Source organism: Papaver somniferum, chromosome 8, assembly GCF_003573695.1.
Source record: "Papaver somniferum cultivar HN1 chromosome 8, ASM357369v1, whole genome shotgun sequence".
NCBI lineage: Eukaryota > Viridiplantae > Streptophyta > Magnoliopsida > Ranunculales > Papaveraceae > Papaver > Papaver somniferum.
Genome location: NC_039365.1, coordinates 79,868,848 through 79,940,936, shown reverse-complemented (window position 1 = coordinate 79,940,936; position 72,089 = coordinate 79,868,848). Strand labels below are relative to the sequence as shown.

The 72,089-nt window shown below is 37.5% G+C and overlaps 1 protein-coding gene across 1 annotated transcript; it reads right to left on the bottom strand.

Annotated features, from left to right (window-relative positions):
- Positions 1 to 38,332: 38,332 nt before the first annotated feature.
- Positions 38,333 to 39,034, bottom strand: LOC113305693. The gene has a single exon (XM_026554708.1). It carries the CDS (start codon positions 39,032 to 39,034, stop codon positions 38,333 to 38,335), a length of 702 nt encoding a protein of 233 aa, XP_026410493.1.
- Between the last annotated feature and the right edge of the window lie 33,055 nt (positions 39,035 to 72,089).

Sequence of the window (72,089 nt, the reverse complement as noted above, 5' to 3'; positions counted from 1 at the left end):
GGAATTTTAAAGGGGTTATCTTGTATCTTTAAACTCCTTGATGAATGCTATTAGCTTCGGCTATATGACTGCATCTAAATTAGATGGTCTGTATTTTCTTTTAGTCATGAAATGTCTCTTAAGGAAATTTCATTATGATCCCGTTCTTGTACCTTTGCCAATTTTATTGACAAAAAGGGGGAGAATTAATATGTAGTTCACACTACAAATACATATGGTTTTCGGATCATTGTGTAAGAGGGAGTGGTTTCAATGTGAGATGAAGTATTGACTAAGGGGGAATGATACATATCACCATAGTATTGTTGTTGAAGTTGTGATACAATTGGACTTTGACACTGTATAATAATACTATGACACCGTATAACAATGATCGAGACCGATGCTTTCTCATTGTTATAACTACGGATCTTCAACAACGGTGATGCTAAACTTACAACCTTTGGGATCATTGGAGTACTTGGAAGTGATGAAGATTTCGAGGAATATTGAAGATTAGACATGTGGAATAGGAGCTACTAAAGTTTCTTTATCTTTTTTGTATTCCATATGTATTGATAGTTTTGTCACTAAAATTGACAAACACGGAGATTGTTATAGCATTGCCCGGTCGAACTCGCATGCGTTGCTATCTCAAAAATGTTTGTCAATGTTAGTGATCAAAACTATAAGTCTTGATTTCTAGTCTACTATAGATAAGTCTCGGACTAGGATAAAAAGTGTAGTTGAGCTCAAGGACTTCATGGAGATTCATCATACAAGAAGAAGAACTACTCAAGGAACCGGTGGAACTTCTCGACAAAAAGTTATATGAAGACTTGAAGTTATTTTTCACTCAAAAGTCTATCTACTCTATCTCCTACTTCTTGAGAAAAAAGTCGTATGCTATATATAAACTTAGATTATATACATTTGGTATTTCGAGCCGAGTATACCTCGCCTATCTATATCTCGAAATATGTGTTGGTAAGCGCTTCGTTTCGACCATGTTTATCTTTACCTAGTGAAGAAAGTCATGATTTGTTTCAATCACTTTGAAAATTGCTTTGATGAGAAATGGTGTAGCAACTATATAACGTCCTCTAAGAATGTTTCAATGGTTGGAATGAGAGTTTAGATTACATAACCAATGATGGACATAAGTATTGTTGTGGAAACACATATGTGCATAAGTCTTATCCCTTGAACCAAAGTTTGCGAACTTGTTGATCAAGAGAAACCGGAAGAATGGCTTGTTGCCAAGTCCGCGAACTGCCGAACTTCTTATCCCGAGAAATTCTGCTGGAGTTGACAAACTTGTTGCGTGAGTACCAGTCCGTGAACCGGCGAAAAGTCTTTGCCGAGATTTTCTGCTGGAGTTTGTGAAATCTGCCCGGTTTCTTAAGTCCGCGAACCTAGTGTGCGAACTTAAGAAGGTTATATATCTGAAGATGGTTTCTGAACTTAAACTTATAAAGACTAAGGAATACAATTTGAAAACTGTGGCTATAAAGTTCATGAGTCGATTCGAGTGAATCAAATCATCTTTGCTTCAATTGTGTCTTGTGTAGTACATAAGATTTCCTTGCAATTGAACAACTCTCTAACTAGTTCAATTGAGTCATTTGAACTAGTTATGGTGAAGAAGAATATGGTTGGTATGAAATGATGTAGATGGGGAAAAACGGTTTGCTGGTTTTTTAGGAAAGTGAAGAGTCGAGCGTGCGGACGAGACTCCTCGACCGAGCAAACTGCTGAACCTCACCCATATGCACTGCAAAGGGAGTGCTTAGATTTGAGAGATCAAGTTGTAGGACTCCGGCCTAAACTGAGTCAACGGTCGTTCCAGAGTCAATTCGGTCGCAAAAAGGGAGATGGGTTGATCTGTAGGTTGGAGGCTGAGAATTGTGTGGGATCAATGATGATCAAAAATTGTGGATGTGTTGAAGGTTTCTGCAAATTGATGAACTGTTGAAGTTGAGTTCTGTGAATAAGTTTTAATCGATTTGTTGACAAAAGATGATAATAATGTTGTCCTCGATTTGGACTTATTTATACTGCAAGAATGATGAACATCCTGATCCCTGTGAGTGTGACGGTTTCTTGAGTGAAAGAGTGGGAAAGTGGAAGATCGTAGTGAAACCAGTTCCATGTCGTGCGGAGACTTGGTTAACCGTACACCCACCACTTTGCTAACTCCTTCAACCATTGCACGACTTACTCACATTATCATCATGGATGAATCCACGTGCCGTAGGCCGCCAGACCAAAACCCTAATTGATATCCCTATTTTTGACGTGATTGATGTCTCATGAATCATGGAGTTTGCATGACAGACGTGTATTTAATTATTCACGTTGACTGATTTAGACAATGAGTCGAGGTTTTGTTGAATTGAGCATGAATGAAGAATTGCTCAGTGGAACATTCGAGTAACTGAGCAAGTATCGCTCGACGAATTACGGGACATTGATGGTTGGATCAATATTCGAGCAATTGATCAAGTATTGCGAATTACTGAATATTGATAGTTGGGCAATTGAGAAAGTATTGCTCAATTCGATGAATTACTGAATATTGATAGTTGGGCAATTGAGTAAGTATTGCTCAATTCGACGAATTACTGAATATTAATAGTTGGATCAATATTCGAGCAACTGAGCAATTATTGCTCAATTCGACGAATTACTGATAAATTACTGAATATTGATAGTTGGATCAATATTTGAGCGACTGAGCAAGTATTGCTCAATTCGAAGAATTATTTATTGGTGCGTGACCCAATAAAATATTAATTAAAATATTGGTAGATGACCGAATATTATATAATTAATCCAGATGTTGATTGATAGATTAACATAAATTTATTAGTGTTTTGAACTTGCTCAGAATGATGATTGGTCGAGCGTTTTTTCGAAACCGTAATTTTTGATCAATTGTTCATTAATTGATGAATTGCTAAAAATAGGTCACTGAGTGAGAGGGGACCGACCACATGTAATTATGGACGTCCATGTGATGCCCAATTACTTGAGTGAGCGTGCATCAGGGTCCTGGGTTGACCAGTTGGTGAAAGAATGATGATTGAATGCCGGTTTTGTCATTTATTGAAATAGTGCTCGATTGAGCATTAGGTGATAAAACCTAATTTTGGAAAAGTGAGGGACTGAGACCGACCCTTGGTGTACTTGGGACAGCTGGTGGGAGTTCGAGCAAACTCTAAGTTGGTTGGGAAGAGTTTGGACCCAATATGAGCAATTGCGCAAATTAGGTCAAAATTGTGAAAACGTGTGGGACCGGCTCGTTGCAAGCCTTAGAGCCTCCCTTGGTCGATCAAGGGAGCATGATCGTGTCACCATAATGCCCACATCTCAGTCCTGAGAGTTTCGGCATTTTTTGATGTGCGTTTGAGCAATATCTTGGATTTTCAGAAGAGTTCGATCTTTGACTGGAATTCTCGATTTTTCTCGAATGGGCAAGTATGCCCGTTGGATCAATATTTGATGAATATTAAAATAATAATAATTTAATATATTTTTTGTGAGTAGCCTAGTCGGTCATGTGACCATGTTGACTTTTGGCTTTTTCATGGTTTGAGCAATATTTGAGAAAATATGGAGAAACCATGATTTTTGCTGAAACAGGGAAGTTTCACAAGATGAGAGAAACAACAATTTATGAAAGATTAGGGATTGTAAGGTGTGGGCCGGTCACGTCTAGGGTATGGCCGGCCGGCTAAGTTGCCCGGTCCCGCAACACCTTTTCCTATTTTTATATTATTATTTTTCATGAAACCACGAAAATATGGAGAAACCATGAAAATATGGAGAAATCATTTTGCTCAAACAAGTAAAGTTGTTAGAATGGAGGAGTCTTCATGAGTTCATGAAAATAACAAAATAAGGAAAAATAATGGAGGAAGCATGGGACCGGCCACGGCTAAGGCGCGGTGGGCCCGACCCATGAGCGCTTCTCTATTATTTTAATATTATTAATTTCTCTCTTCTATTTCGTGTAGGATTCCTCATTTGTCCATATTTTGGATGCTCGTTCACGCATTTGGGTGCTCGTTCGTGCATCATGGTTGAGTACACTTGCACCATTTTATGGGGCTGACTCAGTAATAGTCTAGATGCCCGATTATTGAGTATTTATTACTAATTTATGAAATTCAGTGGAGAATGATTCATGAAACTGAGTAATAAAAGTGAGTAGTTTTTTTTATTATCAATCCATAGGATCGGCCGTGGATTCGACCATGAATTCGGAATAATAAAACGAGTATTACCATTTAATGTGATTTTTAATTTTTTGTTGTAGTAATAAAGATTCGAACTCTAAGACTTGTGAAGACTAAATTTAAAGGTTTAAATAAAATAATAAATAAAAGAGAGATTTACTAGGACTAGGATTCCACCGAATTCATAACATGAGGTTCAATTATTTATTCTCAACAATTATCGCTCAATAAATAAAGTAACACAGACTCTTATTTTTTCCAAGGTAGATTCTCAAAATATTAGTCATAAATCGTAAGCATGGGACATCAAACATCTAAGAAAGCATGACCCATCAAATAAAATGATAACTAATTAATCAAAATCATAATTCTAATTTTAATTAGTGCAAAAGTCAAATAAAGAATAAAATAAATTCACCCATTTATGATATTCGGCTTCCTCCGTCGACCCTGTGTGGGGCCTAGCTTCTCATGATAAAAACACACTCAAAAATATAATTCATAGCTCAAATGGTGTTATTATTAAGGAAAACTAATAATATAATAAATCTGCAACGTTGTAAGATCGTTACAAAATCCACCGTTACAGGAGCTGTGCAAATTCAAATTATGCGTGCCAAACTGACTGTTATGAGTACTGTTTATAAACGACAGTTCTCTGCGACAGTCAGTGGACGTCAACTGTTCTTCTTCTTCTTCTTCTTCTTCTCTGCAGCAGCATAGAAGTTGCTCTGCAACTCTCTATTCTTCTCCCCAAACACTCGATATCTTTCCTCTGTACCTCAACACTTTATTTATACTCAACAAGGCTGAGAGATCACGCATAATAACTCTAGATGATCTTCTTTCCTTTCTGCTGCTGCATGGGAATAATTTCTTTTTATTTGATCTTCACGCGTCTTCTACAGCTCAGCACACTCCAAACAAGATTATGCACGTATGTTTATCTAGTATAAGTCGCCCCAGCACACAAAATCCTCCAAACATATCTCAACTGACTCATGAAAGACTCGAGATATCCTCGTGTCCTGTTTTTCTCCCAACTGTGAAAATATTCTTCTTTCCTTGAATCCAACAGACTTACCGTTCCTGTTTCAGCTTAACAGGATATCTCTAATTAAAATCCTAGAGAAAATCTCTCGGAATCAGCCACAAATCTTCCACAGAAAATCACGGAAATTTAAACCATTATATCTCGTACTCCTCTGTTTGTATTTATCCGACTATCCAGCCAATTTTAACCGTTTCTATCACTCTTACCAACCCTGTTTATCTGAATATAATGAACACAATGAATTCCAGTGATTGAGTTTGAATAAAAGTCTCCCAAATTCTTCCAAGAAAAGTACGCAGTTTACTGCAACCAATTTCCCGCCAGTTTTGGAATTTAAACGATGAAGATTGGTGGCCCTCTAACTAGAGTAGGGGTGCGAATAGCAGTTGGCACCCTGGGGTGCAAATAGTAAAGAAGATGTTCCTTAGTAATTGAGGTGCCCCTTATCCAAAACTGAGAGTCTGAATAACACGTGTCCTCCGGGTGCATATAACAGTTTTCGAGTCAATTCTCAACAAGAGCTTATTCTTCCAAAAACAACTAAAACAAGTTTATTAGTGATAAAATGAGTCCCAGCTAATGTAGTTATGGGTGAAAATGTGTCGCACTTACGTGCTTATCACCATTCCATGGGATCGTGGATTCGACCATAGAATCGAAGTAATAAAAGTAGTTATTACCATCCCATGAGATCAAACATGGATTCGATCATGAAATCGGAGTAATGAGATTATCTATTACCATTCCATGAGATCAGCCGTGGATTCGATCATGAAATCGGAGTAATGAGATAAAATAGATTATCTTCTAAGAATTCAGTGGTGAATGTCACGGTATAATTAATCTATTACAGAAGGGATATTAGCCAGTTAAAGCGTCATACGCGTTCTGAAAGTTGCATAGTCAGAAAACAACGAGTGTTGCTGAAGTCCTGAAGGCGTTATTGCTCTCAATCTTACGGAAAACTGCCTGGATCTATGCACGGTCTCTCTATCAGGGAACAATGAGTGTCACCGACGTCCTGAAGGCGTTATTCCTCTCAATCTTACGGATAACCGCCCAATCGTTCTTCTATGTAGAGGGGGGTCTCTCTCATGTAGTCAGGGAACAATGAGTATCACCGAAGTCCTGAAGGCGTTAATGCTCTCAATCTTACGGAGAACCGCCCAATTATGTTATTCTACATAGAGGGCACGATGAAATGTCAGGGATCGAACGCTCAGCTAATGGAGGCCTTTTGACATACATATTCATCATGACTTCGTAAAATATGAATTGTTGCATGCCTGAAAGCCGTGTCAAAAACATGCATCATGATTTTATGGTTTTGACCTTTGTTGAAAATACACCATCAACAAATGCTCATATGGCTAACCTTTTGGTTAACTATTATTGAACAAACAAATGTACACGTTTAGGTATGGTTAACAAACCTAGAAGCATGCATTTAATTTGTGTATAAAAAGCTAAGTTTTCGATCTAATGGTTGAGAAATATTAGCTTGAATCTAAATCAGGTTTTCATCTAACGATGGATATTGTTTGCTTTGTGACCAAGGCGAAACCCTGATTTGAAAAACTATATAAAGGAGAAATCTAGTATTGTGCAAAACTAATCCCCACACTTCACGTGTGATACTAGTTTGCGTGCTAGAGTCGTTTCTCCTTTAACCTTTGGTTTTCTTCTTCTAAAACCAGGTTAACGACTTAAAGACTCCATTGGGATTGTGAAGGCAGACCGATACTACTTTTATCGTAGTTGTGGTGATCTGATCTTGCATCTTCTATCGTACGAGTACAATCAGATTGATTGGCTTGAGATTAATATCTCCGATAGGCAAGATATAAAAATTAGTCACAAACATCTTCGTCTCATTGTTTGTGATTCTCCAACATCTTGTTTCGCTACCATACGATTAAGATTGTTGTGGGGTGATTGATTTATCTAGGTTGTTTTTCGGGAATATAAGACCGGATTATCAATTAGTTCCTGTTCACCTTGATTATTATCAAAAGACGGAACAAAAACTTTAGGGTTTTTCTGTGGGAGACAGATTGATCCTTTGATAGACTTGTCTGTGTGAGGAAAATTTGTTTATTGTCAAAGCCTGCGATTTTGGGGCGTAACAACTCTTAGTTGTGGGTGAGATCATCTAAGGGAATCAAGTGCACAGTATACTGCTGGGATCAGAAGAGTAGGGAGTACAACTGTACCTTGGATCAGTGGGAGACTGATTGGGGTTCAACTACAGTCCAGTCTGAAGTTAGCTTGGAGTAGGCTAGTGTCTGTAGCGGCTTAATATAGTGTGTGTTCAATCTGGACTAGATCCCGGGGTTTTTCTGCATTTACGGTTTCCTCGTTAAAAAAATTTCTGGTGTATGTGTTATTTCAGTTTCCGCATTATATTGTTTTATCTTTATAATTGAAATAATACAGGTTGTGTGTTAGATCATCAATTAGAGTAATCCGACCTTTGGTTGTTGATTGTCATTGATTGATCCTTGGATATTGGTATTTGGTACCATCCAAGTCATTCCTTGTATCTGATTAGTACTTGCAGTTTCTGTTTGAGGAAATCAAATCAAGAGAGAGAGATATAAACTCGTTGATGTACTTTTAATTGATTGAGTCTTGTTGATTCTCTTAAAAGTATATTCGAGTTTTTCCATACAGATTTCTAAGCGAAATATTGGGTGGTGTTGTTAGACCCCCGCTTTTTCAGATGGGACAATGATCACTTCCATTCTGACTTAAGTGAAGTAATTTTGAATCTTGAAACTGAGAATTCCAATCTGCATTAACTAGAGCCATATCAATTCTTGATCTTTTTTTACTTGTGCCTTTATTATTACTTGACCAAGTATGATCTCTGCCAATGAACCTCATGTCCTCTAGACCAACTTCTTGAATAATAAAATGAATTAAGCCATCACCAGAAGTAGAAGAAGAAGTACCATTATCTGTCAGATGAAAATTCAAGTCTCCTAGAAGAACCCAAGGCTATGAAATATTGACCCCAATATCCTTATTGAATTCTCATTGTTCTTTATTCTTAGTATAATTACAGAATCCATACATGAAAGAAACTAAACATTCTTGTTGACTTGGTTCACTCTGAATAACTGCATGAATCATATTATTTTCACATCTAACAATGTCACAAACAAAGCCATTTTTCCATAAAAGAACTAGACCACCAGAAAGACCAATTGGTTGCAAGTATCTGGCATTGGGGTATCTAAGAGGTGCTAGTAAGGACTTCATCTTGTCTTCAGTTACTTTAGTTTCACAAAGAAATAACAAGTCTGGGTTTTGTTTTCTAATAAGATCTCTAAGATGGTCTCTAGTTGTCTGGGTTTTAAGACCTTGAACATTCCATGCAATGATTCTCATGTTGTAGATATTGAATACAGTTTGTGAAAAAACTAAAGTCTTGAAAGTTTTTGCTTGAAACTGGTTCAGTGTGGTGCAAGAAGGATGATATAGTTTGTGATCATCATGCAAAAATTTAAGACGATTAATCTTTTTGGGTTGAAAATCAGTCACTATAATAAATGATACCCTAAACTTTATAAATGCGACAGTTAATTTGTGAAACTGGTAATGTGAAAATTTGAAATTTAAATAGTAAAGAGATACCTGATCCCCCTTAATTGTGTGAGATGAATAGTTATCTGTCACTGTGACCCGGTGAGTTGTCCGGATGGTTATGTTGGCATCAGAATTGGAATTAGGTGAAGAGGACTCAGCATTTTCAGGAGCAGCAACAATGACTTTCTCTATTCTATGTCTTTTTCCTAGTCTACTATCTTCTTCGGTGTCTTGGCTTTCCTTAATTAGTAAAGAATCCAAGTTAATTTTTTCTCCATCTTTAGATGGGACAAAGACAATTGTTTTGGCAGATTTATTTTGATTCTTCTTGACAGCAGGTGCAACATCCCTGTTAATGACTGAAATATTCTTACGAATATTGCTAATTTTGCTCCACAAAATAAGGTTTTTCATGTGCTTTTTTAAGGAAGATAGCTGCATCCTTACATGCACCTGTTGAGTGATTGATGATATAAAACTCTGTGCAAATACTTTTTGGTCAACGCTCATAAAAGGATTTTTGCCACTTAGTTGTTTCAGCATTAGTAGTGCACTTGACACCTCTTCTCATAGGCGTAGAAAGATCTACATTCACACATACTTTGACAGGGTCGCTTCCAACCGGTATAGCATCCATTGGCTCAATTGCTACTACTTCACCCATTATTTCCCCAATTTTTGTGACTGGTGAGACATTCATGTGTTCAGGAAGAAGAAATTTGAGTTGGATCCAAAAGTGTTGGAAAACCCAGTGTTTTTCCGTGTAGATCATGTCAGGAATATAATCATGAACCACCAGAAGGAAATTGTTAATATTCCAAGGCCTTTCCTCAAACACTTTGTTTAAGATATCCCAATTGCTAAACTTGAAAATCATTAAATTAGGTTCCACCTCAACTACTCGCAGATCTTCTGGCTGCAGAAAAGGCCAAGTAAAGCCCATGTACTTCATAACTGTATCACAATTCAGTCTCCCTTCTAAGATGACTTTCCCTATAGCGCTAGATTCCCATTTCGAATCTTCCTCTTCATTGGTTTTATTGCTTTTTTGAACCACTAAAACTTCATTAGTATCACCAAGCTCCAGGGTAGCTTTCTTGAACTTGTTAACCAGATCACCAACTTGACTCGAATTTCCTTCTTCCATTGTAACAATAGCATTTTTGGATTGCATAATCACAGCACTGAAGATAAAGGAATTAGGGTAAGAGTAGTTGGTTGAATAAAAATATTTTAACACATTATGTTGCTTAGTGTTTTTAGGGTAAAATTGGTAGAGAGAGGATAAAGGAGTTGAATGCGATAATACTGCATGACTTTTAACACGGAAACAAATATCTATGGAATTATTGTTGAAGTGGTAAGTAATGCGACTGGAAAGACCCAAAATTATAGCAATCAGCTGGAAAGACCCAGAATTATAGCAATCATGTACCAAAAATATCGTTTCAGTTTGATTTTCCGGAAATTCAAATTTTTTGAATTGACTTGAGAGCGGGATAAACTGTTACTAGGAATCGGTGAGTTGAAACTGTGTTGATAAACTTGCAACACCATGCCTATGAAACCATTGATACCAACATAAACCAAACCATTAAGCAAAAGCTTGAAGACGAACTCAGCAAACGCTATGATCACAGTATAAACAGAGGCAAAAACTATTAGAGATAACCAATATGAAAACGCAAAATAGGGGAAACAAAGTGATTAGTTAGAGATATGTTAAAAAACAAAAAAACCTTTGAAAGTAAGCAAAAAATTTTAAAAGTAAATTAAAGGAAAGATTATAACATAAATCAGTAAGTAACAAATTTGACAGGAATGAAATAGATGAACATGAAGATGTATAAAAAAGAAATCACAAAAACATTAACCAAAATGATTTAGAAATGAAGAAATTTGAATACTTAGTCGACTCAGTAATCGCCGATTTGCAGAGCTAATTTTCACGATGAGAATTTCGATTCATGAAAAGAGCAATCTGTAGCTACTCATAGCTATGGAGTTCATCATCATTATATTAAAATAAAGAAGATGAAACATAAACCAAGCCCTAGTATCCGGCTCTCTCCAAAAGCTCCAAGTAGAATCTCCTCCACCAGTACTGCAACATCATTTCCTTCTCGATCTGATTCACGTCTTCAACATCAAGCCCTAAATTTCTCTCATCACAGTAGCGACACTATCTATCTTCTGTGTTCAATCGCCTCAACCTCTCAAAATCCCTGTTAATCCATCTCATTCTTTCTCTGAATTTATGCACCTCTCTCAGACAACAACCACCATGAGTTCTCTCAAGAGAGAATAATTAAAACCTAATTCAAAAGACGAGGGTACCCAAATATACCTCAATCTAAAACTTTTCCACCTATAAGTCCTTTCTCCGAAAGTGATTGTCTATGGACTGAGCCGAGACAATACAACGAATCGGTTCACACTTAGTTTTGTCGTCTATGGATACGAGATCGAGAAAATACGACAACAAGATAACTTGCGTGATTGAGTATGGATACAAGATCGAGATAATACAACAACGAAGTATGATTACTTGATAATAGGTTCAGACTTAACCAAACATTATAGGATTGCTATCAAGTAATTAGGAATTAACGTTTGTGTATTATACTTATAATTATAATAAATCAATTATAATTGCGGAATAGAAAAGTAAAAGACACAGCAAGATTTTGTTAACGAGGAAACCGCAAATGCAGAAAAACCCTAGAATTGAATACTCTCAGAATTAAGCCGCTATACAAAATCTAAACCAACTTCGTATAGTTGAGACCAAGCAACTAAACCTATAGTTCACCTAGTTCCCTCGGTATCCCTGCGCCTCCAACTTGCAATAAGTCACACACTTGGAACAATTCCTTCAGTTCGTATTCCAAACAGTAAAGGAACAACAAATCTGTTCGGTAACAACTCTTTTCAAACAACGTGATATGAGTTTGACAAAAGGCTCTTCCATTTATCCCAATAAACTCCTTTGTCGGGTTCTTAGATCAATCTATTTAACAACTACCAAAGTAATTGTTTAGACTATGCAATCAGTAATAGGATCTGATCAAGATACTAAATACTGATGCCGATCTACACAACTAATCAATCCAATCTATCAAAAGATAAACTGATTATAGTTGTATCCCTATCCGATCAAGTTTTGTGCACACCAAAGACTATGAGCTCAAATAAGAAATCTTCTTTGTCTTCAAATCTTCTTAGATCTTCAATAAACACCTGCACACAAACAACTCGAATCTCTTGTAATGAATCACACACATAACGGAGTCTGTTAACAATGGATTATCATAAGACGTCTTTAGATTTACAAACAGTCTAAAGATCCCCATAGATACTTCGATCTAGTTTGAGTGAATTTTATATCAGAAGAGAAGATTCTCAAGCATAAACAAACTAGGTGCAATCAAAGTTCAACAACCGTTAGTCAATCAAATCAATTGAAAACTAATAATAAACTGCAATTATCTAGTTTCCCACCAAGAGTACTCGTAGAGCTTCTCAATCCCAAAGAAGTCCTAAGAGATTTCGCCTAATTAGGGTACTTTCCTCTCCGAATAGACGGCTCCACCAGTAACAACACAACTAGGTAGTTTTGCTGGCTCTGAGGATTAGGTTACTCAAAATGCAAACTTCAATATTTATAGACCAAGGAAGTTTGGACACCAAGGAATTTCCAAAACCGAATATTCTCAAAGATATGAAATAAAGCCAAAATCGGTTTTCATAATTCATGGAAATGCTCTATCCAAATATTGACCAAAATCTCAGTAGAAAATCTCCAATTAGTAAATGCACATTACCAATTTTTATTTTCTAAAGATATGCATTTAATTGCTGGAAATTAAAAGCATATAAAATTAAAAACCTTAATTAAAAGATTCTCAATTTATTTCGATCAGGGATTCTCCTTTGGAATATCTTTGAACAATAATAGATAAGAATTACTACACATGTTCAAAGTATGTCGACATCTTTACTTTGTAAATCCTTTTTCATATTTACAATCTTGGAACCGATTTGCCACACTTCCAAATGAGTTTAAAATTGGTTCATCTGATTTCCAAGAACTATGTGATTGATCAAAAACATTCAATCACCATTAATGGGTTTAGCGGTTCTACCAAACACAAAGTTCGGTTCTACCTCCAAGTGGATACTAGGATCGGTCACACTAGTTTCCATAAAATTGCTAATTAAGTACCAGGATCGGTTAGCACTATTTATGGTACTTACTTGTGATCGGTTGCACAAGTTATAGGATAGGTTACACCAATTACTAAAACCAGTTAACCTACTACAAGGATCAATTACACATCTTGTGATTAGTCCCACCAAGTTCTAGGATCGGTTACCCAATGACTAGGAATGGTCACACCAATTACAAATATCGATCATACCATCTCAGGTGATTACTTAAGATTGGTTTCACTAATAAAAGTCATACCGATACATAAGTCAGGCATTGTGAATAGTTTTACTAAGATACATAAACAAGTTATGAGCGGTTATACTAAACACACATATTGGTAATCCAAAGATTTTCAATGAATTACAATACCAATAAGCCTAGTGATTTCCCTTTCGATTCGTAAAATAAGTTTATGAATTGTAATTCCTTTAAACGAATGTAAAACATTGTTTCCTAGGACGAAATCTTCACCCATACCCATACATAATCACAATATCATTCATAAGATTATGTCGATGTCTTATATACGAAGTTCAAAAGATATGCGTTATACTTCGTATTATAATTCCTTAATACTACTAATGAAACAGTTCAAGTCAAATATGACTAACCTCAAGAGGAAGGATGATGTCATCGATGTAGCTCTTTACTTCTTCACATTCTTCAAGTCTTCGAGTAATACTTGTAAGTCTCATATCCTAATAACTTTCTAGCTAACCTATACGAAGTTGACTCTAGTAAATAATCAAGCAACTCTTTAAATGAGTTTTGGTTCACTAAAATATGAAAACCAAACTTGACATACCAACGCTTGGTGGGTTCAACCAACCAATGCTCTAACACCAATGATTGAGAAATGAATTCTCTTCTGAATTATAGGGTATGGTAATGATAAGAAGTACTACAAGCACCCAAAACTCGGATAAGGGCTATCCAATTACTATTTGTCCTGTCAGTCTCAGAAAACAGCAGTTCATACTTCCCTCCTTCTTACGCAACCTTACCCGGTTCCAACTGTAACTCGCATGTGAATTGATCTTTTCGCCCTTTTACGCTCCAAATGGACGTTTTCTCCCTCTTTTGCTCATAATGACTCCATTACACCTAATAAACTCAAAAGCAAACATAAGATACATAATCTACAAGAAAAGTAGCAAAGAAAGCATAAATAGTAGATAAATATCAAGGTGTTTACAACACCTATCAATGATCCCTACTCTTAGTTTTCCATAAACTCTCTGTCAAGTCAATCCTTTAGCTTCCTTCTAGCTGAGTTAAGGGTCTGGCATATATCAGTTCTGAAGTAGTTTTTGTGGAGCTACTCTAAATATTTATTGCAGTCTTCTATATGAGTTTTGATGTTGACATAGACTTCCTAGTTCCAAACTCCGATAAGAAGTTTTATATCTTTGAGTTTTCTGGCAATGAGATAAGCACTGAATCCAGAGATGTCCTTTCTCTAGCATTCAACAATGATTTTCTTGCAGTCTTCATGATCAAGCCAAGGCCCAAAGAATTTGAAGGGGATATTTCCACTTTTCTAATGGGGTTAGAATTCAGCAGGACATGATGGTGATTTAACCCTATGGCAAGCATGTTGGAGATGGTAGTGTTAGGAAACATCAATAGCCAGCTTTTAGAAGCAAGCCTTCTGTCAAGTCTTCTCTCAGTGAGCGAGCGGGACCAGATATTTTGTTGGTCCAAGTGAAAGGTGTTAGAGCATTTCTCGGTTGAACCCACCAAGCATTGGTATGTCAAGTTTGGTTGTCATATTTTAGTGAATCAAAACTCATGTTAAGAGTCGCTTGATTATGTACTAGAGTAAACTTCGTATAGGTTAGCTTGAAAGTATTAGGATATGAGACATTACAAGTATTGTGAAGTCTTGAAGATGTGAAGAAGCAAGGAGCTACAACGACAACAATCATCCTTCCGCTTGAGGTTAGTGATATTTGACTTGAACTATTTCATTCCCTAACGTATCTTTCAAGTCGTGCATATTGAAAACATAACTGCGAAGCATATTTGAACTCTAGATAGACATAGTATTAATGAATACAATACGAGGTTTATTGCTTAACCATTAAACTTTGTAAATAAGACATCACCATAATCATTTGAAAGCTATTGTGATTATGTATGGGTATGAGGTGAGGATTTCATCATAGGGAACAATGTTTACATGTCTTCTAAGGAAGTAAGTTCATAAACTTGTTTGTGGACGAAAAAAGAAATTGCCAGGTGTTATTGGTTTTGTTATTCATTGCATATCTTACGAACAACCAGTATGTGTGATAGAGTATAACCGCTCACAACTTGTTGTGTTCTTGGTAGAAATCTTCACAAAGGCATGACTTATGTATTGGTATAACTTTTATCAGTAAAACCGATCTTAAGTAATCACCTGTGGTATGATCGGATTTTGTATGTCTGACCAATTAAAAGGAAAGGGGAACCGATCCTTGTAAGGGGTTCAGTACATCAAAGGGAACCGATCCTTGTATGGGGTGCAGCAAGGTTTATAGCAGAAAGGGGAACCGATCCTATGGACATGTGCAACACGTTTTTAGGCAAAGGGGAACCGATCCTATGGACATGTGCAACACATATAAGTTAGACACTGTATATATGTGGGGAACCGATCCTAGTATCTAGTCAACCGAAGCTAGTGTGACTATGCACAATACTCACATGGAGGTAGAACCGAAACTTGTTTTGGTAGAACCGTTAAACCCATGATTGTGATTGAATGTTGGTTTAATCTATCACATAGTTCTTGAAAGTCAGATGAACTAATTCTAAACTTGTTTGGAAGTGTGGCAAATCGGTTTCAAGGTTGTAAGTGTGAAAGAGAACTTACAAAGTTAAGATATCGACAAACTTTGAACACGTGTTGTGAATGTTTATTTCTTTAATTGTTCAAAGATATTCCTTAACGGCTAAGGGAAGAGAATCCCAAGATCGAAACATAAGTAAGTTAAGAATATTTTAATTAAGGTTATTAATTTCATTTTGTAGGGAAATTACAGAATTAGTAATGTGCATTTACTAATTATATTTTCCGAGAGATTTCGATCGTTATTTTTGGACAGAGCATTTCCAGGAATTATGAAAACCGAATTTGTGCTTTTATGAATATCTTGAGAATATTTTCGGTTTTGGAAATTCCTTGGTGTCCAAACTTCCTTGTCTATAAATACTCGAAGTTTTCCTTTCTATCAAACTAATCCTTCGTAACAACGGATTTACTGTTTTGTTGTTGTTACTGGTGTAGCCGCCTATTCAGAGAGGAGAGTAACCTAATTAGGAGAAATCTCTTACGACCACTCAGTTTAAAGTATTCTTTGGAATTGAGAAGCTCTAGCGTGTACCTTTGGTGGGAAACTAGGTAATTGCGGTTTATCTTTTGTTTTCGATTTATTTGATTGACTAACGGTGGTTGAAATCTGATTGCACCTAGTTTTTTTATTCTTGAGAATCTTCTCTTCTGATATAGGATTCACTCAAACTAGTTCAGATTTAAGGGATCTTTAGACTGTTGTTAGTTCTAAAGACGATCTTGTGATAATCCATCGTTAACAGACTCCGTTCCGTACGTGATTGATCACAAGAGATTCAAGTGATTGTGTGCAGTTTTTTATTGAAGATTTAAGAAGATTTAAAGACAAAGAAGATATTGAAGATCTGACTTGGGTTTTATAATCTTTGGTGTGCACAATACATGTTTTGGTAAAAGAGGATCCAATTAATAATCGGTTTATCCTTGTGGTAGATTCGATTGATTAATTGGGTAGATTGGCATCAACACGATTCTTCGGATTAAAGGTGTTGTTGGATTAATCTTAAACGATTACCTTTGGGTGATTGAATATAAGATAGATATAAGGACCTGACGAAGGAGTTTATGTTGAGATAAACGGAAGAGCCCTTGTCCGACTCATATCACTTGGTTGAATAGAGTTGATACCAAACAGATTTGTTGTTCCTTTACTGTTTGGAATACGAACCAAAGGAATTTTTCCAAGTACGTAACTTATTTATAAGTTGGAGGCGTGGGAATACATAAGGAACTAGGTGAACTATAGGGTTAGTTACTTTGTCTCAACTATGCGAAGTTAGTGTAATTTTGTGTAGCGGCTTAATCCTGAGTGTATTCAATTCTGGACTAGGTCCCGGGGTTTTTCTGCATTTGTGGTTTCCTCGTTAACAAAATCTTGTTGTGTCATTTACTTTTAGATTCCGCATTATAATTGTTTTATTATAATTAAAGTAAATTACACAAACTTCCTATTTACTTGATAAGCAATTCTATTGTATTTGGTTAAGTACGAACCTTTGTATCAAGTAAACATACTTCATTGTTGTATTATCTCGATCTCGTATCCATAGACGATCAACACGAAGTGTGAACCGATTAGTTGTATTTTCTCGACTCAGTACATAGACAATCACTTTCAGAGAAAGAACTTATATGTAGGAAAAGTTTGAGCTTGAGGTATATTTGGGTACCCTCGCCTTTTCAGTTGGTATCAGAGCAGGCAAACATGAATAGATCTAACAATCTGTGTTTGGTGCGATCCAACCTATAAGAATGAATCCAAAGTCTGATTTAATTAACGTAGTTGCAGGATTTGATTACTTTATAAGATCGTGGTGTAAATCACATATGAAGTATGTAATACTCATATTCCTAAATCTGTTAGGAATCATGCTTATGTATGTCTTGAGTGACTTACATGTCCCTTTGGTTAACATAGGATTATATATCATTTTGTTGAGTAACAATGATATCAATGCCTATGTAACAGGTTGTATCTTGAAAATGCATAAGATTTCTCTTATGATTTGTGTGCACCATGGATATTGTGTTCTTATTAAATCTGGAACCTTAAATATACTTTGGTCGGCCTACCAAAGTATATACGTGTACATTTTCAGATATAATTCTGTCAATGTTTCGCCCTCTAGGATGCGATATTAGAAAGTATGCATTCCTTCAAGGAATAAGCTTTCAGTTAATAATTTTATTAACAATGGATTGCTTCATGCACCTCACAACTGTTTTAATGAAGCAAGTGATCTTTTGAAATATTATATGGTTTTTAATTATGATGATATTAACAAATATCATATTTTGTTCAATTTTTTCTCTGCATACTCTAGTAAATTCTTGAATAAATTTCAAGTGATATTATCATACTCTAGTAATAATAGAGTACACAGATGTTTGGACAAAAACATGGAATCAACCCAAATTAAAGATCTAGTCCATAGAAAAAAGGTTTTCCAAAAGAAAGACCTAGATGAAAAATCGAAATTGTTTCTCCACAAGCCACGATTACCGATTTTGAGTGTATTTCCTAAAAACAGTTATTTCCGGTTTTTGTTGTCAAGTCTTCCTATAAAAGATAATCTCTTACTATGTATTCTAACACATTGAGGAAGATTGCTCAAAACCGTAACTAGGGATTTTTGTATTTTCACAAGTATGAGAAGAAGGAAATCAAGAACTAATTCTGGTAATAAACGGATCAGAATTGAGATATGGATGAAATCAGATTTCCTAACAGTATTGATAACAAGCATGAACTTACAAGGTTCGTTGACAACTCTTGTTTTAGGAAGTATGAAACACTGAAGGGAATGGATTTCACGACTGAAAAGAAGTTTAATCCTGATGTCTGAAATAAGGACTATGTAAAGTTTGTTCAAGAGCGGAACTGGGGAAATATTTTCGATCTTGAAGAATATTCACCTGATATGGTAAGAGTTTTATATGCCAATATTCACAATATTGATCACAAAAAACTTAGCTTTGTGACCCTTGTTGGTAGTGAAATCTGTTACGTTGATCGAAAGACTATTTCTAATGCTATTAAGTACAGTAAGGAAAGTAATCACATGATTACCGGAGTTGAATTGATCACGATACCATTTCAACATATCTTATTGGAAATAAGGATGCATGGAAAAATGACAGACTACCAACAAAGAATATACCCCTTCATCTTAGGGTTTTCGGTAAACTTGCTTTAGCAACCATTTTTGCAAGTACAAGAGATAAATCAGTCTGGGATAAGACGTTTGCAGAATTTATCTACTTTCTATTAAAAGAGGATACTCAAATAGATCTTTGCAGCATCATTGTCAGTCAAATGATCAAGATATCAGATTCTATCTCATCTTCTGGTATCAAGAGGAATCTCGGTTTTCCGTGCATCATTACCAAAATATGCGAATAAGTCGGAGGAGAAGATTTTGAAGATATATTGAGCATTAATGCTGTGACTAATAAGATTATAAGTCAAATGGCTGGGATACAAACCCACTATGACTAATAAGATTATAAGTCAAATGTCTGGGATACAAACCCAAATTCTTACAAGAAGATGCTTCTTATTCACCTTGAAAGCATAGGTAAACAACTTGACTGTTTTCAGAAACAGGTGGGCTTTACTGCTCGAAAAGACATAGAAACTCTTAAAGGAATTCAGAATTTTGAATCAGAGTTTTGGGATCAGGAATCAAAAATCGAAGAAGAGCGACAAAAAGCACTTGGTCCCAAGGAATGCTCTTCTCAGGAAATAAAATAAGATTAAAATTCTTCTAGAAAAATAGACAGTAGTTTTTGATTTAGTCCAATAAAGTCTATTATGAATAAAACTATCCTATTATGAATAAAATTATTTGATTAATAATTTTTCTTGTGATAGTTTTCGGTTTACATAGCCCGTGCTTAACTGTTTTTATCTTATTGCTATGTATGTTTATGGGATGTTTGATTTTGGTTTTACTACCTTAATATTCGATCTCATATATTGTGAACCCTTATGGTTTGGGTGCTTTTTGATTTAGCGGGATTAATTTCTAGCCCTAGTAGGTAGGCTTTATCAAAGGATCATGAGGGGTTCTGATAGAAACAATATGTGAAAAAGTCACAATATGTTGAATCGGTTTTGGTTTAGCATAAAAGCATATGTGTTTCGACGGTTTTCAACTTTTGCTTGCAATTGTTAAAACTGGTTTTCAACCTTTCTCTGGTAAAGGTTGAGGTGTGTTGTTATTCTTTTGTTTATGCATAAGGATGACAATGTATTGATATTTCGATATCAATTCTCCCTGGACGAAGATGCTATCATATTGGAGAAGTTGATGCGAAATTTGAGGTAACAATCTTGTTAGTTAATTGTTTTCCTGTTTAACAAAAGCCCGAGTTTATATTATATTTATTTGTTGCTTTTGCTTAACAAAATTTTGGTTCAATTGATATTTATTCCATGATGTGTGTGTGGATGTGTGTTTCAATTGGCTCCTATTAAGAAAAACTATTGTTATCTTGCTTTATTGTGTGGTATCAATTGTTTAGGCTTAAAAAGTTTCGGTACAATTGATGTGTGTGTGATTCAATTGGTTCCGGTTAAGAAAAACTATTGTTATCTTGCTTTTGTATGGTATCAATTATTTAGTTTTACAAAATTACGGTGCAATTGCGGTGCTTTTAATGTCTATGTTGTTTCAATTGCTTCCGGTTGAGGTGAATAATTATGCAAGTTGATTTATTTTGGTTCGTATGAATTATTTATGGCTTAACGAAATAATTTGTGTAGGGATGAGTTGTTTAGTCCAATTCGATTCCGGATAAGAAACTAAGTTAATTCTGATCTTAGTTTGTCTTATCAAAGTGAGGTTTCGGTTATTCAAGTCTAATCGAATGCCTAAACAAGGAATGCTAGTTAACTAATCTAGTACTTGTCTTGTTTAAAATTGAAAGGTCTAAGTTTATGGATAATTAGAACCTGATGAGAAAAATGGATTTTATCTTTATTTTGGTCTTATCGAATTAAGCGGTTGTTTTTGAACAATCGGTTTAGCAAAGGGACTAACGTGCTTAGTTGTTTTTGGTTTGCTAAACTAAATTGGAAAAATTGTTTCGGACAATTGTTTCCTTGGTAACATATCAAAATAAGACTACTTGTAGTTTCGGTTTTGATATTGGTTATCAAAACGCGATGTGTGGAACCCTCGTGCCTAACTCTACAAGTTTGCAAGTCTATTATGAGATTTGTAAGATTCTTTTCGTGTTGTCCTTTATTTTTTCGTTTCTTTGTCATTTTTGTGACAAAAAGGGGGAGAAATATATGGAGTAAACAAGTGATGCTGGCATTGATTTTATATTGATTGGCATCGCTAGGGAAAAGAACATTGGTACTTGAATGTTTTATTTAACGAAAGAGTGAAAGCACAGACTAAGGGGGAGTAACATGTCATATAAATTGGTATAACAAAGACGTGTGGATTGAATATCTACCTATCTTCCTTAGGGGGAGTATTAACTTTGTTATTATAATGTCAACGACGGCATTTTCAAGGATTGAATGTAAGCAGTTTTACTGTGTTGTTCATTCGGGAATCAAGCGGATTGTAATGAATTATTGTAATTTGTTTATCCATATGATGTAAGAGTTTTGTCACTAAAATTGACAAAGGGGGAGATTGTTAGAGCATTGCTCGGTTGAACCCACCAAGCGTTGGCATGTCAAGTTTGGTTGTCATATTTTAGTGAATCAAAACTAATGTTAAGAGTCGCTTGATTATGTACTAGAGTCAACTTCTTATAGGTAAGCTTGAAAGTATTGGGATATGAGACATTACAAGTATAGCGAAAACTTGAAGATATGAAGAATCAAGGAGCTACAACGACAACAATCATCCTTCCACTTGAGGTTAGTCATATTTGACTTGAACTGTTTCATTCCCTAACGTATCTTTCAAGTCGTGCATATTGAAAACATAACTGCGAAGCATATTTGAACTCTAGATAGACATAGCATTAAGGAATACAATACGAGGTTTATTGCTTAACCATTAAACTTTGTAAATAAGACATCGCCATAATCATTTGAATGCTATTGTGATTATGTATGGGTATGAGGTGAGGATTTCATCTTAGGGAACAATGTTTACATGTGTTCTAAGGAAGTAAGTTCATAAACTTGTTTGTGGACCGAAAAAGAAATTGCCAGGTGTTATTGGTTTTGTTATTCATTGCATATATTATGAACAACCAATATGTGTGATAGATTATAACCGCTCACAACTTGTTGTGTTCTTGGTAGAACTATTCACAAAGGCCTGACTTATGTATTGGTATGAATTTTATTAGTTAAACCGATCTTAAGTAATCACCTGTGGTATGATCGGATTTTGTATGTCTTACCAATTAAAAGGAAAGGGGAACCGATCCTTGTAAGGGGTGCAGTACATCAAAGGGAACCGATCCTTGTATGGGGTGCAGCAAGGTTTATAGCAGAAAGGGAAACCGATCCTATGGACATGTGCAACACGTTTTTAGGCAAAGAGGAACCGATCCTATGGACATGTGCAACACATATAAGTTAGATGCCATATATATGTGGGGAACCAATCCCAGTACCTAGTCAACCGAATTTTGGAAAGCTAGTGTGACTATGCACAGTACTCACATGGAGGTAGAACCGAAACTTGTTTTGGTAGAACCGTTAAACCCATGATTATGATTGAATATTGGTTTGATCAATCACATAGTTCTTGAAAGTCATATGAACCAATTCTAAACTTGTTTGGAAGTGTGGAAAATCGGTTTCAAGGTTGTAAGTGTGAAAGAGAACTTACAAAGTTAAGATGTCAACAAACTTTGAACACGTGTTGTGAATGTTTATTTCTTTAATTGTTCAAAGATATTCCTTAACGGCTAAGGGAAGAGAATCCCAAGATCGAAACATAAGTAAGTTAAGAATCTTTTAATTAAGGTTATTAATTTCATTTTGCAGGGAAATTACAGAATTAGTAATGTGCATTTACTAATTAGATTTTCCGAGAGATTTCAATCGTTATTTTTGGACAGAGCATTTCCAGGAATTATGAAAACCGAATCTGTGCTTTTATGAATATCTTGAGAATATTTTCGGTTTTGGAAATTCCTTGGTGTCCAAACTTCCTTGTCTATAAATACTCGAAGTTTGCCTTTCTATCAAACTAATCCTTTGTAACAACGGATTTACTGTTTTGTTGTTGTTACTGGTGTAGCCGCCTATTCGGAGAGGAAAGTAACCTAATTAGGCGAATATCTTACGGCCGCTCAGTTTAGAGTCTTCTCTGGGATTGAGAATCTCTAGCGTGTACCGTTGGTGGATAACTAGATAATTGTGGTTTATCTTTTGTTTTCGATTGATTTGATTGACTAACGGTGGTTGAAATATGATTGCACCTAGTTTGTTTATTCTTGAGAATATTCTCTTGTGATATAAGATTCACTCAAACTAGTTCAGAGTTTCGACAGGGATCTTTAGGCTGTTGTTAGTTCTAAAGACGATCTTGTGATAATCCATTGTTAACAGACTCCGTTCTGTGCGTGATTGATCATAAGAGATTCAAGTGATTGTGCGCAGGTTTTTATTGAAGATTTAAGAAGATTTGAAGACAAAGAAGATATTGAAGATATGACTTGGGTTTTATAATCTTTGGTGTGAACAATACTTGTTTCGGTAAAAGAGGATCCAATTAATAATCGGTTTATCCTTGTGGTAGATTCGATTGATTAATTGAGTAGATCGGCATCAACATGATTCTTCGGATTAAATGTGTTGTTGGATTAATCTTAAACGATTACCTTTGGGTGATTGAATATAAGATAGATCTAAGGACCTGACGAAGGAGTTTATGTTGAGATAAACGGAAGAGCATTTGTCCGACTCATATCACTTGGTTGAATAGAGTTGATACCAAACACATTTGTTGTTCCTTTACTATTTGGAATACGAACCAAAGGAATTGTTCCAAGTACGTGACTTATTTATAAGTTGGAGGCGTGGGAATACAGAAGGAACTAGGTGAACTATAGGGTTAGTTACTTGGTCTCAACTATACGAAGTTAGTGTAATTTTGTGTAGCGGCTTAATCCTGAGAGTATTCAATTCTGGACTAGGTCCCGAGGTTTTTCTGCATTTGCGGTTTCCTCGTTAACAAAATCTTGTTGTGTCATTTACTTTTATATTCCGCATTATAATTATTTTATTATAATTAAAGTAAATTACAAAAACGTTAATTCATATTTACTTGATAAGCAATCCTATTGTGTTTGGTTAAGTCCGAACCTTTATATCAAGTAAACATAATTCGTTGTTGTATTGTCTCGATCTCGTATCCATAGATGATCACACGAAGTGTGAACCGATTAGTTGTATTGTCTCGACTCAGTCTATAGACAATCACTTTCAGAGAAAGGATTTATAGGTAGTAAATTTTTTAGCTTGAGGTATATTTGGGTACCCTCGCCTTTTAAAAAGGGCATCCAGTGATGCTAATATCAACCAGATCAAGCTCCAATATTTTGTTATTGAAGAAATTAGCTTCAGTAAAGATTTACACTGTATTTTTCATAGTCATGGAGTATGAAGTTGAAATCCCCAATGATTGACCAAGGAAGGTGATTGGTGATAGCAGAGTTTTCAATCATATTTCATGACTCAGGTTCCTTTGTCAGATCATAAGGACTCCCATATTATCCAGTAAAGAGACAATGGGTGCTATGAGAAGTGTTGATCACATCATTGATATGGTTCAGAGAAAAATAAATAACATCAATATATAAGATACTCTTCCATATCAAATCTAGTTCACCAGCAGTTCCATTATCACCTCATGGTTTAACAAACCAATAGTTCTACACATTGATATCCTGCATAATTTTCTTAAGACCTTCTTTCCTATGCTTTGTTTCATAGAATAAAATTAAATATGGGTTTAATTTGTTAATCATGTCATTTAGGCATCTATTAGCGTCCCTAGTGCCTAGGCGATGGCAATTCCAAGATAGGGAGGTAAAGAATTGCCAAAAGTAAGAGTTAAGATACTTTGAGGTTTATCTTCTATATGGCCAAAGTGTTGTGGTATTTTTAATTGTGATTAAAAGGATAAAAATGATATCTTGGATAAATATACCGGTTTCTTTCTTTTGGGGTTAGAATAGCTAGTTCCCAATTTGATGTCATTGCACTTTCTGAAGTTGCAAGCCTTTATTTTTGGTCTCCCGGGACTCCTTCCATTTTGGCCTTGATTCGGGTTAAGGTGGGTAGAAAGTTAAAAGGGAAAAGGTTTGGAGGGGGAGAGGAAAGAAAGTCAATGAGATCAATACTTGGATTTGTATCAGCAGTAGCATCCTGACCTTGAGATCTAGCAACAACTTTGATGTTTTGGGGTTTCTTCTTGTAGGTACCTAGGATCTTCTTAGGAAGGCAATGTTTCTTGTTTCTGATCGGATAGGAAATGACATCAGGGTGTTAAGGAGTTTCTTTATTACTAGAGTTAGAGGAGTTAGCAACAGAGATGATAGGTCCATTAGAGGAGGCAGCCAAGTTGGCTATGGTATTTTTCAGCTCAATTTTCTTTGTGTGTTTCATCTTGGCCTCAAATTACATTGCAGCATCAGAATCACAATAATTTTTATGAATGAGAGCTTTTCCAGTGAGTAAACCTTTTTGTTTTTGGGTGGTGGGTGTAACTGGATGCCTCGGGGTGGAAAGTGGGTGGTTTTGAATGGCTGGGATGGCACAAAGTTGATTAGAGTGGTCTAAAGAATTCTACAGACTTTGTAAAACTTTATGTCATTCAAGGCATAGGAAAAATCCATCTAGTGAGAGATAGTGGTGGTCTAAAAGTCTTCAATCCCGAATTTGAGAGGTTTAGTAACATCAATACTGAGCTTGACCTACATGTTATTTTCATATCTATCTCTTCCATAAGGTTTTCTTGCATCTAGGTATACTCCAACAGGTTTGAGGATGCCTTTTATGTCAGGGATAATATGTTTAGGATTCCTTTTGATGAGAATCCATACCATGACTTTAGTGAAAATCTACCCATTAATCAGTTTTGGTCCTCCAGGAGGAACGTCAACAAGAATCATTAGCTTCCCAAAGACACATGTAGTTCCTCTTTGTATGGGAGTGTAGGAATTTCTTCTCATATTCCATATATCCACCTCAATTCTGCTCATCATTTCCCAGTTAGCATTGATGAATTTACCGACTCTGTATGTTTCAAAGCAAATGTTACTACAAAGTTTTCCAATAAAGCAACATCCCCATCCCAATTCATGCTTGGTATGGATGTTATCAGAGTTTAAGAACACCTTAGTGAAAAGATCTCCAGGCATTGTTAAGGCAGATTTCATTTCATTGACCAGGTTATAAAATGGTTTGGAATAAGAGGCCATAGGGTGGTGGGTAAGGATGAGACTGAAAAAATAGTATTTGTGTTGAATGAACAAAAAGACAGTCAAATAAAGAGGTGTAGTTTTCACTTTAATTTGAAATGAAGTCACGGGTTGGAGATTGCATACATCTGATTGAGCAAATAGAAGGGATGCCAAATTGGGCTACTGGTGCTTCCAATGAGAAGTCTCCAAGTATCCACTTTCCGTATATTGGTTAGGTGAAAGTACAAGTTCACATGGATAGATGTAGACAAGTTGTTGTAATTACGACCTTGGATGACTAACGACACCTTGGTTTTGAACTTGTGTGTCACATCATAAAAGCTAGCATGTAAGGACATAAAAATTAACGCATAGTAGTGTATGTTTGGTACATGATTTGTTTAAGATTGGGGAGTGATTGATATCTCCTGAGATTTTTTAAGGCCACATTTCTTTTGAATTTTCTGCTTATTCTGACCATGACTATTATTGACCACTTTGCCCCATCTGAACCGTGTAGTGGTGATTTGCATATTGATAAGGGCATAATTCATATGATTTTAGTATCCATTCCATACTTGTTTAAGATATTATTCTTGCATATTTTCATATTACTACTCTTGTTTTCTCTTATTTGCCTCTATTAGGTGAATCATCCAAAAAGGAGCTACAAAGTTCTGAAAAGAACTAAGAATTGAAGTATTCCAAGTATCCAAGTGCCCAAGTCTAAGAGAAGTGGAAGAAGTGTGACGAAAAGGAGCAAAACGCTCAAAATCAAGAGACAGGACAAAGACCAATCTTAACTCATTCAAATTCAGGATTTCTTATCACCATCTTGAATAGAATTGAAAGAGGAAAATAATGCAAAGAGAAAGAGGTCATTCCGAGTTCGGACGAAGAAGTTGTGGGCAAAACAAGTTTTTATCGAATACCGAAGACAAGAAAAGTATGCAAACGGATTTTCAGTATGCAAACGGGTATGCATACTTATTCCCCCGTATTTTAACTGAAATTTAAGTATGCAAACGGATATGCATACTGTTGAAGTCCAAAACTCACGGTTAGGGTCTTTATTTAATATTTTCGGGTCGGGTTCTTGAACCGAATTAGATACTTCAAGGAAAAGCAATGTAAACCTATATAAAGAGGTATTAGGTCATGAATGAACGACATCAAGAGATCACGAAATTGTAAGTCTTGGAGAGGAGAAACAACACATGGAGCGAAAGCTAGGGTTTCAGAGTCGTTCTTCAATCGTAACGATATCTCTTAACTTTTCTCGTATGTATATCATGGATGTTTCTACATCCATGAGTAGCGAAACACCTATTGATTGAGGATGAATTCTAAGTTGTAAACAAGATTTGAGTTATTATATTAATCTAGTTTGAAGTTCTTCATTTGATTATCATTTGTTTATACGATTATGAATATTTATGATTGATTGATAGATTGTTTAGGTGGCCAACTAAATTGATTTGTTGATTTAATATATTAATAGTATTAAGTTAGGACATAAGTAATCGTTAAATAACCTTTACACAAGTAGAGAACACGAGGCCTTACAGAGGGATTCTATGGAGCGATTGTGTGTATAAACAACACTAGAAAGTAGACCTTGAGCTAAGAGTCTAACTACTAGGATCAACCTATAAATTCATAAAGGATAAAGCATTTGACCAAATTACACCTTGAGTGAGCTACTAATAGGTGGTTTAGACGAATAGAATCTGGTATTGGATAGCTTCCGTACTCAGTGATAAAAGGAATTTAAGGAATAACACTGAGTTAGTTGTTATTCCACGATTGGTGATAATATATGATTAACGACGAGTAGGAAACTATAATAACTTATTGACGGTTTATTGATGAAGAAGGACTCCTCGATCATATCTCTCTCTCTCTATCGATTACAATTCAACTTTATTTTCTTTAATTATTTATTTTGTTTAAAATCTAAAACAAAACCCGCTTTTGCAACACTTTGACAACTAAAACTCACTTCTCTTCGTGGAAATAATTCTTGCTTCCATTATATTACCAGTTAATTGTGTGGAAATAAGATTATTAATTTGATTGCACTTACGACAGTCATCATATATGGTTCTCTGAAATTTAACCTTCTCACGCGCCAAGTTGTGGAAGTGATGTTGTATCTCTATTTTCTCAAGAGTGATCATATTCAGAAAGACGTCCTCCTCATCATTCTGCTAGTGTCATCCCACCGCCATCTCAGCACTGCCAGCATGGCCCCAAGTGAACATGCGTGGCAAGTCACAGATAACTGGTACCTAAGATTTTGAGAAGATTTTTTTTTCTTAGGGTCTTTGATGCTAGAAGTTTGAAAGGGGGAAATTGAAATGACTGGGTTATTGTGGTTAGGGGTAATGATTATGCTTGAAAGGTCGGTTCAGGTTCTTATGAGCATAGAAAATCTTAAGATTTGTCACTTTTTCCATCCACTATGGGTGTTGCAGTTGAAAGGTCGGTTCAGTTTCTTATGAGCATAGCTAATCTTAAGATTTATCACTTTTGCCATCCACTATGGGTGTTGCAAAATGGCAAATATAACTTGCTAACCGGCGAATACCACTTTGACAGTCAAGATGGAGTGGCTATTGAGCGGTGGAGTTTTTATCGCTTGGCACCGCTTAATGTAGTTTACATCGTCCAACGATGCTTCATCCAACAGTACAAAATCCATCACCCTATAAATAAATACAAATTTCTCGTACCTTCTCATATGATAACTCATAATTTATTTCTCTTGTGAATAGAGAAGAAGGTTAAAAGTAAAGAGAGAATAAGGAAGAAATGTTATTATGGGTGTAGAATACAAGGAATTATGTCTCTGTTTATATAGGAAATGGGGACCCTAATGTAAGACACAAAGGCATCTTAATAAATAAACATATTTTATAACCTCCCCCCACCCCCTACCCCCACCCCACCTCGATGACCACCAAGAAAACTCAAACGAGAAAAACCTAAAATTGCATAAGCAAGTAGAGACTTAAATTAATGTTGGACACACATATTTTGCCTCATTAAAACCTTGACAAGGAAAAACCAGTGGGGCAAAACCTTGACGAAGGAAAAAGAATATAATGTGATATATCAAGTAAATGCACTTTTTTTTATGATGGTGCACCCATGATATAAGTACTTCAATCAAATCTTGACTTGCAAATCTTTGAGACGAGACTTTTCAGTTTCGGTAAACGAAATTCTTGAATGTTGAAGATTAATGTTCTTTTGTGAAGAAATTTGTTGGTTAATTATGTATTCATTAATATTGCATATGTGATGTTGTCTTTGAATAAAAGTGTTCTCGAGTATTCATGCTTCTCTAAATACGTTGAGGGCTTGTGTCTTGGATTGCTAGCTTCTCGAATCTAATATGTAGAAGTAGTTGATGTGATTTCTTCAACAAAGTGCCACGAGGTAGATACATTACCGTTAAAATTGTATCTGTGGTCATACCTTATGTGGATCATAATGGCATCCAAATTCTCAAGGGTTTATGACCTTGTTAGTAGTGGGAATCCACTAAATAACAAAAACCATAAAACTCCCCATGGATGACCACCATGTTGAATTAAATTTCCTCACTAAAACCTTGCCTATAAAACCCAATATGGGACATAATTTGGACGAAGGGAAAAAAAAAGCACAATATCAACATTTTAAAATTAAATGTTAGTGAGATGTTGCCTCGTTAAAGCCTTGTCAAGAAAACCACATGGGACAAAACCTGAAACGAAGGAAAATAATACAACTTATTACAAAAATATGGATGCTAAACCATTATATGAGTTTTAAAGGAGACAACCATAAAAATCATAACTCTATTTTATCTCAAAGACAAGTTTATGCTAGCATAATTCTAACTGCAATTTTAAGAAAGAAAATGAAAAAATAGAACTTATGCTGCTAAAACATGGATTTTGGTGTTTTTAAGGATTCCTCAAGAGATCCATAAAGTTGATATATCATCACCTGATTAATCCTTTTTTTTTTTGGTTTTGTAGCAAATTTCTAAAAACACATAAAGGATCGTTAAACCTGAAATAATCGAGTTCTTTAAGGACTACCATGAATTGCAGATTTTAATATGTTCTCCGACCACATTTCTTGTGTAAATGCAATACAAGTCCTTCAAGGACTATGTATACCACACCAAATGTATCATATAAGGAGAACAAAATACTACTGAACCAATCCTAGGGTTTGAGAAAATAAATGGGACCCTCAAATCATTTTTACAACGACCATAATTCCCTCGTTTATCATTGTAAATAACATTCACCTGCAATTTTCAGGCTTACCAATTTTAAGGTGTTACGTCTTGATCCTCAATTTTAAGGCTCAACAATATCAGCTTATTTTGAATGTTACTTGTTGCTAATGTGATAGGGTTTGCCTTATATGAGGCAAAAACTTATATATAAAAGTAAAATAAGACCTTTTACACTAATCATATTTTGGTAGCTTTTATCGATTTGATAACGATGGGAGATAAATTGATATAACTTTTAAGTTAACTAACACAAAATTTTGATAATGTATAGTCTCCCCCTGATTATGGCAGAAATATTTTCATCTCATACACGAAAACAAGTTTTGTAAAGTATTATCCGATTAATTCAAGGACATATACTCATTATGAAATTTGTCTTTCGAGAATTACCCAGTTCAAGATTTATTGTAAGAAAATATAAATCTATATATATATATATATTGTCGTCAGTTAACCGACAAAATTGAAGTCTGTATAGTTAGCAACTTCATGTGCAACTCAAACTTGGTAGATATTACTGTCAACATACGGATACCATATTCTCTTTGGTGTTAACAAGAGATGAAAATTCTAAAATAACCATTATTGTTTAGACGATATTCGAAGATTGGAAAATTCGTCGGTATACAGACACAAGATGAGTAATAATAACACTCTATAGTAGGGTAAAAACTGAATCTGCTGAAAATGGTAAATTGGGTGTGTCGATGAAGAAAAAATCTAAACCCTAAACAAATGTACTGCACATGATTACTTTAGATTCGAGAGATCAATCTATACAATCCGGGCCTAAACCAAGAAATGGACGTTACAGGCTTGTTTCGGTCACAAAATGAAGGAGAAGGGTTGATTATAGGGAGGGAAGCAAAGAAAGTGTTGAAATCAGAATGATGAATTCTGTAAAGTGTAGCTGTATGACTTATATCAGAATGTATAATTTTCTTGCAAAGTGTAAGCCGTGAATCATGGATGGCTTTTGGATACTTGTGTTGATAACTAATATTGTTGATAGTGTGATTCGAACCCAGCACGTCGTGTGCGCTAGGTGAATGCTCCACCTTTGTGACATGTTGTATGTCTCGAGTATTTTGATAGAAAATAACAATTAGTCATGACTGACATGATTTGTATTACTAAGGCTGCCAGGTAAAAGCCTACTCGTATAATTTGGTTTACCTGGTGTTTTGGGGTAAAAGCTGATTCTGCTGGAAATGGTAGATTTGGGTGTGCCGCCGAGAAACAAATGCACTGCATGAGAGTACTTTAGATTCGAGAGATAAATCTGTACAATTCTGGCTTAAACCAAGAAATGGTCGTTCCAGTCTTGCTTCGGTCACAAAATGAAAGAGAATGGTTAATCTTAGGGAGGGAAGCGAAGAAGGTGTTGAGATCAAAATGGTTAACTTTGAAGGTCTGGTTGTTTATGACTTGTATCAGAATGTGGAAATTTCTTGCGGAATGTAAGATATAAGTTCTTGGTGTTTTCTGTATACTTGTGTTGATAACACTTGTTGTTTGAAAATATATTAAAAACTTATTTATACAAGTCATAGTTTGAGCGCACCCTGACCTCATAGGAAGTGGAAGTAGTTGAGTGATGGAGAAGTGGGATCGTGCAAAATATTGAAAACCACGTCCCTACTATGAGGGGAAGACTGGTTAGTGAAAAAGCGGGGGTCTAACAACCTCACCCAATATTTCGATTAGAAATTTGTACGGACAAACTCCAATATACTTTTATGAGAATCAACTAGACAGTTAGACTCAATCAATACAAAAGTATATCAAAGAGTTTTATATCTCTATCTCTTGATTTAATTCTTACTCAAGCAAATCTGCGAGTCTTGATTAAATACAAGAGATATAAACTTGGATGGTACCAAAGACCAATATCCAAGGATCAATAAATTTCTAATCAACAACCAAACGTTGGATTTCACAATTGATCGATACAACGTACAACTTGTGATATTTCAATTATATAACAAAATATAATGCGGAATAGAAATAACACAGACACCGGAATTTTGTTAACGAGGAAACCGCAAATGCAGAAAAACCCCGGGACCTAGTCCAGATTGAACACCACAATGTATTAAGCCGCTACAGACACTAGCCTACTACAAACTAACTTCGGTTTGGACTGTAATTGAACCCTAATCAATCTCACAGTAATTCAAGGTACAGTTGCGCTCCTTACATCTCTGATCCCAGCAGGATACTGCACACTTGATTCCCTTAGCTGATCTCACCCACAACTAAGAGTTGCTACGACCCAAAGTCAAAGACTTGATAGACAAATCTGTCTCATATAGAAAAGTCTATAGAATTGAATAAATATGTCTCCCATAGAAATACCCAAGAGTTTTTGTCCCGTCTTTTGATAAATCAAGGTGAAAAGGAACTAATTTAAACCGGTCTTCTATTCCCGAAGAACAACCTAGTATTATCAATCACCTCAGAATAATCTAAATCGTATGGTAGCGAAACTAGATATTGTGGAATCACAAACGATGAGACGAAGATGTTTGTGATTTCTTTTTATCTTGACCTATTGGAGATATAATCTCAAGCCAATTATTCAATTGAACTCGTACGATAGAAAATGGCAAGATCAGATCGCTCAACTACAAGAAAAGTAGTTTCGTCTAGCTACAAAATCCCAATGAAGTCTTTCAGTCGTTAACCTACAGGGTCTCGAGAAGAAACCTAAGGTTAAAGGAGAATCGACTCTATCAAACCAACTAGCATCACACATGAGGTGTGGGGATTAGTTTTTCCAGATGCTAGATGTCTCCTTTATATAGTTTTCAAATTAGGTTTTGCAATCTAAGTTACCTTGGTAATAAAGCATTCAATATTCACCGTTAGATGAAAAACCTGATTCAATCAAGCTAATATCTTTCAACTTTTAGATCGAAACTTAGCTTGTCACACACACAAATGAAATGCATTCATTTAGGTTTGAGTAACCGTACCTAAATGTGTACACTTAGTTGGTTCACAAATAGTTAACCAATGGTTAGCCATATGAGCACTTTCATATTAACCGTATTTATCTTTCTCATAACTAGTTCAAATGACTCATAAGAACTGGTTGAATAATTGTTCAATTGCTTAGGTCTTTATTCATAGACACAATTGAAACAAAATCAGTTTGATCCACTTGAATCAATTCATGAACAATATATCCACGGTTTGCAAAGATTGCATTCCTTATAATTTATTGTTTTAAGTTCATGAGCTACCGATTTGAGGTATCAACAACTTGAGTATGCGTACGGGTATGCGTACCTTAGCTACCGGATTCGAGTTTATAAACTCAGCAGAAATTTTCGGTTTGAAAACTTTCGTGGGTACTGGTTTACTAGTTTGTAAACTTACAAACTCCAGCAAAAATTTCGGTATGAAAACTTCTGTGGGTACGCGTACTCAACCTGTCTCCTTCACCAATACCGCATGCACACATATGCACGCACTTGGCTTCCGGTACATGGATTTATACACTAATGTGCGAACACACTATATATGCTTATATCCATATATGGTAATCTCAACTCTACATTTCAATCATTGAAACATTCTTCTATAATGTTATAACAATCGTTATTCACGACTATCGTCATCAAAGCTATTTTCAACATTGAAACGTCATCATGACTTTCGTCACGGGTAAAGATGAAAATGGTTAAAGCGAAAGCTTACCGACACATATTTTGAGAAAAAGATAGGCGAGTAAACTCGGCTCAAAATAGCAAATGTGTGTGTATGAAAACTATCATCCTTATATGACTTTGTCTCAAGAGTAGGAGATAGAATTGACTTTTGAGTGATAGATAAGTTCAAGTCTCCACATACCTTTTAGTCGGATGAAGTTCCACCGGTTCCTCGAGTAGTTCTTCGTCTTCGTAAGATGATCGCCATGGAGTCTGTAGCTTCAACTACACTTGACTATCCTAGACCAAGAATTAGTCATAAGTAAACTAGAAATCAAGATATATAGTTTTGATCACTAATATTGACAAACGTGCTTGAGATAGCAACGCATGCGAGGTCGACCGAGCAATGCTCTAACAGTTAGTTTACACCCACTACTTATCTGTTTCCACTAACTGTCCGCCTTTCCTGACACTTTCTTATAATGGGCGTGTTCCACGCCGCACGATGTAAACCGCCAGACCAATACCCTGATGAACATCCCCTAGTTTGTGACATGTTTGATGTCTCAAGTATTTTTGTGGAAAAATATGCAACATGATGCTGAGTGGGTCTTACTTGCAAGACCTAATTTTTTTTGACCAATCACATGCAAGATATGTGGCGGGAAGTCATATGTAACAGGTCAAATCATGCGACTTGCCGTAAAAAATAACATGCAATGCTCTTAAGTTGAAATAAATAAGTTATTCATGAAATCGATATTTATTGAATATCGCTTGTAATCGATGCATATAAAGCATCGCTTTCAAACAAGCAAATCACAATAATAGATGCTCATGAAGCATCGTTATATAGAGATTATTTAAATTAGTCGCGGAATTTAATGTCTTAAAAGGAGCATGGCCGACCATCTTCGGGATGTCTCCAGGAGCTATCCATGTACACCAAAAGTGCGTCATTCGGTCCTTATAGGAGAGTGATGGCTGGTAGCCACTTTGAAAACCTATTGGTCAGTCTAAATTGGACCTAGACCATGTTAAATTGGCTAGCCAAGTTGGATGGCTGAGATGATTTGCAAAAATTGTTGGCTACCGTTGAATTCATTTAAGACCCTTGTAGGAAGCACGACTAGCCACTTTTGGACATCCGTTCAAGAGTCGTACGGGCAGGCCGCGGCTTGGCCGAATGGTTCTCATGGGAGAGGGATGGCCGGTGATCACGACATCTTATTGGTCACCTAAAATTAGATCTAGGTCGGTCGATTCGGCTAGCGAAGTTGGATGTCCGAGATCATTTTGTGATAGTGATGCGCTGCCGCTGGCCGCAATGAGGCTGTTATGGCCGTGTGGCAAACCTATTTTGAGCTAACGGTTTTAGGTGTTAGCTGTGGGCTGGGAGAAATTCGATCGGCCAGGTTTATAGCCGGTCCGTGAGCATATCCATATCTTGCCCGTTAATTAGAATTAAATCTAGGCCGGTCAATTCGGCCAGCGAAGTTGGACGACCACTATTGATTTAAGACTGCCATATGCGGTCTTAATTCAATTGAAACCTTTTCATCCACGCGGCTGGCCTACTCTGGTCGTGATCGCTTTGAGACTCAATTCCTTAAGAAATTAAGCGTGTCGACCAACCAACTTCCACTTTTAATCAAAAGTGTGTGTCGCGCATTTAAAGCGATCTGGTTGGTCGGTGGGAAAGAGGGGCCAGCAGCCAACAAAATAGAAGAAAGAGCGTCGGTCAAAGGGAGTTTGTGTTAGGGAGAATTGGTCGGCCAAGTTGCGCGGCCAAGCCCTTTCTGCCATGGCTCCTTATGGTTTCGGTTTCCTCTTTTCTTCCTATTTCCCGTTTTTGGTAGGGTTTGCTCCTACTAGCTCCATGATGGATCAATTTCCTAGTTTGCCTACGTTTGGTCTCGACCAATAGTGTTCTAGATATTGCGCAGGTCGCAAAAACTTCATTTTTATAAATTAATAAAATTAGGTTAGAAAAATTGAATTTTGTGAGCTGCCACAAAGTCAATCAACTTTGGTGAATTTTGCGCATTGATACAAAAATCACTAATTTTATCTCAGGGGGCAGCATAACTTTGCATGCTTCTGATTGAGTACTTATGTGCATATCTTAATCCTGACACTTCGGGAAATTCATGCTAGTCAGCTGCGAGCGAACATTAACTGTCGTGTCATGTCAACATCAAGAGTTTGGCTGGGGAACATGGCGTAGAATAAATACTCGATAGGCCATGCATTAGTGACTAATGCAGGAAGAAGATAAAATTTATAGAATATTTGGGATTGTTGCTGCACGCACCATTCTGGATAAATTTTATATATAAATATACTAAATTCCTCAATACATATATGCGTAAATAGTTCTAGGCACTCGTTACTTTTAAATGGCTCTGTTTCTTTGAAGAATGAAAACACATTAGATACAGGATCTTACAATTTTATCCCTGAACTAAAAACCACCATCAACATTAAGTTCCTTGCTTAGTACGTAACAGTGACATTGTTGCGTGGTAAACACTAGATGGTGACAGATGAAAATTCACGAGAAAAGTTAGACACACTTTACCAAGATATATGCGGCTCGGTCTTTGAGCAAGACATGTTTAGTAAAGTATCAAGGCTCGCAGTGATCGTCCCCAACATACGTCATTATCTCCAGGTAGATGAGCACATAATCAGTTGATTTCCCGCATCTAAAGCCTTCATACGCGGCAGGTAGAGAGTCTTTTCCTTTCCCGGCTCTTGTCGATTTGCGGAATATAAAATGGAGTACTTGAGTCTTTCTTTTCACACCGATCATCACAGAGTTGCACTTGAGTCTTTCTTTCCAGGTACGTGCTTCGTATTCTCTTGTATATATATATATATTTTAGATCGTTCGCCGTGTCAGTTATTGCCATAACCGTAACGCTTTTCTGCAGTATATGATGGGAACTCCTGGTGATGATTATTCCTCTAATTCTCCAGGTAAGGACTTTGAAGTTCACAATCCCAGGATAACTGCATTCGATGAGGTGTTGGCTAAGATAGATCGTCTGTTTCGTGAAGCTGGTCATGCTATATAGAGTATGTACCTCGTACATCTGAGAATCGTTCGAGAGCGTGTCCAAGATTTTGTTGCTTCGGTTAGCATAGAGGAAAAGTGGAGACACGGTGAAGCATCTCAGCCAACAAGCACCAGGGCTGAAAGATTTGCGGCTCGGCTACAACGACGAAGGATTGAGCATAAACGGCCTTCAAGTGAAAATAAACACGATTACCCCATTAATAACGGCGTCATAATCCCCGACTCTGATATGGACGAGCCCTATCATGAGGAGTATCCTCAAAAGGCTGCTTGAACAATTTCTGAACATGATGTTGAAGCAGCTCCTGAAGAGGATGTTGAGGCAGCTTCTAAGGAAGAGGTTGAAGTATCTTCTGAAAGGGAGGTTGAGGAGGCTTCTGGAGAGCATGTAGGAGCGAGCGGCTTATGAGGAAGATGTTGAAGCAGCTTCCAAAGAGGGCTCCAGTGAAGGCGCCGTTAATCCCGATGTTGATGTTGATAACTAGATTTTCCACTTTATGATTTTCTTTTGTAGATAAGCATCTTTTCGTAGCTAGCAGATGCTCCTCTGATATTTTGTAGTTCTTTTTTTTTTTATTTGCTTCACGGTGCTGAAACCAAGACTTCTTTGAATAATAATATACTATACTTAGTACGATCAACAATCAGAATACAAAAATGGATTTGAAAAATAACAAGAAATGGTAACAATCTGCCATAGCAGCCTTAGAACAGTTTCATTAATTCAAGCTTAACCCCAACCATATGGTTCTTACACCTAATAAAGAATAAGGAAGAAATAATCAGATCGGAATTAGATAATCCTTGTATGACATCTGTCCCTAGCTTGACTAATCTCAAAGTGACACACGCTGCTACTCTACTGGCCACTAACTAATACTGAGTACACCCCAAAGGATTACTCAGGGCAGACCATGGTTCAAGAATAGTCATATGCAGGTATATGAAAAATACCCTCCCCATCACCAAATCCTTGTCCTCAAGGATTGAACTTTGGAAAATGGCTCTTGATGTTGCCAGCATCCTCCCAAGTGGCATCTGCAGCTGAGGCATTGGTCCATTGAATAAGCAATTGAGGAACTGAAACACAATTTCTGACAATAACTCTGGAATCCAGTGCAGCTGCAGGGATGGCAAGCACCTGACCTTCAGTGTTGATGACTGGTAGAGTTGGGGAGATGATATGTTGAGCACCAATTTTCTTGAGTTGAGAGACATGAAAAACAGGGTGTATTCTAGCTTCAGCAGGTAAAAGCAATTTGTAGGCTACACTGCCAATTTTTTGAAGGACAGTGAAGGGTCCATAGTATTTGGCTGCAAGCTTTAAATTTCTTCTCAATACCAAGGAAGCTTGTCTGTAAGGCTGTAGCTTTAAGTAAACTCTATCACCAACAACAAAAATTCTATTCACTCTAGTCTTGTCTGCATATAGCTTCATTCTATCTTGGGACTTGTGGAGTGAGTCTTTCAGTAAGTCCAACATAGAAGCTCTTTGATTCAAATATTCCTCAACAGCAGCAACAGAAGTGGTGGAAGTAGAATGAAAAGCCAAGTGAGGAGGATTATAACTATAAAGGGTTGTAAATGGGCTTACCTTGAGACTGGTGTGGTAGTTGGTGTTGTACCACCATTCTGCAAGAGGTATCCAATGATGCCACTTCTTTGGATGATGTCCACACATGCATCTGAGATAATTCTCCAAACATTGATTCACTCTCTCAGTCGGGCCATCAGTTTATGGACGGTAAGCAGTTCTGAGGTGCAACTATGTGCTAAGAGCCTTGAACAAATCTTGCCAAAAGTGGCTGGTGAAGACCTTCCTATAATCAACACAAAACCTCCATGTGTTGTCCTTCTTTTTGACCAAAAGTATGGGAGCAGCAAAAGGACTGTGACTTGCTTGAATGATGCCAGACTGAAGCATATCTTGAACTAGTTGTTCCACCACTGACTTCTGAATGTAGGGACACTTATAAGGTCTCATGTTAACAGGTTCATAATTTGGCTTAAGTGGAATTGAGTGGTCTAGGTTTCTCTGAGGTGGAAGGGATTTTGGCTAAGAAAAAATATCAGAATACTGATTAAGTAATTCTGAAATTGGAGGTGGGGAAGGAGTAGGTGTTGGTGAAGTGAAGATGGAAAATTTTTGGCCAATCAGGCCATGAGTGTGTTTTTTGAAGAATCTTGTAGCTGCATTGCCACTCATCATGCTGAAAGAAGCTTTATCTTGAGTACCAGTAAGTGTAATTTTCTTCTCATTATGTTTAAAAGAAATACTCAACTTGGAAAAATTAAAAATTAATCACCTAATTGCTTCAGCCAATCAACTCCCAAAACCAAATCACAGCCACCAAGTGGTAAAAGTCTTAAACTCCCAGAAAAATTGTGGTTGTGCATAGACCAATTTAAGTTTGAGCATATACCATTAATAAAAGTTCTAACACCATTAGCCACAGTGACTAACATGCTAGCAGTTGGCTCAATGGAACAGTTGAGTTGCCTAGCAATGTCACTATCAATGAAACTATGTATGCTTCCTGTATCTATAAGCACAGATATAGCTTTCTTGTTAATAAGACCAGGAATTCTAATAGTCTCACCAGAATTATTACCTGTCAATTCATGAAGGGAAATTTCCATGTCACTCTCCATAGGTGAGTCCTCTTCTTCAGGGTGAGTAGCTGCTTCAGATTCCAGAGAACTGTCTTCACTCTCAATTCCAATCATCAAACACAGATGTTGTTGTTTACATATATGACCCCTTTTGTAGACTTCATCACAATTATAACACAGACCTCTGGATTATCGAGCTTGCACCTGGTCATGGGTGAGTCTTTTAATAGGAAGAGATGTGTTATGTTTTGGTAAGATGTTTGAAGTGGATGAAGTTGATTGAGTGGAAGAAACTGGTGTAATAGGGGGTTGTGGAGTAAAATGTCTAGTGGTTGAAAAAGAAGTGGAATATGATCTTGGAGCAGGTTTGACAGACTTTTGTTGGAGAGCTAGTGTTTTCTCTTGCATTCTATCTAGAGAAAAAGCAGTTAACAGTGCTGTAGGACCAAACATAAGTACTGGATCTCTTAATTCTTCTTTCAACCCACCAATAAAACTGCTAATGAAATATTCCTCTGTGAAGATATTGTGTTTACTTAACAGTAGTGCCTTCAGATGTTCAAATTCCTCAAAATAAGCATCCACAGTTGTAAGTTGAGACAATTTATTGAACACACCCACAATGTTTTCATGAGCAGGATTTTCAAAACGATGACAAACATTGCTACTTAAGTCTTTCCAAGAGATATGAGGTCTATTTAATCGAAAATTCTCAAACCATTTAGCTTCCTTTCCATCAAAATGCATTGCAGTCATTCTAGCTTTGTTAAATTCAGGAATCTCATGCATCTGAAAGAAATACTCACATTTATTAAGCCATCCTTTTGGATTATCACCATCGAAACGTGGAAAATCCATCTTTGGAAGACGATGATGATGATTGTAATCACGACCCCCTGAATGATTGTGAAATGAATTCCCAACCTGTAGATTGTGTCCCTGATCTCCACTATGATCACCCAGGTGGAAATTCGTTGTATACAAGAGCTCCTCCATCTGAGATCTCATCATCGATTTGATTGGAAACATGTGTGAATCCAGGCCAGCTTTCAGTTTGATTTCGAATTCATCTTTGGTAAGTACCGACTCGAGCTGGAGATTGATATTATCAATCTGAAGTTGTAGTTTATTAGTTGTATCAGTTAACTCTTTACAAGTTTGAGCAACCATGGTGGAAAAAAAAATTGAGCTGAATTTGATGCGTAGGTAGGAAAGAACAACTCTGATACCAATTGTACTATACTTAGTAAGATCAACAATCAGAATACAAAAATGGATTTGAAGAATAATAATAAATGGTAACAATCTTCCGTAGCAGCCTTAGAACAGTTTCATTAATTCAAGCTTAACCCCAACCAAATGCTTCTTACACCTAATAAAGAAGAAGGAGGAAATAATCAGATCGGAATTAGCTAATCCGAGTATGACATCTATCCCTAGCTTGACTAATCTCAAAGTGACACACGCTGCTACTCTACTGGCCACTAACTAATACTGAGTACACCCAAAGGATTACTCATGGCAGACCACAGTTCATGAATAGTCATATGCAGGTATATGACAAATAATTCTTCATTCAGGCTGCTTTCATGGTTTTATGTTTCCAATTGGATGTGCGAATGAAGCTTCCCAACTAAGAAACCAAAGTTCTTAGAAATATCTCGTAGAGTTATGGTAATATCTCCACACGCAATATCCTCTACACGCAATATTCATTCTTCGAATGTCACAGTTAGTATCTCGATTTTGTAATTCAAGCCCTTCCCAATTTATTGACGCTGTGGAAGATATAAGCGGTGATGCTTGACAATATTAGAACCACTCTTTCTTTCATGAGAAAGAATATCTCTTCTACACATGTAACCCTAGTAACAATAGCTTTAAAGTAGAGAAAGTAATAATAATGGTTAAGGATTCATCTATGGACCTGTAACTCCATTTGACGTCCCCTTGTAGATCACGTATTATTTGGAGATTTGTAGCGTGCCAGCTAAGTATGCGGAAGCATAGGCGCATTGCCAAGGACTGGAAGATCCAAAAAGTCGCGTTTTGTTAGCTAAGCAGGTGAAATGATCCTTATCTTCAATTGATGCGCCATATGGCTGGATGTATTGTTTCTGAAGAGGTAGTTGCAAACTGGGAGTATCCCTGAGACATGCATACTAACTTTCTGATTTATCACTTCCCGGTTTCGTGAAGGAATCTCATCAATATCAGCATTGAAGCGGGCTTCTCTTCGAGATATGAAAGGTGCTTTATCTGAGAAGGGTATGCTGCTGCCGGATGATTTCCATCGAATATGTTGTTCTTCCTCTTTCCTTTGCATATTCCCCTCTAAGTTATTTTTGACAGGAGACACGTTCGATTCTCTGGTTTCAGGATACTTCGATTAACTAATAATTTGAAATCCTAATTATGAATGCAAGCAGTGAAATCCTTTTAAGAGGAATTACAAATATTGCATGAAAAGGGAAACTGATAGAGGAAATACTAAAAGGGATGCTGGAGGAAAGGCGTCATGATATCTTAAGTATTGAAAAGGTTTGAGCCACCGGGCGTGCATTACTACACTTTCTAACTTATCAGTGTTGATGCGTTTGCAGTGTCCTCCGAAGATAACTTCTGCAACTAGGTATGACTCGTCTTTTCCTTCTGCAAAATCGGGAGAAGTAGGTTGAGTAGCAATACTTACTACCATATCCCCAACTTTAAATGGGTTTGGGCGTTGCACCGCTACTTGATTCTTAGATTCTTTATCTTTGACTGAGACAACTTCTAAACTCTTGATAAAATACTTGAAAGGACCAACATCCCATTCACATCTCCTAGTGACAGCTGGGTTGATAATCGGATCGAGTCCCCAAGCTTTGACGGAAGGAGGAGAGACTGGTTGAAAAAGGGTTGTTCAATAAGACTTACTTGTGTTCGGAATCTACGAACAAATGCTGATGCACTCTCTCCAGGAAATTGTGTCACATTCGCGAGTTATTGATACGTCAACAAATAATCTTCAGGATTGGATGGATTGTTGGATACCCTTTCAGTTATAGACACTGGCGAAGGAATACTCCTAGCCTCGCCTTATTGTCGTGTATCCATGAGCACCCCAGGACCATATCATAATTTGGGTACTCTTTAACTATATGAAATTTGGCGTGTTTTAGAGCATCTCCCACCTTGATTTCGAGATTAATGTACCCATAAACGTCTCTGGATTCTTCTTCTGAGTTTTTGATTATGGTTAGGTAGTGAACAAATCCCTGCTTTGAAATCCTTGCAGCTCTCAGAGTCTTGACGGTGATAATATTGAAGTCAGAGGCCGCGTCAATCAGTGTGCTGTCAAACTCGACATCTTTCAGGTGAGCGGTGGTTAGGAGTCCCCAGTTGCATATATCAGTCGTACTTTCCAGGAGAGGTTGGGGTTTGGGAGCAGCTTCCCTGTTTGGAAATAGCTGCTTGCCTGATACAACATGGTTGATGGGTGCAAATATGTCTTGACACTGCGCCTTGGAGAAATACAGGATCTCACATAAATGCTCCATCACAGACTGTACCGTTTTGTGGACGAGGTCCCCATAAATCATGCAGCTCCTGACAGGAAGGGGATCTCTGTGAACCCCTTCAATGCCTAATTGAAGTTCTCTTGCATCCACCTTCTCTTTAAAAATGCGCTTCAATTTGTTGCAGTCACTAGTTGGGTAATTGACGAACCTTTGGTAACGATAATATTTGGGATCTACCATTTCCTTTTCAATTGGTGGACGTCTGAGAGGAGGTAGCTTGATGGCATCATCTTGAATCTATGCTTCTAGGAGTTCGATTACCTCTTCAATCGGAAACGGGAAGTTTAGATAAGCCTCTCCAGTTTCTTGTTGTTGTGCAGGCGTCTTAGTCGCAGCCTTCCGGGGTTGAGCTGTCTGCTGCGCTGGTGCCACACGCTTAGGTTGTTGTTCTGCAGCTAGAGCTTTTCTTTTTCCTCCTTCACTCACCACGCTTACAGAGGGTTGAGTGTTGCATTTTTTGTTGGAAAGATGTCTGTTCCCTCGAGTCTCTCGTGCATCTTCGTTCCTGGAAGGTCTGGTCCTTTCTAGCAAGGTTGGTGTTGTTGTAGCCGACCGCTTGGCATCTTCATGAAGTTCAGAGAATGTCTGAAACCGCAGGTTCTCTAGTAGAGGGCGATAGACGGGTACTATGCCATTAATGTATAACTCCACCAATTGATGTTTGGTCACACTTGGATCATGGAAATCTAGCGCTTGTATTCTGAATCTCTTGACATAATCATTTGGATGTTCATTATTTCGCTGAAACATTCTCCCCAAGTCTGATAAAGTGATTTGCTCAGACACAAAGAAATATTTCTTGTAGAAAGCGGTAACCATCTCACACCAATTGGCTATGTTGTTTGGTGCAATGTTGTTCTATCAGGTATAAGCTCTTCCAGTGAGTGATTTTGATAATTCTTTCAGGCAGACGACGTGGCTGTATTCATGCTCTCAAAGTGATTCCAAAAAACGAGAGATGTGTTTACGAGCGTTACCAGTACCGTCATAAAGGTAGAACTGGGGAGAGGAATATCCTCGTGGAAGAGGAACTCTTTGCACATCGGGAGGATAAGGAGGCTGGTGCTGATGAATGGTAGCTGGATTTTCCCTTCCCCGATTCTGGAGAAGTCATTACAGGTCCTCACGTGTGATAAAATTGGATTGTTGGTTGCTTTCTAATGGTCGTTCAGGAACTACTCAAGCTTCTTCATCCAAAAAGACACGCCCTGTTGAAGTACTTGCACCAGGAGTCATGAAAGTGTTCCTTGTCTGCTCCATTTGGGGTTGGCGCGGTTCTGGTGGTAATCTTTCTGTTAATGTCTTAAGAAAAGTGAGTACCTCCTTCTGAGTTGTAGCTATGTCCATCTGAGCTTTGGCAAGAAATTTTGTCTCTCCATTAAATCGACAATGATAATGGGAGGATGGTTTCCTCTGGATCCTCCAGTCTCACGACCTAACAAAGAAGTGGTAGCAGCTGTGGTGAAGATTGGGGGTGTCACGCTCAAAGAAATATTAGGAGTAGCAACGAATTTGTCACTGATGATAGGAGGTGTCACGCTAGAGGTAATGATTCCGGCATTGCTGGTGTTGGTGCTAGAGGGTGTAACACCATGAGATGTGTTGACTATGCTGGCAGGCGGTACATTGGTGTTAGCAGCGGAAATAGTGGCACCCAGAGTATTATCAGCGCCAGCAACATCAGGATTGGTAAGTGACACAGACTTAAGATCCACCATCTTGAAATTGAGAAAACTGGAATGAAAATCGAGAAATTGATTTCGCAAGCGAGAGATTAATCTCCCACTGTGGTCGCTAGTTTTTTTGGGGTAAAAACTGATTCTGCTGGAAATGGTAAATTTGGGTGTGCCACCGAGAAACAAATCTAAACCCTAAACAAATACATTGCACGGGAGTACTTTAGATTCGAGAGATCAATCTGTAAAATTCTGACCTAAACTAAGAAATGGACGTTCCAGTCTTCCTTCGGTCACAAAATGAAGGAGAAGGGTTGATCTTAGGGAAGGAAGCGAAGAAGGTATTGAGATCATAATGGTTAACTCTGAAGGTGTGGATGTTTATGACTTGTATCAGAATGTGGAACTTGCTTGCGGAATATAAGCTATAAGTATCAGAATGTGGAACTTGCTTGCGGAATGTAAGCTATAAGTTCTTGGTGTTTTATGGATACTTGTGTTGATAACACTTATTGTTTGAAAATAGATTAAAAACCTATTTATACAAGTCATAGTTTGAGCGCACCCTGACCTCATAGGAATTGGAAGTAGTTGGGTGACGGAGAAGTGGGATCGTGATAAATATTGAAAACCATATCCCTACTATGAGGGGAAAACTGGTTAGTTTACACCCACTACTTCTCTGTTGCCACTAACTGTCTGCCTTTCCTGACACTTTCCTATAATGGGCGTGTTGCACGCCGCATGCTGTAAACCGCCAGACCAATACCCTAATGAACATCCCCCAGTTTGTGACATGTTTGATGTCTTGAGTATTTTTGTGAAAAAATATGCAGCAGGCTGCTGAGTGGGTCCTACTTGCAAGACCTAATTATTTTTGACCAATCGCGCGCAAGCTATGCGGCGGGCAGTCATATGTAACAGGTCAAATCATGAGACTTGCCGTAAAAAACAGCATGCAATGCTCTTAAGTTGAAATAAATAAGTTATTCATGAAATCGATATTTATTGAATATCGCTTGTAATCGATGCATATAAAGCATCGCTTTTAAGCAAGCAGCTCAAAATAATAGATACTCGTGAAGCATCGTTATATAGAGCTTGTTTAAATTAGTCGCGGAATTTAATGTCTTAAAAGGAGCATGACCGGCCATCTTCAGGGTGCCGCCAGGAGCTATCCATGTACACCAAAAGTGAGTCGGTTGGTTCTTATAGGAGAGTGATGGCTGGTAGCCACTTTGACATCCTATGGGTCCGTCTAAATTGGATCTAGACTGGTTAAATTGGCTAGTCAAGTTGGATGGCTGAGATGATTTTCGGCAGTGGTTGGCTGTCGTTGAATTCATTTAAGACCCTTGTAGGCAACGCGACTAGCCACATTTGGACAGCCGTTCAAGAGTCGTATGGGTAGGCCGTGGCTTGGCCGATCGGTCTTCATGGAAGAGGGATGACGGTGATCACTGCGATATCTTATTAGTCACCTAAAATTAGATCTAGGCCGGTCGATTCGGCTAGCGAAGTTGGACGGCTGAGATCATTTTGCGATAGTGATACGCTGCCGCTGGCCGCAATGAGGCTGTTATGGCCGTGTGGCCAACCTATTTTGAACTAACGGTTTTAAGTGTTAGCTGTGGGCTGAGAGAAATTAGATCGGTCAGGATTATAGCCGGGCCGCTGGTGAGCATATCCGTACCTTGCCCGTTCGTTAGGATTAAATCTAGGCCGGTCAATTCGGCCGGCGAAATTGGACGGCCACTATTGATTTAAGACTGCCATTTACGGTAATAATTCCATTGAAACCTTTTCATCCACGCAGATGGAGTACTCTTGTCTATCGATTAGGGTTGTTGCCGGCGTGCTATAAGAATTTTGATTGGTTGAAATAACAGTGGGACCGCCAGTGAGTATCATGGAGCTTGTCTGGCCGCGCTGGGAGAAGGCCAGGCTCGTCGAATTGGCTAGCAAAAACGTATGGTCGTGATCTTTTGAGACTGACATGGGAAGCCTATGTTCAATTCCTTAGGAATTAAGCATGTCGACCAACCAACTTCCACTTTTAATCAAAAGTGTATGCTACGCATTTAAAGCGAAACTGTTGGTCGGTGGGAAAGAGGGGCGAGCAGCCAACAAAATAAAAGAAGGAGTGCCGGCCAAAGGGAGTTTGAGTTAGGGCGAATTGGTCGGACAAGTAGCGCGACCAAGCCCTTTCTTCCATGACTCCTTATGGTCGTGGTTTCCTCTTTTCTTCATATTTCCCGTTTTTGGCAGGGTTTGCTCCTACTAGCTCCATGGTGGATCAATTTGCTAGTTTGCCTAGGTTTGGTCTCGACCAATAGGATTTGAGATATTGCGCATGCCGCAAAAACTTAATTTTTGCAAATTAATAAAATTATGTTAGAAAAATTGAATTTTGTGAGCTGTCAGAAAACCACTCAACTTTGGTGAATTTTGCACATTGATACAAAAATCACTAATTTTATCTCAAAGGGAAGCATAACTTTGCGTGCTTCTGATTGAGTACTTTTGTGCACATCTTAATCTTGACACTTCAGGAAATTCATGCTACTCAACTGTGAGCGAACATTAATTGTCATGTCATATCAACATCGAGAGTTCGGCTGGGGAACATGGCGCAGAATAAATACTCGACAGGCCATGCATTAGTGAGTAATGCAGGCAAGAGATAAAATATATATACTATTTGTGATTGTTTTTGCGCGCACCATTCTGGATAAATTTTATATATAAATATACTGAATTGCTCAATACATATGTGAGTAAAGAAGCCTAGGCACTCATTACTTTTAAATGGCTCTATTTCTTTGCAAAATGACAGCACATTAAATAAGGGTCTTACAATTTTATCCCTGAACTAAAAACCACTATCAACACCTGGATAAGATCCGTAAGTGGCAAGTCAAATTATAAGGACGAGGCTCGACATGAGCCAGCGCTCAAAGAATAGCATATGATGCTTTTAGATTAAATAATTGAATTATTTGTAAAATCGATATTTATAAAATATCGTTTGTAATCGATGCATGAAAAACATCATTTTTAAGCAATCAGCTCAAAATAATGGATTTATATAAAGCATCGTTGTATAGAGCATGTTTGAGTCAGTCTCGGATTTCACGGTCTTAAAAAATGGACGTGACTGGCCATCTTTGGGAAGCTTCCATGAGATGTTCGTGTAGGTTAGGGACCAGGTGAGCGGCCCTCATAGGTGATGGATGATCGGTAATCATCATGTTACCTCATTGGTTAGCTCAAACTAAATTCAAGCCGATCAAATCAGCTGGTTAACTTGAGCGGTTGAGATGATTTGTGGCAGTTGCTGACTGTCGTTAAATTTATTTAAAGTTTTATAAGGGGCGTGACCAGCCTACTTTGAGCAGCTTCCAAGAGCCATTTAAACAGGTTGAGGACGGGTTGATCGGTCCTTATAGGAGAAGGACGCCCGCTAATCACAACGACACTTTGTTGGTCACCAAAATAGAATCTAAGCCGGCCAATTTGGCCGACTAATTTGGACGGCTGTGATTGATTTAAGATTTCCATGGGCAGTCTTAACCTGATTAAGACCCTTTTGGAGCCGCTCGACTAGCCTAATTTGGATAGCAGTTGTGGATGCTGCCTGTAGGTTATGAGAGTTCTGATTGGCTAAGATAAAAGTGGGCCCGTCAGAGAGTACTATGGAACTTGTTTGGTCGCACCAGGAGGGAACCAAGTTCGTCAAATCGATCGGCCAAGTCGTGCGGTCGTGATAATTTTGCGACTGATTTGGATGGCCAGATCTATTTTCTTAAGAAATTAAACACGTCGACTGGCCAACTTCCATCTTTAATCAAAAGCACAGCCAGCGGCTTTAAAGCAATCTGATTGGTCGACTGGGAAGAGGGGCCGACGGACAACAACATGGGGCATAGACGGTCGGTGATGGGAGGCGCCAGCTAGGGAAAATCGACCGGCCAAGTGGCGTGGTCATGCCTCCTTTTGATACGCCCATGTTAGTCACGGTTTCCCTTTTTCCTTTATTTTCCATCTTTTGGTAGGATTCTACTCCTGCTGGATATATGATATCCTAGTTTCCTAGCTTGCCTAGGTTTGGTCTCGACCAAATATATGCAAGCTCCGTTTTGGGGCAAAAAACCTAATTTTGTAAATCGACAAAATTATGTCAAAAAAATTGAATTTTGTGAATTGACACAAAATTAATCAATTTTGATGAATTTTGCACGTTGATACAAAATCACTAGTTTTATCTTGGAAAGTAGTGTAGCTTTGATCTCAATGGCGCACCTTTAATTGAGTATCTTCATGTGCATCTCAATCCTGACACTTCGGGAAATTCATGCTACTCAGCTTAGAGTGAACATCAATTGTCATATCATGACAATGTTAAGAGTTCATCCGGGAACATAGCATAGGATAAGTACTCAGCGAGCCTGGCAATTAGTGAATAATGCAGACGGGAGCTTAAATAAAATTCATAGAATATTTGGGATTGTTGCTATATGCACCAATATTATTCTGATAAATTTCTTAAATATTGAATTATATAACAGAGAGGTATAGAAGCTCATCAGCTTCTTGACAACTCTACTTCTTCGCAGAAAGCAGGCATACAAATATGGAGTTTTACAGTTTTAGTCCTAAACTAAAAACCACCATCAACAGACTCCTATAATAGAAGTAATTATTTAGAGCCACACATGAATTTATAATAAATTAGAACAAGGAGCTTAAATGAATAAATACAAAAAATTTATTTAAAAAAAAAATCAAAGCAAAGTTTCTTACACATTTAAAAATTATCACATCATGATCACTGAAAACGCGGTGGTACCAAAATACACCATTAACTTTTTCTTATGCAACCTGTATGGACTAAACTTGAATACAATTCCGAGAGTTCAACTTAATGAATCTCAATCAAGTAATTATATGAAGAGATTGTATCTCTTCCTATCACAATCAAAAATTTTACAAAATCAAATCCGAAACCTAATTATGTGTGAGAGAACTTGGACGATTCCAAATATCAATATCCAAGAATCAATCAAGTCGTATCCAACAAACAAGGATGAATATATCTACTTTGATTGATTAAAATACAACCTGTGATATTTCAATTATAAAGATAAATAATATAATGCGGGAAAAGAAATAACACATGCATCAGAAAGTTTTTTAACGAGGAAATCGCAAGTGCAGAAAAATCTCGGGACCTAGTCCAGATTTGAACACCAAACTGTATTAAGCCGCTACAGACACTAGCCTACTATCAGAACTTCAGACTGGAATGTAGTTGAAACCGAATTAAACCGTCACAACAATTCAATTACAGTGGCGCTCCTTACGCCTCTTGAATCCCAGCAGGACTCCGCGCAATTAATTCCCTTAGCTGGCGTCCTTAACAACCTAAGAGTTGCTTCAATTTAATTGAAGACTTTAAACCAATCTGCCTCTCACATATAATCTTATATGTGATTTCTGCTCTGATCAAAGATCAAGGTGAGGTAGGAAATCTGCCTCTACGCAATAGACAAAGTCTAGCAAACCTCAAAATCCGGTCTTATGACTCCCGAAGAGCAGCTTAGATTATTATTCACCATGTCTAAACTTGTGGAATCAAAAAGTCTGAGACGAAGATACTTTGTGATTTTTATATATCTTGTTTGTCGGAGCAAGCACACCAATCAAAATAAAATCATGATACACAAACTATCAAGATAACGATAGTTGGACCTGGCTTCACGAATCCCTAAAGTGAAGTCTTTTTAGTCGCTGAACCTTATAAGGGTTTAAGGAGAGGATGACTCTAGTTTACAACTATGACACACAAGAATAGTGTCAATGAAGTCTTTTTAGTCGTTGAACCTTATAAGGGTTTAAGTAGAGGACGACTCTAGTTTACAACTATGGCACACAAGAATAGTGTCAGGGATTCAAAGATCTCAGTTGTTTGAGGTTCTCCTTATATAGACTTTCAAGATCAAGGTTGCTTTAGGTTTAAGCTAAGATAGATTTGTGTAATGACCCGTCCCTCCACCGATATTGTCCCCACCTAGCCACTGCGGTCATCCGGCAGTGTGGGGTTTTCAACGGGCATCGCTGCGGTAATCCAACAGAAACTTCTCGGATGGTCACCCATCCCTGAATTGCTCCCGCCCGAGCACACTTAACTGCCGAGTTTTCTGCCAACTCTGGAGCCAATTGTGCTGAAAAGTCCTCGGTATAATGTAGACGTTCCTTTCCTTATGTGAGACCATTATCTAGCTCAACGGACTAGCATACTCTCCCGTCCGAGCACAAGAGATTTGTCTCCTAGTTGTATCCCAACTAACACTAATATTGTTCTCACTTGCCCACTGCGGTTATCCAGCAGTGTGGGATTTTTAATGGAACTACTACGGTTATCCAGCAACAGCTTCCCGAGAGGTTAAACATCCTGTGACTACTCCCGGCCGAGCACGCTTAACTGAGAATTTTTTCCTATAACTCAGTCAAGTGAACTCATCAGGCCTCGGTGATGGGAAATGACAAGTCATTATTTATATTCCATTCGGCCAACCACTGCCGAATATCGGGGTATTACAATACCACCACCTTAAATTGGAGCCGTCCTCGGCTCCTGAATATATTCTCAAGCCCAGATCTCCGGTGTTCCCTGCCCCTCATGATAAGAACCTGGACCAATCCCGTCCAGCGTACCTTCCCACCCTCGGCAGGTGACCCGTCGTCGGCTCTGATACCATTTGTAATGACCCGTCCCTCCACCGATATTGTCCCCACTTAGCCACTGCGGTCATCCGGCAGTGTGGGGTTTTCAACGGGCATCGCTGCGGTAATCCAGCAGAAACTTCCTGGATGGTCACCCATCCTAGATTGCTCCCGCCCGAGCACGCTTAATTGCAGAGTTTTCTGCCAACTCTGGAGCCAATTGTGCTGAAAAGGCATCGGTATAATGTAGACGTTCCTTGCCTAATGTGAGACCAGTATCTAGATCAACGGCCTAGCATACTCTCTCGTCCGAGCACAAGCGTCCGTCCCCTAGTTGTATTCCAACCAACACCGATATTGTTCCCACTTACCCACTGCGGTTATCCAGCAGTGTGGGATTTTTAACGGCACTACTGCGATCATCCAACAGCAGCTTCCCAAGAGGTCACCCATCCTATGACTACTCTCGTCCGAGCATGCTTAACTGAAAAGTTTTTCCCATAACTCAGTCAACTGAACTCATCAGGACTCGGTGATAGGAAATGACAAGTCATTATTTATATTCCATTCGGCCAACCACTGCCGAATATCGGGGTATCACACTTTGGAACCAAGCAACCAATAATCACCATTAGATGAAAAAACTTGACTTGAGATTAACATAGTACACTCTGTTTATGATGAACCATAACCGAACCGTGTACAACGACATGTTCATGAAGGTTAGCCTAAACTAGCCAATTGAACGATAAGCTTAACCATTTTCATATAACACTTTAAGACTTTTCTTGAGTCACACATATGATCAAAAATGTCTAGATATTGTTTTTGGAGAGTTGTTCAAATGCCGATTATCTCATATAAATAATTCTGATGTATCTGAAAATATGCGACATGGTAGGTATGTGTACCCGGTGCGTGTACTGTACCTATTTGTAAAAGGGAAAATTAGGCTCAGGCCCCACCCATGGGTAACCCATAATATGAGGCCCTTAATTAAAAGAAGTTTAAACCTAGGCCCCGAATTATTAAAAGACCTTGATACCCTTATGAATATTGTCAAGCCCATAATTAAATAAAGTTTAAATCTAGGCCCAAAATTATTAAATCTAGGCCCTGAATTATTAAAGTACAGTGTGAATGTGTAAACATAAGTTACACATGCATATGGCATGTGTATCCAGAAGTTACACATCCTTATGGCATGTGTAATGCAAAGTTACACTTGTATATATATGAAAAAAATAGACATCAAAAAAAGAACATAAAAAAAAAATACATGTATTACTTTAATATTCATTTACAACAATTTTTTTGCATGTGTAACTAGAATTTACACACGCATTTGTCTAGCGTAATCGAGAGTTACATAAGCATCTATCTAGTGTAATTGAGAGTTACACATGCATCTATGTAGTGTAATTGAGGGTAATATTAATAATCAACACCTGCAAATTGACACACCAATCCAAAACATCAATTGATCTTCATATTCTTCTCTGTCATCTCAAGTCTTACGCAATCATACCTCCTAACTCATCTGCTCAGAGAGGGTAGCCTGTAAAGAGATGAATAAATCAATATTTATGCATGGAAAGACTGATTGGTATTCCAGTATCAGACCAGAACATAAAAAAATATGAATGCATGACATAAGATATACAAATCTTAAGTTTTACACATATAATTACCACATGTAACTAGCAGTTACACATTCAATTGGCATGTGTAACTCGCAGTTACACATCCAATTGGCATGTGTAACTAGCAGTTACACGATTTCAGAATTTTGACATTTTTGCAGCCTAGTTAGATCGAACTAGCTAACAAGAGAAATCACAAAACATATGAATGTTCATAACATGAACCTAACCCTAACTTTATTGAACTTGTGTTTACCATGTCAGTCGCCGTGTCGATGCACAAACATGTATACCCTTCTATATAGTAAAATATTTGACCATAATTGTTATACCAGTGCTCATTCTGTATAGTAAGTAAAATCCAAGCTTTGATTCAACAATCAAAGAATCATGGCAACATCATTATATGAAAGAAGGAAAAGCATGAGCAGAAGAAAGATAACTATACAAGTAAAATCCCATATTTTCACCAATCAAAAATTGATTATCTGTATAAAAAAGGTCTGCGATCATGAAATATAACAAGCAGTGAAGAACTAATAAAAAGAATTAAGGTTCAATAACTTAACAGATCAAGTAAGATCCACCACCATCACTATTGTAAGAGGGGAATGAAGTAGCTGAACTAGAAATACAAGCTGAAATAATCATTCAAGAACAAAAAGTAAATTCAGATTTTGGTCAACAAGCAAAAGTTAACAAATTTGAAATCAAGATAACGAAATCAAGATTAAACTGCTCTAAAAAACTACATCAAAATCAGTATGTGTAAGTAAAAGTTACACATCTAGTTAGCATGTGTAACTACAAATTACACATCTGTTCAGCTTGTGTAACTAGAAGTTACACATCTGATTAGCATTGTAACTAAAAATTACACATCTATTTAACTTGTGTAACTAGAATTTACACATGTAGAAGTTACATACCGACCCCATGATCACAGACCAACGTATTATGTTGTTTGTGCAGTTGTTCCATCAAACTTACCAATCGGTGTCTTCATATCACTTTCTTCTTTATTTCAGACCTCTCTCCTAAATCTTTCAATGAAACAAAAAGTTCACGCCTAAAATATATGACAGAAAACTTTAACCATTAGTGTTGCACCCCTCACAACGCATCAAATGATGCAAAACTCAAGTACCAACCTATAAGTTAAAAGTTAAATTTTCAGATAATACACAAGCTTTAGAAAATATAGAACATAGAGAACTGTAAAAATTAAACCACTCCCTTGCGCACCAAGTGGCCATAACACCAGTGTGAATCCTTGGAAGATCCATGAAGATTTGTATCATTCCGAATCTCCACTTCCATCAGTTATGTAAATCCATCTTAGGTATATTGCGTTACTACTTAAGCCCAATAAATCCAAATTCACAAACCAGGACACAAAATCTACACACTTGAAACGTAAAACAAAAATATACTTAGCAGGTACACATGCAATGGCTTGTGTAAACGGTAGTTACACATCCATATGGCTTGTGTAAACTGTAGTTACACATCCATATGGCTTATGTAATAAGAAGTTACATATCCACTTGGCTAGTGTAATATGCAGTTACACATCCATATACTTAGCAGTACTCAAATTCATGACTTTAGAGATACATAATTATTAACGTTATTGTTTCCTATTGACAGGTAAATTTTGAAAGAATTACCCAAACTACTTGTTAAGGTTGTGTGCAACAACAATTGCAGCCTTGACTCATCTATATCTCTTGCTGAAGTCAATCCTTGACACGTTATAGAAATGCAACTGGAACTTGTCTTCTGGCAGATTCGCTGCGACCACGCAGTAGGCTACAAAATTCAGAAAACATAAGAAACCAACAAGATTAAAGAGATGTATCAATCAAAAAAGCTTAAGAAGATAATGAATTATATGAGTTCATTAAACTTCAATATCAATTCACATATGTTTTACGAGAGCTTCTGGTTCTATGAGTGAGTTCAGGTTGCAGAGATCTCAGGATTCAGAGTTACACATGCATCCTACTTGTGTAATTAGGAGTTACACAAGCATATAACATGTGTAAGTAGAAGTTACACATGCATCCTACTTGTGTAATTAGGAGTTACACAAGCATATAACATGTGTAACTTCTAGGTACACATGCATCCTACTTGTGTAATGTGAATAAAGAATTGAAGTTATCTAACTGAATACCAATACCAGTAAAACATTCATCTGGCTCATATCAAGCATAATTATTATATATATATATATATATATAATTATTTATGATAAATGTTTCGGAATTAAAATACATAATAAGAATGAATGTCATTAACAGAACTATGAGAAAGTAAGTTCTATATTAAATCAAGTCAGCATCAGATAATTAATATTAGAGAACCTGAACTGATAATACCTTGATTCTATCATATTCTCTGACAACAACCATCTTCCAAGATACTCATGTAGGGTGTCCTGTATTAAAATGCGAAATCAGGAACTAAAAAGAGTTAATATAGATAACAAAATAAAGAAACTAGAGTCTAGAGGGTGGTTAAATGTTCAAGTCCATCAAAAAATTGATAAATTTGCCATAAATAGTCACAATGAAAAGGTTAACAGGTTCTGATTTCAAATTTGAAGGCATGTGCTTACGTTCTTGGAAAACTAGGATGACTTAAAATAAGATGCTACTCATTATACATCCCTTCTTCTCAATTATAGGTACACATTCAGTTCTGAGTAATTGCAAATCAACTAGATAGAACATTCCAAACTTCGTTTCGTTAAAAAATATTGTACCAGATGTTTGTCATTGTGAATTCAATTCTCGATAATACCTGCTTGCTTTCACAACGACTGTTGCAACACATTTCATATTCACCGCTCGTGTTCTCTGACAATTATACATTGCCCCCTCCTTCTCAAATTTCATCAATTTGATGAATGCTAGACCCAATTCACTCATTGTTTCTCCTATATCTTGCTGAGCTTTCACAAGTCCTTCAGCCTGCACCACCAAAGAATGAATTTAAATCGAATAAAATATAAAATATCCTGAAAAACAAAATCAACACTTAATACTACCATCAAAGTATTTATTACATGCTTAGATACATTGCTCAGTTGTTGCTCGAAATCACGAAGCATTTCTTTCTTCTCCAGAAACTTCTAATCCTCTTCAACCACATGAGGTTTCGAACCTCCCTAATCATTTGTATCCGACTGCTTCAATTCTTTAAACATTTTAAACAAATCTCTACCTCCTTTTCGCAGGTTGACTAACTTCATTCGGAGTAACAACCGGAGTAGAATCACTAACTCAGTTTCACAATCAAACCGTGAATCACATGATGCAAAATGACATTAAGTAGCATTTTTGTAGTAATTTCAAACATAAATGAAAACCAACATCACTTTGACCTCATACACACAATGATGATATAAGACGTAATATTTTTTGCAGCAGTCAAGTATATTCAATTCAAACAACAAAGAAATCCTATAATAACAAGGTATGTATTGAGTAGTTACCATCCAAGAAGGCGTTTGTGAAGATTGACTATGTATTCTTCAGTTATAACTTCCTCGTTTTTCTCTCACTGTTTTCAACCATCTTCATAATCTCCCCATCCTCATAAACGTATCTCAAAGAGGAATTCTACAAAATTTATAAACTCTGATTTGGTGAAAATCCAAATTATACAAAATATACATCTGATGTGTCTCAAATGAGTAAATCAAATTTTGATTGTAATAAAATCAAACATTCAAGAACAAATACAAGTAGATATTAACTTGAATCGAATCGAAAAATCAAATTAGATGAAATTCATAACAAATAAATGGGTAATAGAGATGCTAATTCACTGATTTCGAATCTGAAAACTGATTTTTAATCGAGATTTAAGATACAGAGATTCATTGATTTCCAATATAGAAACCTAATTACTATTATTTTGAAATTTCTTATCAAGACTTTTATATTAAAAGCAAGATAGAGATTAGATTTTAACAGATCTAAACTTTGATAACGAGTTCATCGAGAAATTTCATTTAAAATCATAAAAAATTACAAATTAGAGTTGATTACAAACCCTAAAAAGATTTTCGTAAAAACAAAATCGATAAATAATAGTTCAAATCGAAGAGAATGATAAAAGCATTATAGATTGACGCAACAATTCTGAAATCAGATCAAAAGAAGAAGAAATTACCTATTTCTTTCGATTTGATGGTGAATCTCACTATTTCATCCATGTTATTCTTCTTCTGCGTGCAACCTATAGATCTATTTGTTGATAATGATTATCACTTCTTTTCAATTGATTTTCACCGAATCTCCCTATAACAAGTGCTGCTGATGTTGAATTTAGGTTTAGATAATCAAGATCTTTGTTTGTAAACCTTAGATTTAGGTTTTGAAATCGATTTTCATTGCAAAAATCGGTTAGAAAATGTGCATTCTCCGCCCTGTTTCTTTTGCCGAGAGAGAATGAAAAAGCAGATGAGAGAGAGAGTGAAAAAGAAAATGAAAATGAAACTGAAATCTATAACTAGTTTTATTAGGTATAAATATTAAAGGTCAGTCTTGGTATTTGTTATTTTCTGATGACGTCAGCTTCCGGTAAAATTTCAAAATCTGGCCCCAAAATTGAAAGTAATGGGCCTAGAAATATCAAAATCTGAAAGAATGGAGTTGATAGTGGAGGATCCATTTTGTGGGGTTTCTATATGTTGAACCCATATAACAGGGGGTTATAGTATTTTTCACTTTGTAAAAATCTCTATCATAGTACGTGTACCGGGTATGGATCCCCTTAAGACGCAAACGAGTTCAGGAACTCTCAGACATTTTATGGTTTGCATACTGGGTATGCGTACCTAATTTGGTTTTGAAACCAACAGATCTTTTCCGGTTTGCACACTAGGTATGCGTACCTTTCCTGGTTCACGGTTAACATACTTTTTATAGTATGGATATCGGGTATGCGTACCAAAAAGTCGTTGTCGAACTATAGCTACGCCGGTACGTGTACTGGGTACATGTACACCGACTCTGGACTTATAACGGTTCTTCTAGTATGTGTACTTGTATGCATACTGTCCTGTATCCATATTAACAGTAGTTCTATATCTCTCTAATAATCAATATGAAACATTCCCGAATAACATCAATGGCACATATCACTGTTCCAGGATATTCTCAAATGATTAAATCTTAAATCATAATTAGGTTATAAACAATAAATTGTCTTAAACCAAATTCATCAAGTATGAAAAAATATTCTTAAGCTTAGTCATATTTCGAGAATGATATTCAAGATAAACTTGAATTGAAAATTCTATCATGCGTGTACTATCTAATTTAGTCATGCGACAATGTCTCAAAGATAGAAATGTGAAAACTTGAGATATAGGTGGTTCAGTCTTCACTTACCTTTTGATGTTGAAGTTCTCCAAAGCTCCAGTTGATCTTCGCCTTCAAACGGTAGAACGCAGTGATATCCGTATCTCAACTACACACTTCTATCCTAATCCGAGACTGACTAAATGTAGGCTAAAAATCAAGATATATTTTTGAAAACTAAATTTAACAACAAACTTGAGATAACAACACTTGTGAGTTCGACCGAGCAATGCTCTGACAATCGCAGTGGCCGCCGTGATCACCCCAACAACAACTAGAACATTAAATATAACTTACGTGGCATAAACAAGGAGTGTACGTACGTTTCCCGAAGAATGGTGCAATGAAACTATGATTCTAACCTCACCAGAAAATATCCTGCCTCATGTATGAGTAGTCTATCATATTAATTTTGACTAGATTTTTTATATTTTAGTTTCAACTCTTTGGGAAAAATAAAAAGACACAAACAACTAAAAATAGTAAGGACGTGCAACAAGTCCCACAATTAATGGTTTATTCGATTTTTAAAACATGTCATTAGGAAGACAGGGAAACCTAAAAGTTAATCTGAATAAGTGGGCCTCAATCACAAATCAGATATTTCCTAATTATAACTCGTGAGGAAAAAGAAAAGAAAAATAATTACAAAATTTCCTTCGTAGTTTCTAAAAAGGAATCCTAACAAGTTACCTACAGTTTTCAAGTGAAATTATAGGTATCCTATGTGCATTTGATATGTAAATCCATGATTGAAACAATAAATAGATATAATAATAGAATCTTTGTTCATACCCATCTACTTTCAAAACAGTGAAAGTATAAGTATAATTTAGATTTGACTTTGACGGATTCAAACAATAAAAGAAATCTATCTTGAAAACATAGTGGGAAAGTAATGGAAATCATGCTTTTAATGTCGATCACAAAAAAAAATTAATATGATAAATTTGTTAGAGCACTGCTCGGTCGAACTCGCAAGCGTTGTTATCTCAAGCTTGTTTGTCAAGTTTAGGTGATCAAAACTATAAGTCTTGATTTCTAGTCTACTTATAGCTATGTCTCGGATTAGGATAGAGTATGTCGTTGAGCTTTAGACTTCACGACGTTCATCGATTGAAGACGAAGATCTACTGAGGAGAGTTTGGAGGAATTTCATCAACAAAGGGTATGTGGAGGCTAAAACTCATCTATCATTCAGAAGTTTATTCTATTATATCTCCTATTGAGACTAAGTCGTATAGATATATAGAATTTTACATTATACACATTTGATATTTCGAGCCGAGTTTAACTCGCTTATCTATTTCTCGAAATATGTGTTGAAAGCTTTTTGCTTTAGCTACGTTCATCATTATTCTTGACGAGTTTCGTTAGAAACAATTTATTTGTAGGAAACTAAATAATAAGTCAAAAGATGATCATGTGAAAATTGCCTTGAAACATCTTACATGATTTGTGTTAGACAGTAATTTGATGTAGACTCGAAATGTTTCGTATTGTTCATTCGATCACTTGAAAATTACTTATAAGCTAATATTTTGTGTGAGACAACTATTGTCGTCTTCTAAGGATGTTTCAATGATTGAAATGGGAGTTTAGAACAATTAACCATTTTCTGGATATAGCACAGTATGCATACCAGTATGCAAAATTTTGTGGTATAATTCAGGTTCGGGAACTAAGTTTGCATACCAGTATACGAACAGTTTTAACTGTTAAAGTCCGGGAACCAAGTTTGCATACCACTATGCGAACGGTTCCACCTGAGTTAGGTCCGGGACGATATTATGCATACCAGTTTGCGAACTGTCGGTGTAGATGGTGGATTTTCGAAAAGGGTTAAAATCGTAAAACCATAATTGTAGTACTCCTGATCTAGCAATCAGATGAGTATGAGACTCATGTCTCCCGTCGAAAGCATCAAAGCTCGTGCCACAAAATCTCTGACTGAGAATACTGTCTCTCAGAGTATATGTAGATGTACAGTCTCTCAGCTGAGGCAACGACACATCTCATGAATACTGAACAATTTCAGTAATTATTTCTATATAGAATCAAATGATTGGACGGCTCCTAGACAGCTTGCCTGCTAGTATAGAGCAACAACGTCTTCAGGATGCAACAATGTTTTCCCTGACTATATAAAGGGAATATGACGTTTCAACAAGCTCGTATCTCTTAATTCTCAGATAATTAATGCTCCTAAACAGCATGCCTGCTAGTATAGAGCCATCAATTAATTATCTCCAATCATTAAATATTCAAAAATATTATACGATTCTTCTTAATATTTCGTCACTTCAATTTGTGGTTCTTCCCAGCAGAATTCCGCGGGTTCGTGATAAATATTTGACGTACGGGCATCTGAGCAGCTCTCGAGTAAGCCCCGACCAAAATGGTGCAAGTGTACTCAGCAATAATGCACAAACTAGCATCTGAATTTTATATTTTATCATATTTTTATTATTTTCCTTGATATCATGAAAATCCCTTCATTTGAGCAAATCTCATTCGTCTCAAGGAAACTCCCCAGTCTCATGGTGTTTCCTCGTATCAAAGAAATAATAATAATTTAGGAATGATGTCGTGGGACCGGGATCACTAGCCGGCCGGCCATGCCCTAGCCGTGACCGGTCCCACACCTCATGACTCCTTATTATCTTATTATTATTTCCCTCATCCCATGAAAATTCCTTGAATTCATGAAATTTCCCTCAAGTCATGAAAATCATGTAAAATTAAGGAAACTCGTGGGACCGATCCCTAGCCGGCCGTTCATGCCCTAGCCTCCCACACACCCTTATTTTATTATTATTATTTTTTATGTTTCCCTCATCTCATGGAAACTCCCTGATTTCAAAAAAATTCTTTGGTTTCAACAAACCTCTTGATTTTATGATATTTCCCTAAAATCATGAAAAATATTATAAAATTGGGAAAAGTGCCTTGGGACAGGATCTCTGGACGGACGGCCATGACTTGGCCATAGCCAGTCCCACACTTCATGACTCCCTATTTTATTATTGTTATTTCCATAATCTCATGGAAATTCCTTAACTTCATGAAATTTCCCAGTTTCATGATATTTCCCTCACATCAGGGAAAATACATAAAATTGGGGAAAGGTGCTGCGGGACCGAGCTTGCTAGATGGCCGGTCATGCCCTAGCAGTGGCCGGTCCCACACCTTGCAATCCCTTATTTTATTAATTATTTTTCATCATCCCATGAAGATTCTCCAGTTTCATCAAAATCCTGAATCCTTCATATTATCTCAAAATGTTACTCAAACGCGCATCAGAAAATACTGAAGCTCTCAGGACTGAGACATGGACATTATGGTGACACGGGCATGTCTCCTTGACCGACCAAGGCTGGCCCTGAGGCTTGCAAAGAGCCGGTCCCACGTGTTATAACAATTTTGACCTAATTTGCTCAATTGCTCATATTGGGTCCAAACTCTTCCCAAACAACTTGGAGTTTGCTCAAACGACCATCAGTTGATCCCATGATCACCAAGGGACGGTCTCATGCCCCCTTGGTTGGTCCCTCATCTCTCCACAATCAGGTTTTACTACATGATGCTCACACAAGCATTATTTTAATAAATGATTAAACCACATTTAATCATCTTTTCACCAACTGGTCTTCAAGAGACTTTGGTATTTCTGCTCACTTAAGCATCTGGGCTCTACATAGTCGACTCATCATCCCATGTAGACGGTCCCTCCTTCATTCCGTGGTTGATTTTCAATAAATCATCAATTGATCAGCAATTGATCAAAATTAATGTTTCGAATCCAGAGCTCTGCAAAAACGTAATTCTGAGTAGATTCAAATGCCAATAATTTTTATGTTTATCCCATGATCAACACCCTAATTAATAATACTCGGCTCAACTTCCAGTATTTTAAATTAATATTTATCTTGGTCATGTTACCAATGATTCCTCAAACGAGCAACATTTGCTTGCACCAAAGAATATTGGTTCAACTATTAATATTCAACAATTCATCAAATGAGCAACATTCGCTCAAATGGACCATATTTGTTCACGCTGAAGAATGTTGGTTCAACTATCAATATTCAATAATTCATCAGATGAGCAACATTGCTCAGACTAAGGAATATTGGTTAAACTATCAATATTCAATGATTCAGCAGCACATTTTGCTCAGGTTATCAACATTTATTCGACAATGATATTTTTTTTGTCTCAGCAGACATGTTCAATTCATGACTCTAAGAACATTTGCAAATTATGTTCAACTCAGCAATACCAAGACTCATCGTCCCGAAACTCAGCAACTGACTAACTAAATACACGTCTGTCTTGCAGTCTCCACATTCATGAGATATCAATCATGTCACATGGGTGGATATTAACTAGGGTTTTGGTCTGGAGGTCTACGGCACGTGTGTTCATACATACGATGAGAATGTGAGCAAGTCATGCAATCAATTGGAGGAGTTAGCAAAGTAGTGGGTGGAAAGTTAACCAAGTCTCCGCACGATGAGCAACTGGTTTCAACACGATTTTCCACTTCCCCACTCTTTGACTCTAGCAACTGTCATACTTCATGGGATCATGGTGTTTTCAATTCAGCAATATAAAAGGCCTCTGAATCATGATTGAAACAGACAAGAATTTCTCGACAAGTTCATACAGACAATCTTTCGTCTACACGAACTCATCGTCTGAGAAATCACTCTCAACTGAGTAACTTCAATCATTCAGAACTTTCTTACGCAGAATACACAACACACCTACAATCTCGATCATCATTGATCTCACACATTTCTCAGCTTCCCTCCTACAGATCGACCCATCCTCTCTTGTGACCGGATTGACTCTGGAACGGCCATTGTCTTGGCTTAGGCCGGAGTCCTAGAGATTGATCTCTCGAACTTAAAGCTCTCCCTTCTTGCAGTGCATCTGTGTGAGGTTGAGCATTTGCTCGGTTCAAGGAGTCTCCTCCGCACGGTCATCTCCTCGATTCCGTAAAAATCAGCAAATCGTTTTTCCCCATCTACAGATTGGCGACCACAGTAGGAGATCATTCTCTCGGTTGCAATCTCAGTATTCACAAAGATGGCTGGTCTTAGGTCTAGGTTAGTTACAGGTTCCAACACAAACGTTGCTAGCACTAGCAACAATAACAATGAGGATATCCCGGAAACCATTCAGGCCTCTAACACCGACGGTGGTAATGTTATTCCTCCTCACGCTAACATGGAAGGTCATTCCCTGTTCGTCCGACACCTTGAGGAAGTCAGGGGGAATCTACCACCTACCATGGCTGATCTCATCAAGGTGCAAGAGACTCTTGCAAAGAATCAAACTGACATGGCTGCAACACATAAGGAGTTATTCAATTATCTCAAGACTCTCACTAACAAGATGTCATAGAAGACTCAAGTAAAAGAAAAAGAAAAGGACATATCCTCAGATGTTGATCCTGAAGTAGTTCCAATTCATACAGTGGATGACAGCAAAGTCCGCAAAGCTGCAGACGATCCATCAGCGAAGGAATCATCAAATTTCATTACTCAAGAAGATTTGGAATGCCTCTTGAAGAACTATGGAAAAGACAAGACGTCACATATCCATCGTTACCAGCCTCCATACCCTACTGATACGCAAAGGATTCCTCTTCCAAAAGGTTATACCTCTCCAACCTTCACTTTGTATGACGGAACAAGCAATGCTCGGGAGCATGTTTCTCGGTTCCTGGAAGCCTTGGGTGAACATGAGCATAACCATGTTGTTCACCTCAAATAATTTTCAAAATCCTTGAAAGGCAGGGCATACACCTGGTACAACAACATCGCACCAGGAAGTATCACCAGTTAGAGAGAAATGATTAATGCTTTCTACAGAAAATATTTCTTCGTTTCAGAGGAAATCACCCTCTCTGATCTTGGAAGGATGTTTTAAAGGAGCAAAGAACATCCTAATGATTATGTGAAAAGGTTCAGAGTTCAAGCCCTGGATTGTCATGATCCAAATGTCACAGAGCAGCAACTTGTACACTTGTGCATCAATGGAATGATCCCGGTCTACAGAGCTTTATTGGAAAATCTCTGGTTCCATACCTTTTCAGAACTTCACGAAGCAGCTAAAAGATCAGAAACTACTGCACCTTCTTTACTGGAAAGAGCAAAGTCTGCAAGATCGAGGAACCTCGAAGCAGCCGACGCCTAGTCAACAATCAGTACAATCTCCAGCCTTCAACAAACGTTGTTGCTGAAAAGAATGAAAGGAAATCTGAGACACAACATCGAAGCGCTTCTCTAACATCCCAGAATCCTCTGAAGGCGCAAAAAAAGATAACCAATCCTGAAATGCACAAACATCAACCCAACATCAACGAACAGGGAAATGGTCTCACAGACTCAAACTTCTCTCTTCCCATGAAGGAGTGATCGAGTTACTGGAAGTCTGGGTTCAAGATGGTGCAATCAAATTGTCGTTCATCAGGAGAGAGCCAACTGAATAAGAAATGGAGAATCCCAGGAGTACACAAGAGTCCTCTCCACTCAGAACCTTTACGCTCTATGGACAACCAGTCAAAGAAGCAGTTCAATCCTTGGTCGAAACGTGAATTGCTCTATCTGTCGGAGGCACAAAGGAGAGACATGTTCACAACACTGAACCACATCGTGTCAAGAAGTCCATTCCGAAAATACTTCTTGATCCTCCAGCCACAGACCAAGAGATGTATGACTGGGGACTGCTTACCACAGTCAATCTCAGAAGAAACAAATTTGGAAGAACGTTGATCGATGCTGGCACAGCCATCAACAACATTCCACTGAAAACCATCGGATCCACATGCATCACTCGACAAGAAGCCACTAATGCTCCCATATCAATCAGAGACCTTCAAGGAACGCTCGGAAATACTTATGGCTACATCACTCTCAAAGTGAACATAAGTTCAACCTGGATAGAAATTAAGTTTCACATAATCAGGAAGATCCGGGATATGACATGTCCTTCATACGAGCGTGGATCCACGCTGAAAAGATGGGTACTTACAAAGCGCCTTTGGTTACACATCTCTCCAATGAGGAAAGTTCTGATCCAGAAGATTTGGCGGGGGTTCCATCATCACAGCACTTGGAGGAATCTTTGACGAGGTTGAAACAAGAACCTGCAAAAGATGTATAGACTTTCATCAAAAGGTCATGTACTCATGCAAGTCTCATTCCTCCCATGTCTATGTCATTTATTTCCTCACATGCTATTCTAGCATGGGGACTCTATTCTGCTAGCATCTCTGCTATTGCAAGAGGCTATAAGTGGGTAATTTCACTTCATCAATATTTTACCAAGTGGTTGAATCTGACATTTCTCCGAATCGAATATCTCACTGAGACATTCATTACTGAGATGATATTCAAGCATGGCAAAGAATAATTTGGGCATTTCTCCGTAGCCTTGCAGGAGTGTTCATGTGTGCCACAAAACCAGAAAGATATGATGTCTGCATAAGTGTTGAATCCCACTACCGCGACTAAAGGAATGTTGAATCAACAGAAGATAGTTGGGACCCAAACGATCAAACCTATGACATGCTCAAGGGATATGACCTTCAACGCTCAGGCATCTAAGAAGCCTTCAAATTGTACTCCCAATCAAAGGGTACACCTCCTATAACGGAGCATCTAGCTTCAGCACAAATATCTCGACGACGACACACTGATTCAACACAGTGCAATCAAAGTGTAACTAAATTACAATCGCTAATTCTTCATTATCCCATGATAAGACTTCTGAAGCAGATGCAACATTATTCATCCATGGATGGCACAAACTCCTTCAACATACACTGGGGAATTTATCTTATTGGAATTTGCAATCTGATGTGATTACATGAAACTTCATCAACGGAACCTCTCTACATCACAAGCCTTGCACGACCAAGGAACTTTTTCTCCTCACATCCAGAATGGAGACTGTCGTTGTTATCTGCCAGAACAACATCGATTCCCTGACGAAGCCACTTCACAGTAAAGTCATATTCAAGAGAATTTGGGTTGAAGTCCTAGAATATCTTCATCTTAGGAATGCTCAACTCACCAACTAGTTCGTGAAAGGCTCACTGGATGAAGGAGCAAAGGCTATATCGATAATCATGGTTCTAGCCTTTTTCGGTCTCTGGAGCAACTCCAAACATAGTATCGGCATCAAAAAGGATATGTGGAGGAGCTCCGTTCATGGTCTCAGCATAAACAAGAATTTCTGGAGAAATTTCAATCGTGATCTAGCATCAACGACGGTCTCAGGGGCAACATCCTCATGACCAGCTTCATCAACTATCCGTTCTCTGAAGTGTTACTCGATGGATCGGACTTCTAAAAGTAGTAATGATTCATATCAAGGTGTGTATACATGAACTATGTTCACATGAAAGTCTTGCCGAAGCTTGCACAACAGGCGGGCAGAATCCCAAGTCTTCTACAAGATGTTCTCATCACCTCTACAAATGAGATACAACATACTTCAGCCCATGGGTTTAAGAAAACGTAACAATGAGCGAGGAATGGGACAATACTTTCTCAACGAAAGATGTTCGTCTATGTCTCTTCTACAACATACCAAAAGGGTACATCAATCGGACATACGAACTGAAAGGTATGGCCTTTACCGTCAGGCCTATGAAATCTAAAAGTCTTGTGATGGATTACAAATTACAAATGTGCATGTTTCGTTGGATGACATATGCAACTCCAAATTGAGTTATTCTTTTCTCATATGATGACGCAGTCTCTTAGCTTCAAAAGTTGGGGTCAGGCACCGAATTCCGACGTCATATGAGCTTCCTACAGCTTCCAGAGCGTACAACATGCAAGCAGCAATTCTTGGACGGGATTCATAACTTCCACAGTCGATCGGTGTCCACCAGGTCTTTCCACTAAGTCCTTCATCAAGGTACCTTCAACTTCGACCACCTAGGTCTTTACATCAATTTTTCTACCTGGGTCCTCTATCCAAGTCTTGCCAGAAGAAGAGAAAACGAAAAGGAGAGATTTAACATATACTGGAGACTGACGGTCCACTGATCATGGCGATTAGTTTCACAGTCCAAGACCCGTGGTACCAGACTCTCATGTTCTGATCATTCATCATAAAAGGAATGCTACCACCGGGACATGCAACCACGGTCAGTACATCACCCCCTCCTGAGAGCGACCTCAGTTATGGTCCTATGACCAGGGTTTCAGAAGTAATGTTTCTACGACTGACAGAAGTAAGACGACACTGCAAGCACCATGCTCGTGTATCAATCAAGGGTTCCTGATCTCAAATGACTCAATAACATTAAAATCCTTCACCAATCGTTCAAGACACCAACGAATAGTCTAAAGACACAACATGAGTGTTTTACAACAAGCTCGCCTGAGATGATTTTACACTGCCATGCACAAAGCAGTGAGCTGAGAGAAATTGGTGAAGAATCTATGGGTCATATACCATTCTCTTCGTATGGATTTCCTTCACAACATATCCAAAATTAATATAAATTGGAGAAACGAGCAAAAATATGTGGTCAAAACATTGGACTACATACCAGCTGAAAAATTTCTGGAAGTCTCCTGGAAGTTTACTGTTTCGTCAATTTCGACCCTTAAACGTACTCAAAAGCCGAAAATCTTCTTTGCTAAAGCTTGGAAGAAGATAGGTAGATCACGAGAATCTGACAGCGGAAGAAGATTCTACAGCATTTTCAATGAAGACCTGACTTCTGAATTTTCTGATGACGAATTATGACGAAATTCTTCATTCATCTACATCTGAATCAGAAGCTACGCCTTCCGCGCGAGATCAGACTTCATCTTCAGCCTCTAGTCTCATTTGCTGAAGCCGGCGGCGTTTTGCTGATAAGCTGCAAGCCTTTCATCTTCAGCTTTCCTTTTCAGTAATAACTCATCTCGTCCCTGCTTATCTTCTGCATCCACTAAGGCTAAAAAAACGTTGATTCCACCACGGACGACTCCCAGGTGATCGAGAGACATACAATGCATCAGCTGTCCAGCGTCTCTGAAAGGTTGATTCACCTCGGCATGAAAATCTGCAAAAGACTTCATCTTTGACTTGATACTTCTGGAGCGTTCCCCGGAAGGGCCAGAAGAGTGGTTGTAACCATAAGTCACCACTATCTGAGGCGAAAGACATGGAGTCATGGATATACCAATAACAAATGCGTAACAATCCAACTCTTAACTATTTACAATTTCACTAGATGTAGTGATTATAACGTCAGAATTTCGAAAACTTGCTCATTCCCTCAAACCTGCAAAGACGAGAAAAATTCATTATTCAAAATCATGACTTGATTTTCATAAAACCGAACAACCCACGTGAATTTTAACATCCACTGGTTTTTCAAAAACTAGACAGACAACCATTCTACAATTGTGAAAACTCACATACAGACATTGTTTTACCATGTATAATGGTCTACTTCCAACAGTTATTCAAAATAAAAACATGATTTTACAAAATATATAAATATTTAACGTGAAACTCACGTAAATTTGAAAAATATGTCTATATATTTTTTGCGCCCTCGCACGAGCATATGCTTCGAAGCGAGAGTCTATTTTCAAAGATTTCTGAAAGCTCGAAGATAAAAAAATTTCATGAAAGCTCATAAACAAAATTTTATTACTAACAGACGCACGTCTATTAAAAAAAAAAAACTTTTCTCTCGTACGAGCATCCACCTTTGAAACGAGAGTTTATTCCACTTTGTGAAATCTCACATATTTAAAAAAATAAAATTTTGGTTTTCGTGAAAGCTCATAGACAAAATTTTATGTCATCAGACCGAGGTCTATTTTGTTTGTTCCTTAAACTAATAAATGAACGAGCGTCTGTTCCTAAAACAAGGATTTCTTTTCTTGGGCCAGGACCCATGAATCCTAAATCAACCAAGGATCGATCAACAAATCAGCAGCGCTACACCAATTTGTGCTCGATGCTCTATCATGCTACTGGGATCTTTGTTCAATCCATGGTTCGTTCGTGCAATCGAAAATCCGATAGCATTCTATCTTACGACTAAGTTCAATTACTTATTTCGTCCGTAACTAGAAAATCACCATCCAGTGATGTCTGAGGAATATGACTGTCCCTCACTAAGCAGGGGACTTAATGTAGATGGTGGATTTTCTACAAGGGTTAAAATCGTAAAACCATATTTGTAGTACTCCTGATCCAGCAATCAGATGAGTATTGAGACTCATGTCTCCCGTCGAAAGCATGAAAGCTCGTGCCACAAAATCTCTGACTGAGAATACTGTCTCTCAGGGTATATGTAGATGTGCAGTCTCTCAGCTGAGGCAACGACACATCTCATGAATACTGAGCAATTTCAGTAATTATTTCTATATATAATCGAATGATTGGACGGCTCCTAGACATCTTGCCTGCTAGTATAGAGTTCGGTATGCAACAATGTTTTCCCTGACTATATAAAGGGAATATGATGTTTCAACAAGCTCATATCTCTCAATTCTCCGATAATTAATGCTCCTAGACATCATGCCTGCTAGTATAGAGCCATCAACTAATTATCTCTAATCTTTAACTGAATATTCAACAATATTCTACGATTCTTCGTAATATTTCGTCACTTCAATTATTGGTTCTTCCAAGCAGAATTTCACGGGTTAGTGATAAATATTTGACGTACGGGCATCTGAGCAGCTCTCGAGTAAGCTCCGACCAAAATGGTGCAAGTGTACGCAATAATGCACAAACGAGCACCTGAATGCGCAAACGAGCATTCCAAAACACGAAGGAACGATGAACCTATGCAAAATAGGAAGAAAATAATAAATAATAAAATATTAATCGAGGCGCTGGGGACTGGCCTCACCGGCCGGCCGGTCGTGTCGTGGCCAGTCCCACGCCCAATTTTAAATTTTATCATATTTTTATTATTTTCCTTGATCTCATGAAAATCCCTTCATTTGAGCAAATCTCCTTCGTTTCAAGCAAACTCCCCAGTCTCATGGTGTTTCCTCGTATCAAAGAAATAATAATAAATTAGGAAAGATGTCGTGGGACCGGGCTCACTAGACGTCCGGCCATGCCCTAGACGTGACCGGTCCCACACCTCATTCTCCTTATTATTTTATTATTATTTTCCTCATCCCATGAAAATTCCTTGAATTCATGAAATTTCCCTCAAGTCATGAAAATCATGTAAAATTAGGGAAACTCGTGGGACTGGGCCCTAGCCGGTCCCACACACCCTTTAATTAATTATTATTATTTTTTATGTTTCCCTCATCTCATGGAAACTCCCTGATTTCAACAAACCTCTTGATTTTATGATATTTCCTTAAAATCATGAAAAATATTAAAAAATTGGGAAAAGTGCCTTGGGACGGGCTCTTTGGCCGGATGGCCATGCCTTGGCCATAGCCGGTCCCAAACTTCATGACTCCCTATTTTATTATTATTTCCATAATCTCATGGAAATTCCTTAACTTCATGAAATTCCTCAGTTTCATGATATTTTCCTCACATCAGGGAAAATACATAAAATTGGGGAAAGGTGCTGCGGGACCGAGATTTCTAGCTGGCTGATCATGCCCTAGCCGTGGCCGGTCCACACCTTGCAATCCCCTATCTTATTAATTATTTTTCATCATCTCATGAAGATTCTCCAGTTTCAGCAAAACCCTGAATCTTTCATATTTTCTCAAAATGTTGCTCAAACGCGCACCAGAAAATATCAAAACTCTCAGGTCTGAGACACGGACATTATGGTGACACGGGCATGTCTCCTTGACCGACCAAGGGTGGCACTGAGGCTTGAAAAGATCCGGTCCCATGTGTTTTAACAATTTTGACCTAATTTTCTCAATTGCTCGTATTGGGTCCAAACTCTTCCCAAACAACTTGGAGTTTGCTGAAATGACCATCAGTTGGTCCCATGATCACCAAGGGACGGTTTCATTCCCCCTTGGTCGGTCCCTCATCTCTCCACAATCAGGTTTTACTACATGGCGCTCACACGAGCATTATTTTAATAAATGATTAAACCAGCATTTAATCATCTTTTCACCAACTGGTCTTCAAGAGACTTTGGTATTTTTGCTCACTTGAGCATCT

Bases quoted from the DNA above. Each gene is read 5' to 3' on its own strand.
- LOC113305693 (XM_026554708.1), bottom strand. From the start codon at position 39,034: ATGTGTGGACATCATCCAAAGAAGTGGCATCATTGGATACCTCTTGCA.